Source organism: Bubalus kerabau, chromosome 4, assembly GCF_029407905.1.
Source record: "Bubalus kerabau isolate K-KA32 ecotype Philippines breed swamp buffalo chromosome 4, PCC_UOA_SB_1v2, whole genome shotgun sequence".
NCBI classification, from domain to species: Eukaryota; Metazoa; Chordata; class Mammalia; order Artiodactyla; family Bovidae; genus Bubalus; species Bubalus kerabau.
This window is the reverse complement of record NC_073627.1, coordinates 44,996,594-45,067,724: the sequence shown is the minus strand read 5'-3', so window position 1 is coordinate 45,067,724 and position 71,131 is coordinate 44,996,594. Positions and strand designations below refer to the sequence as shown.

At 46.6% G+C, this 71,131-nt stretch overlaps 2 protein-coding genes and 2 long non-coding RNA genes across 8 annotated transcripts in view; 2 read left to right on the top strand and 2 right to left on the bottom strand.

Annotated features, from left to right (window-relative positions):
• LOC129649590 (uncharacterized) overlaps positions 1–5,704 on the bottom strand; it is a 7,493-nt gene extending 1,789 nt beyond the window's left edge. Inside the window, exons 1-2 of the long non-coding RNA XR_008713168.1 lie at positions 4,900–5,704; positions 2,077–2,170 (exon numbers count right to left, since the gene is read on the bottom strand). This is a non-coding gene — a long non-coding RNA (uncharacterized LOC129649590). The remainder of the gene's footprint in view (positions 1–2,076; positions 2,171–4,899) is intronic.
• Positions 5,705–10,019: 4,315 nt separating this feature from the next.
• LOC129650863 (galectin-9-like) lies at positions 10,020–14,746 on the top strand. The gene is made up of 4 exons (XM_055579660.1): positions 10,020–10,024; positions 10,212–10,413; positions 11,257–11,367; positions 14,708–14,746. The coding sequence occupies exons 1-4, from the start codon at positions 10,020–10,022 to the stop codon at positions 14,744–14,746; spliced, it is 357 nt and encodes a 118-aa protein (XP_055435635.1).
• Positions 14,747–22,148: 7,402 nt separating this feature from the next.
• On the bottom strand, positions 22,149–35,561 carry LOC129651380 (uncharacterized). Of its 2 annotated transcripts, XR_008714108.1 has the most exons (3): positions 35,263–35,519; positions 31,108–31,581; positions 22,149–22,350 (listed from the first exon to the last, which is right to left on the bottom strand). It is a non-coding gene; the product is annotated as an uncharacterized LOC129651380 (long non-coding RNA). The 2 variants fall into 2 exon arrangements; XR_008714107.1 differs by lacking the exon at positions 22,149–22,350 and having other exon boundaries at positions 31,162–31,581; positions 35,263–35,561.
• A 30,993-nt stretch (positions 35,562–66,554) lies between these two features.
• LGALS9 (galectin 9) overlaps positions 66,555–71,131 on the top strand; it is an 18,694-nt gene continuing 14,117 nt past the window's right edge. For all 4 annotated transcript variants that reach the window (XM_055577178.1, XM_055577177.1, XM_055577176.1 and 1 more), the window contains exon 1: positions 66,555–66,634. In XM_055577178.1, coding sequence (XP_055433153.1) covers positions 66,596–66,634 — 39 coding nt within the window. In that variant the 5' untranslated portion in view covers positions 66,555–66,595. The remainder of the gene's footprint in view (positions 66,635–71,131) is intronic.

The window sequence follows — 71,131 nt, the reverse complement described above, 5'->3', positions numbered from 1 at the left end:
TTGGTAAATGTCATCAGATGAAGAAGAGGCATTGCATGTGATTGTTGTCGAAGGTATTCACAGACATGGAGAAAGTCTTTTCCTTGAAGTGGAGATGTCCACCTCCAGAAGCCTTCCACTGATGAAGAGGGGAGTGCTCCACAGACCCAGCAGTTAGACCGATTGTGGAATGCAGCGTAGGAGTGAGCCCAGGACAGGAAGGCATTGTCTTGAGGATCAGACTCAGGATTTTTGGAGTCAGCAGAAGTAGACTCACATAGATTATCAGGCCCATCCGCTGCCCTTTGCTTAACTCTAGAGCTCGGGTCAGAGCCACAAGCTCCGCTAACTGAGCACTGGTTCCCTAGGGGAGAGATTTTGCTTCCGAAACCTGTTCAACAGTCACCACAGCATAACCTGCTTTATGCTTTCCATCCGAACAAAAGAACTGCCATCTGTAAATATCCCCATGTCAGGATTGTCTACTGGGGTATCCATTAGATCCTCCCGAGCTGCATAGTTTAAAGTTAGGAATTGAGAACAATCGTGATTAGGTGTTTCATTTTCCTTCTCAGGAAGGAAAATGGCAGGATTTAGATTTCCACAAACTTTAAGCTTAGTTACTGGTCCTTCTAACAACAATGACTGATATTTAAGAAGCCTACTCTCTGTCATCCAAATATTAACCTTAGAATTTAAGATTTCACTCACATCATGAGAAGTCAGTACAGTAAGGTTTCATCCATTAATTATTTTTAAAGCTTCAGGTGCTAATAAAGCCGCTGTCCCAATTACTCTTAGGCAGTGGGGCCACCCACGTGAAATTACTTCTAATTCTCTGCTTAGATAAGCAATAGGTTGCTGGTGAGGCCCTCAGGGTTGTGTCAAAACTCCCAATGCCATACCTTTTCTTTCAGTGACAAATTGAATTCTGACCCTGTGGGCAAGCTCAGAGCTGGAGCTTGCAGGAGAGCAGTCTGAAGAACCTTAAAAGCCTTTTGAGTTTCTGGAGACCAAACCAGTTTGTCGGTTTGGGCCTGCTGAGTTTCAGCTATAAGTTTATATAAAGGCCGGGCAAGTTCCCCATAACCCGGAATCCAAATGCAACAGTAACCTGTGATTCCCAAAAATCCTCTCAATTGTCTTAAAGTCATAGGTAGGGGATGATTTAGTATAGGTTTAATGCTCTCAGGGCCTATGGCCCTAGTCCCTTCTGATATGATTAGGCCCAGATATCTAACTGTTGACAAAGCTGAGCCTTTTCTCTTGATGCCTTGTAACCACAGCCTGCCAGAAAGTTTAAGAAATCTTCTGAGGCTCGCGAACAAGCTTCCTCTGTCTCAACACAGAGCAAAATATCATCTACATATTGCAATACCACCGCTTCAGAGCTATTAAAGTTTTGTAGATCCTGTGACAAACTTGGTCCAAATAAGTGAGGACTGTCATGAAATCCCTGGGGCAAAACTGTCCAGGCTGCGTAGGGTCTTCAAAGGCAAGTAGAAATTGACTTTCTTCCGCCAAAGGCACTGAATAGAAGGCACCCTTTAAATCAATTACTGAGAAATATTTGGCTCGTTCAGGAATTTCAGACAATAGAGTATAAGGATTAGGCCCCACGGGGTGTAAAGGAACTATGCCGCCTCATTTATTATTCGTAAATCTTGAACTAGTCTCCATTTACCATTCAATTTCTTTATACCCAAAATAGAAGTGTTGCAAGGACTGTTACAGGGAATTAATAGTCCCTGCTCCTTTAAATTTTCCATGATGGGTTTTAACCCTTCCTTAACTTCAGGTTTCAGTGGATACTGCTTCTTATGTGGAAATACGTGCGGGTCTTTGAGCTTAACAACTACAGGAATAGCATTTTGTGCTAGACCCACAAATTTTCCATCAGCCCATACTCTAGGATTTACATTTTGTTCAACCAAAGGGAGAGAAAGGGAGGGCTCCATATTCATGAAAACAGAGGCATGGACCTTGCTCAGTATATCCCTTCCCAAAAGGGGTGAGGGAGATTCTGGCACGATCAGAAACTCGTGTGGAAACAGCACAGAATCCCAGTTGCAAGATAAAGGATAACTGAAATAATACCTTTTCACTCGTCCAGACAGTCCCATTACGGAAGTGGATCGGGAAGAAAGTGGGCCAGGAGCTTCAGTAAGCACAGAATACGTTGCCCCAGTATCTAAAAGAAAATTGACAGATTGGCCCCCCACAATTATTAATACCCAGGGTTCCTCAGGTGTAATTAGGATGGGAGCTTGTGTGGGGATCCCTGGGCACCTTCAGTCCTGATTGTCTTGAGAGTCCGACCCTGGGGACCTACGCCTCTGGGGGCAGTCTCTCTTCCAGTGTGGTCCTTTGCAGACTGGACATGGAGCCGGGGCAGCTTAGATGCCTGAGGGCAATCCCGCTTGAGATGCCCCTCCTTTCCACAGTAATAGCAAGCCCATCCCTTTTCACCTGGGCCCTTCTGGGCATTTTTCTCAGGCTGTTTAAGAACGTTTTTCATAGCCATGGCGAAGGCTTCTGCCTTTTCCTTTGTCTTTTTTTGCCTCTCTTTTCCTCATATTCCCTACCATAATAGACTAAGCCAGCTGTAACAGAGTATCTAAAGACTGATTTGGTCCATACGCCCGTTTTAATAGCTTACGGCGGATATCTGGAGCCGACTGAGTGAGAAATCTGTCCTTTAAGATCACTTAAAGGATCACTTAAAGATCACTTACAGGGAAACCTCTTCACTTCCGGGATCAATCTCTGAATTTGCGAAGGCCTTCTCTCAGTCTATCTAGGAATTTACCAGGAGCTTCCTTCTCCTCCTGTTCTATGTCTGCCAATTTGCCATAGTTTAAAAGCTTAGAACGCGCCTGCCTAAGTCCTTCAAGAATACATCTAACAAAATGACTCTGATCCCATCTTCCTTTAGCTGTGTTCCCAGAGGGGAGGGCCGCTATCTCATTCTCCCTCTTCCCTACTGATTCATTACCAAGCCATTCATCTCCATAAGCAACCGCTTTTCCCAAAACTCGAGTCTTTGACTCGGGAGTCAGTGTTTGTCCCAAGATACACATCACATCCTTCCAAGTGAGGTCATAAAGCAGAGTAACACCTTTAAAAGCTCTAATATATTTTTTCTGGGTCCTCTAAATAGTCTCCCAGATCCTCCTTGATTCTTTGTATTTCTTGATAAGAAAAAGGCTTATTAACTCTCACAGACTGATTATTTCTCCCAGTGGGTGTTTCATAAAGAGGCAACAGCTTGTGTGGCTGTTCCTCAGTCTCTCTGGCTGTTCTGTGCATATGATCCCAGGGATAGACTGGAGAAACCTGTTTTTCTTTTTCTCTTTGTCTCCTGTCCTCCATCTCATTTCTTACTTCGATGGTCTGAGTTTCTACTGAAACCAGAGTAGTCTGAGGTTGTACTGAGACAGGAGTTGTTTGAACCTCCATGTGGGCAGTTTGAATCTCAGTTTGGATTTCCACTGAGACCAAGGCAACCCTTCTGAGGGGGGGTTCTCTGGCTTTCAGTTTGCTCAGCTTGGAGCCCCAGGTACGGGGGCAAAGTAGGAGGACAGGAGGGAACTGAAGATTTCACCCCCAAATCTATACCCTTAGGACATAAGTCTGGCATATTTCGCAGAGAGAAAAAGGGCAACACATATGCTACTTCTACCCATTTCCATTGTTCCTTACAGAACCAGTCTAATTGTAGAACAGTATTATACTTAAGAGACCCTCCAACTGGCCACCGTTCACCAGCCTCCAATGGATACCGTGGCCATGCAGTATCACATAGGAAGACCAGGTGTGTCTTCTTTAAGCCCTGGGAATCAAATCTATCCCAGTTTTTCAGGATACAGTTCAAAGGAGTGAGGCTGAAATTGTTAGCTCCCATCTGTAAGAGAGAAAAAAAGCGACCAAGGCCATTTTTCTACCGGAGGCGTCCCTCCCTGCTCTAGATGGGGGTGTAGACAGATGTTACATCAAAAGCTTTTCCTTCCTGGTCAGACTTAGTCTGTCCCTTACCGACGCAGGTGCAGTCCGCGTCCCTCCCGGTTCTACCACTGAGATGGGGTGAGGATGTACCAGGGGTAGACCTGATAGCATCCCTACTTGACGTCCAGCTCTTCACCTTTAACCTTGCTTGCCTCTGATGTCACCCGGGGTGAAGAGAGTAACCTTCCGGAATGCCTCCCAAGCTAAGACTACTGGGGGAAACATTCGTCACCTGAGTGCCTGTGCACGACCCTGAGTATTTCCTGACTACAATAAGACCAACATGAACATAAAACTGAGATGTTCTTTCCAAGCATCACCACACCAGTATAACAGCCTCCTCTGATCTACTAAGAGCCGTTGTTACCAAAGAAAAAAACCCATTGCAGTCCCAATCTGAGTAACCTTTAACCTCAGAGATGCTCTTGGAGCCAGAGCTCCATCTAGCTTCCTAACTTTTGATTCCTAGAGAGGCTAGGCGCTTTCTTGACTACCAATCCAAGTTTGGGACCTAAGCCACAGTACACAGTAACAGTATAGATCACAAGTCCCTTGAAAGTCTATGATCGGATAGATTAGGTTAGTACTTCTAACTGCCAAGAAGTTATGAAATGGTCAAAGAGACCGAAAAGTTTGACCAAGAAAGGAGAGTTCGGTCCACACGCTTTGCCCATTTCTGGTCAGTTCCCGAAGGAGACACTGGGTACCTGTTGGCATTGGCAGGTCGGTATAACTCCCTGACAGGTTTCTGCCATAAGCCATATGAGATCACTGTGGAACTGCAGAGCAGGGCTCCTTACTTGCTTCATGCAGGGCATGTCATTCATTCACACAAGCACACCGTAGAGTTAGTAAAGCACAGCAGAAAACGTGTTCGCTAAGAGAACAAAGAACTAAAGCTCCAAGCATCCTTACCTTGTCCTGAAGGATCCCGGACGAGCCCCCAAGATGAAAGGTTGTTGTTGAATCATGCAAAGACACCGGGATTCTTGGCCCCCGGAGGAGAAGAATTCAATCCGGGGCCACAGACGAGGCTTGATCGCTCAGAGCTTTTGTGTAATAAAGTTTAATTATTAAAGTATAAAGGATATAGAGCGGAGAAGGCAATGGCACCCCACTCCAGTACTCTTTCCTGGAAAATCCTATGGACGGAGGAGCCTGGTAGGCTATAGTCCATGGGGTCGCTAAGAGTCAGACTCGACTGAGTGACGTCACTTTCACTTTTCACTTTCATGCATTGGAGAAGGAAATGGCAACCCACTCCAGTGTTCTTGCCTGGAGAATCCCAGGGACAGGGGAGCCTGTTGGGCTGCCGTCCATGGTGTTGCACAGAGTCAGACACGACTGAAGCGACTTAGCAGCAGCAGCAAAGGAGATAGAGAAAGCTTCTGACATAGGCATCAGATGGGGGCAGAAAGAATACCCGCTTGCTAGTGTTAACAATGAAGTTATATACTCTCCAGTGAATCCAAAGAATGTCTGGAGGTTGTAAAGTCCTCACCAGACCTACTCCCATAATTTACATTTTAAGATAACAGAATTAGCCAGAAGGTTTAATCCAGTGACTGTCCTCAGGCAGGATGCATTATTGTTATATAATCCTTGTAAAGACCAGGTCTACTCCCATAATTTACATTTTAGGATAACAGAATTAGCCAGAAGGTTTAATCCAGAGACTGTCCTGAATCCAGAGACTGTCCTCAGGCAGGATACATTATTGTTATATAATCTTAAGGAATGTAGAGAAGGAAAAAAAGTTTGTCTTTTCTTCCTCCTTGAGAATTCCAGACCCCTCTCTCCTTGGGGACCCCTAGACTCCTTATCAACCTGCCTAGGAAATGACTCTCTCAAGCCCCCCCTGCCACCTACCTGTAGCAGACGGGGCACCATTAACCAGACTCCCTAGAGACGGGGGGAATGGAGGCTCACGGTCTAGGGAGGGAAGCAGGCCAGCCCAGAGAAGAAGTTCTAGGACTGAACTTTGTGCACAATGACCCAGAGCTGCAGATACGTCAACCTTCTCCATTTCTAATAGCCACCCCCATCTACTTCAGAACCCTCATGTGAGGGGATGTGGAAATATTTAAAGTTGCCTTAAAGCTGTAATTTGTTTCAGTTTCAAGATCTTTTCTAGAAAATGCAAATCAATTCAAAATATTAATATCTCATTTCTGTTTCCCGTTCCCCTCCTGCTCAAGGGGGCCTATTGGGAAACTTGCATATGTTCTCAGAGGCAGTAGGGGTCCTCAGGTGTTCACAAATCCCAGGTAGAACTCTCCTGAGGTCCACTCTGTCCACCGAGGCCCCTCAGGACTCGTGGTCTCTCTCTGAAGCCTCTCTATCCAATCTCAGCTGGCTTCTGCTCTCGCTGGTCCTCTCATCACTTTGCATGGGGTCCAGGACCTTCTAGATCCCTCCAGGCCCCTCGCCCCACAGCCCTACCTCTGCATCTGGATTCTGGATGACTTCCTCTGCCACTGCCTCCCCTTCCAGGTGACACAGCCACATTGACCATGGATTCTGAGAGCCCTGCCTGCCCCCAGGGGACTTGGAGGGAAGCGAGGCACCCAGTTCCCCAGAAACTCTGTCAGCAGGAGAATCGGGGACCTTGTCTCTGAACTCCCATCTCTCTCTCTCCCTCTTCCTCTGCTGACCCTTCCTCCCAGCACAGGAGCACTTTCAACTCCCACTCTGTCTGATAGACCTGTCTTTACCTTTGAGGGTCCCTCTTTCGATGGGAGCTGCTGTTCTCGCCTTCCCTGGGGAAGAATTTTCAAAGGAACACAGCAATGAAGCTGGAGGACCCCCAAAGGAAAACTACTTCCAGAGATATTTCAGAAACACTTTCCTCCACTTTAGGAATAGGGACTTAGATGTTGCCATTTCAGTCACTTGGAGCTTCCTTTTCCTTGGATAGAGGATGGCTGGGTTCAGGGCCATGCCAGTTCCTCATGGCCCTGCTGGATTAAACCTCACAGAGCACCCTAGTGTTGAGGACAGCATCCAGAAATCACCTCCTTCACAGAGAAAGCAAATGGGCTCTGCAAATAAGAGGGCTCCTGGGCATATACCCTGAAGAAGCATAATTGAAAAAGACACATGTACCATAGTGTACATCACAGCACTATTTACAATAGCTAGGACGTGGAAGCTACCTAGATGTCCATCTACAGATGATTGGATGTACCAGGATTGTGGTACATACATACAACAGAATATTACTCACTTTAAAAAGGAACACATTTGAGTCAGTTAAATGAGGTAGATGAATGAAGTCACAAGAGGAAAACAAATATCATATATTAATGCATATGTATATGGAATCTAGAACGATGGTACTGATGAACCTCTTTGCAGGGTAGTTAGTAATGGAGATGCAGACATAGAGAACAGATTTGTGTAAACAGTGGGGAAGGAAAGGGTGGGCCAAATTGAGTAAGTAACATACACATTACCATATGCAAAATTAGATAGCTAGTGGAAATTTGCTGTATGACACAGGGAACTCAAATCTGGTGCTCTGGAACACCTAAGAGGGCTGGGATGGGGTGGGGAGGTGGGAAGGAAGTTCAAGAGGGAGAGGATATTTGTATACCTATGGCTGATCCATGTTGATACATGGGAGAAACCAACACAATATTGTAAAACAATTATCCTCCAATTAAAAATAAATTTAAAAAATTTTAAAAGAGTTAATTTCAGCTGTCCACTCATAGTCCTTCCAAAAAGAGTTACTTACTTGGGGGTTTCCTAGGAAGGCAGTCACCCTATTTCTGGGCTGGGCAGCTTGAGGATAGCATAGTCCAGGATCATTGCAAATGACAAAAACTTCAGAGCTGGGGTTGGGATCCAGGCCTGCTGACCCCACAGTTAGACACACACCAACCTGCACTGAGGGACACGGGCTCACAGTGAGGTCCCCACTCCTGGACCTAGTGCTTATTCTATGTCTCCCCTTTAGACACCATCTCTGTGGTCTCCCATCGGTGTCACCTGTTCTTTCCATGTGTCCTCTTCTTTCCCAACTGAGCAGACACAGGCTGGCCTCCAATGAGCCACCACTTGGTCCCCAAAACTCTCACTTCTAGGGATGTTTCTCCACTTCCATCTTGGACACAAATTTCTTTACCCATTTCCTCCTTACTTTTATTTTTTTTGTTTATTTATTGTCTTTATTTTTTAATATAAATTTATTTATTTTAATTGTAGGCTAATTACTTTACAATATTGTATTGGTTTTGCCATACATCAACATGAATCTGCCACGGGTGTACATGTGTTCCCCATCCTGAACCCCCTTCCCACCTCCCTCCCAGTACCATCCCTCTGGGTCATCCCAGTGCACCAGCCCCAAGCATCCTGTATCATACATTGAACCTGGACTGGCGATTTGTTTCATATATGATATTATACATGTTTCAATGCCATTCTCCCAAATCATCCCACCCTCTCCCTCTCCCACAGAGTCCAAAAGACTGTTCTATACATCTGTGTCTCTTTTGCTGTCTTGCATACAAGGTTATCGTTATCATCTTTCTAAATTCCATATATATGCGTTAGTATACTGTATTGGTGTTTTTCTTTCTGGCTTACTTCACTCTGTATAATAGGCTCCAGTTTCATCCACCTCATTAGAACTGATGCAAATGTATTCTTTTTAATGGCTGAGTAATATTCCATTGTGTATATGTACCACAGCTTTCTTATCCAATCGTCTGCTGATGGACATCTAGGTTGCTGCCATGTCCTGGCTATTATAAACAGTGCTGCGATGAACATTGGGGTGCACGTGTCTCTTTCAATTCTGGTTTCCTCGGTGTGTATGCCCAGCAGTGGGATTGCTGGGTCATAAGGCAATTCTATTGCCAGTTTTTTAAGGAATCTCCACACTGTTCTCCATAGTAGCTGTACTAGTTTGCATTCCCACCAACAGTGTAAGAGGGTTCCCTTTTCTCCACACCCTCTCCAGCATTTATTGCTTGTAGACTTTTGGATAGCAGCCATTCTGTCTGGCATGAAATGGTACCTCATTGTGGTTTTGATTTGCATTTCTCTGATAATGAGTGATGTTGAGCATCTTTTCATGTGTTTGTTAGCCATCTGTATGTCTTCTTTGGAGGAATGTCTGTTTAGTTCTTTGCCACAGTCATCAAGACAGTATTGTGCTGGCTGCTGCTGCTAAGTCACTTCAGTCGTGTCCGGCTCTGTGCGACCCCATAGACGGCAGCCCACCAGGCTCCCCCGTTCCTGGGATTCTCCAGGCAAGAACACTGGAGTGGGTTGCCATTTCCTTCTCCAATGCATGAAAGTGAAAAGTGAAAGTGAAGTTCCTCAGTCACGTCTGACTCTTAGCGACCCCAGGGACTGCAGCCTACCAGGCTCCTCCGCCCATGGGATTTTCCAGGCAAGAGTACTGGAGTAGGGTGCCATTGCCTTCTCCGATGGTACTGGCACAAAGACAGAAATATAGACCAATGGAACAAAATAGAAAGCCCAGAGATAAATCCATGCACCTATAGACACCTTATCTTTGACAAAGGAGGCAAGAATATACAATGGAGAAAAGACAATCTCTTTAACAAGTGGTGCTGGGAAAACTGGTCAACCACTTGTAAAAGAATGAAACTAGAACACTTTCTAACACCATACACAAAAATAAACTCAAAATGGATTAAAGATCTAAATGTAAGACCAGAAACTATAAAACTCCTAGAGGAGAACATAGGCAAAACACTCTCCGACATAAATCACAGCAGGATCCTCTATGACCCACCTCCCAGAATATTGGAAATAAAAGTGAAAATAAACAAATGGAACCTAATTAAAATTAAAAGCTTCTGCACAACAAAGGAAACTATAAGCAAGGTGAAAAGACAGCCTTCAGAATGGGAGAAAATAATAGCAAATGAAGCAACTGACAAAGAACTAATCTCAAAAATATACAAGCAACTCCTGCAGCTCAATTCCAGAAAAATAAATGACCCAATCAAAAAATGGGCCTCCTTATTTTTAGAAAACCACACTGTAAGGGCACAATGTGGTAAATGCACAAAACACACTAAGATGAATGAGGTGAACCAAAGGGATGGGAAGAGAGTAGGGATGGGTGCCAACCAGCCACACAGGTTGTATGCAGGTTCCCAGATGGATGTCAGTCAAAGAGTGAGCACCTCCTGTTCCCACCCTTGGCAGTAAGCCAGGATACTGTCTGATTTTCCTTGACCTAGGTTTGAAGTAAACTTTCAGATTGGTTTCAGTGACATCAACAACATTGCCTTCCACTTCAACCCTCGGTTTGAAGACAATGGCTATGTGGTTTGCAACACAAGGCAGAACAGAAGCTGGGGGCCAGAGGAGAGGAAGATGCAGATGTCCTTCCAGAGGGGGATTCGCTTCGAGCTCTGCTTCCAGGTAGAGAGCTGGTTCAAGGTGAGCAGGAGCTCTCCTCTGTTTGCTTCAGCTGCCTGTCCCTCACCTCAATTAGGTGCCCTGAATAGCCTTTAACTAGTCAGATGAGTAACACCTTTGTACAGAGAAGAGGACCATTTCCTCGTAAGGTTGCAGTCTCCTTGCACACCTTCACCTGCATCTACAGGTGCACCTGTTGCTTCTTTTCCTGGAAATAAGCACCAGATAAGTCACCATTGTCCTTTTTGGTCTCCCGGGTCTTTAAAGTCCAAGTTATTTCCATTCCTCTGTTGTAGCCCTTCTTCCACTCCACGTCCCTGGGAACATTTTTGGTTCTGTTATCTTCGTGCTGCCTTTATCCAGGTTTTACTAATGGCTTAGTTTTACTGGGCACTGCACATTGCTTTTGCGAGTAGAGCAGTGTCTCTGAGCTTGGGGAGAGGGAAAGGGGGATGAGTCCACCTGTGTCTGTGCTTCTCTGTGTGAACATGGATGTCTCCAACCCCTCATCATGCAACCTGAGGTCACCTCTCCTCTGCTCCTCACCAACATTTGTTTGTATATTTCAATATGCATATTTCAATAACACCCACATGAGCTAAGATTAGAAAGACAAACCTATGGCAATAAACAATGAGAAGAACTAAAAATCCAACAACTAGAGCCACCTAGAGATTGGATGTGTTTTGGGTCCCAAGCATGTTCCTATAACTGTTGCAGCTCTGAAAGCTGACACCCAGACCTGCAGAGGATTGATGTGATAACTAGACACAGGTCTAAACTCCAGAGGCAGGGGTGCAGAAGCTTGGGTGTGTTCCCACCTGAACAGCGACACTCTCTTGACATGTATATTCATCTTGACAGGTGATGGTGAATGGGAACCTCTTCACGCAGTATGCCCACTGCATGCCCTTGCACAGTGTTGACACCATCACAGTCGCCGGCCTTGTGAATGTGTCCAAGATCAGCTTCCATGTAAGACTGTCCCCAGGGAACCCAGCCCCTGGCTCAGGGCCCCAGCCTCTGTGTGGGACCTGCTGTGTGGACCCAAAGGTGTCAGCCAGTCTCCTTTCCAGATGGCTCTGGGGACACACCTCTGGCTCCCCGTCCTGTCCTCCTTGCGCCGCTGTTTCTGCCTGGGGCCCCCACTCAGTCTCTTCCTTCCTATGCCACTCGTCTCTGTTACTTTCTATCCCCACTCTGCTTAGGGGGCTGTGTGGTTCTAGAAAGAACCCAGGCTTGGAAATCAAACTGAACCCAGCTCAAATCCCCAGCTCTGCCATTCTCATCGGCTGGGGGATCTGAGATAAGTGACTTCACCTCTCCCAGCCTTGGTTTCCTCCGCATTGAAATGAGCACAGCTTGCAGCTCCATGGGTCTTTGTATGTGAGTTCAGTGAGGCCATACACATCACAGGGCACAAAATAGTCTGCTGGGGCCACTCCTGGGTCTGGCTGACCCTCTCTGTGTTTTAAATTTTTTGAGTGTGTAACCAGCATCTATAAGGTCAGGAGTAGTTTTGCAAGATGAAAAATCTCTGGGGCTGGATGGTGCTGAAGTTGGCACAATTATGAGAGTGGACTTAATACCACTGAACTGTATTACACTTAAGATGGTAAGTTTTATGTGATGTGCTTTTCACCACTATTTGGGAAGAGGTCAAGCAGATTGCTTCTTCCTCCCGAGGATGGAGAGGGCCTAGGAGACGGATTACCTCCATGGTTCTGACCAGAAAATTCCGGACTGACTGATTAAAACTACATTCCTGGGGAAGGTCAGAGATCCAGTTAAGTCAGGTGTTACATGCAGGTTTGGTTTCGTGGACTTCCTTAAAACGGAAGCCGTTTTGAGCCTGTGGTTTTATCTTTTAGCTATTCTCTATTCTTAAGCGGGCTTCTCTGATAGCTCAGCTGGTAAAGAATCCACCTTCAATCCAGGAGACCTCAGTTTGATTCCTGGGTTGGGAAGATCCACTGGAGTAGGGATAGGCTACCCACTCCAGTATTCTTGGGCTTCCCTGGTGGCTCAGATGGTAAAGAATCCGCCTGTAATGCAGGAGACCTGGGTTTGATCCCTGGGTTGGGAAGATCCCCTGGAGGAGAGCATGGTAAAAAACTCCAGTATTCTTGCCTGGAGAATCTCATGGACAGAGGATCCTAGTAGGCTACAGTCCATGGGGTGGCAAGGAGTCGCACATAACTGAGAGATATGCACAGCACAGCACAGCTACTCTTGAGCACGCTGTCAGCCTAACCAAGAGACGCAATCAGAATTTAAGGCTTTGATATCATTCCATGCTACCAATCTCTAGTCTCCACAGCTTTTTGACCCTTGGTGTGGTATTTAGAAGTCCTTGATGGTGGTTTAGTTGCTAAGTTGTGTCCAACTCTTGTGACCCCATGGACTATAGCCCACCAGGGTCATCTGCCATGGGATTTCCTAGGCAAGAATACTGGAGTGGGTTGCCATTTCCTTCTCCAGGGGACCTTCCCAACCCAGGGTTTGAACCCATGTATCCTGTATTGCAAGTGGATTCTTTACTGCTGAGCCACCTGGGAAGCCCTTCAAGAGCCATTACGTTTTTGCTTAATCTTTGTGACACATTTATAACCAAGCAGCACCCTATAGCATCTTCCTGGGAGAGCCCTAACCGCCATGTCTATAATAAACCTTTAGCCTCCTAGGCTTCCCCAAGTTTCAAGGAAAAACTTTAATCAGAAAAGTGAGAAAATGCAGAAACAAAGGAAAACGTTCAAGTAAGACAACATGATAATAGTTAGCCGTTAAACAGAAAGACCTTTAGTTCCTCCTGAAGAGCTATAGATAATGAAGACATGCTCTCTTAACTCAGCTGTGTCTGACTCAGATAATATTCTGAGCCAAATCCTTTGTCTTGTTTTACAGAAACAAAAATCCCCACCAGGTGGAAGGAGTTAACTGTATGCTGTCCACAAGGACATAGAACCAGGAAGCTTGATGATGCTGACTCCTGATTACCTCACCACCTACCAATTAGAAGATATCCTTGGGCTGATCACCCACCCCACAATTCTCTCCCTCACTCTGTCTTTAAAAACCTTTCCCTAAAAGCCATCAGAGAGTTTGGGTTTTATTAAGCACAAGCTGTCTGAACTCCTTGTTTCGTTTTCAGTTGCTAAGTCATGTCCAACTCTTTTTGACCCTGTGGACTATAGCCCACCAGGCTCCTCAGTCCATGGGAACTTCCCAGGCAAGATTACTGGAGTGGGTTACCATTTCCTCCTCCAGGGGATCTCCCTGACTCAGGGATCGAACCTGCATCTCCAGCATTGCAGGCGGATTCTTTATTGCTGAGTCACCCTTGCTTAATACATGTAATAAACACTGCACTTTCCTTTATCACAGCCTGGTGTCAGTAGACTGGCTTCACTGTGCATGGATGAATCTTAATGAGTGAAGAAAAATCTGATCTAGATAGTTATGGATAGATTGGAAATGCTAATGATAAATGTGGTTGAAAGACTGATTGCCTTGCTTAGCAAGGAATTGGGGCAACATCTTCCCAAGTCAATGCCAGAGGAGAGGATAGGAAAAGAAGGAGGAAGGGTTTAATGTTTAGTTAAAGTTGAAGACTTCATCTGCCACCTTTCAGGCAGAAGCAGTCTACCTGGCTGTCAGCTACTGCCGTTCCTCATCAGTTTGATTCAAGGTCTCCAGCACTTGTATAGGACCAGGTGTCAGTTGGGATCTTCTTCAGTCATGACATGTGCATCCAAGGTTCAAGTCTCTGGAGCTCGACTTCCTTTTGGGGAGTTGGGAGAACATGGTTATCTCCTTATAAGGAGATAACATGGGAGTCTTTGCTCTTAGTGATTTCAAATATAGAAGGCAATTGGGACTCAGTTTGCCCAGTCATAGCTAGGCTAAGTGCCTTCCAAGCCTCAGCTCATTCAATGCTCATGACAATCATATAAAACAAGGCCTGTGATTAACTATATCTCACAGATGAGGAAAGACTGAAACTTAGAGTATAGGGGAGCAAAATTTGCTACCCCACAATGTGTTGCTTTAGCATGAGGATTCATTTAGGCTGATTCTTTTTAAGAAACTGAAGACTGGAAGTTTTTCTTGTTACCTCCTCCTCAACTGAAGCAAGGAATAAAGATAAAGCATCTTTATAGAAAAAGAGCCTTGACCAGTACTATTTACAGAAGAACCTGGGGGAGATGTGGTAGGGAAACCCGACAGAGCCTAGAGATAAGAGTCCATTCTGTGCACCAAGCTCTTATTTACCAAACACTGGCTTTTCTGTGAATTGCCTTCCTCCTCTTTGAAGTTGCAAACCATTACCCTCAACATCTTTGACCGAAGGTAGTATTTAAGATGAGGGCTTTGACCATTTTGGTGAGTTAGTTCTCCTGGATTGCTCTCATGTATATGTGTTACTAAACCCTTATTAGATATTTCTCCTGCTAATCTGTCTCATCTCAATTTAATCTTAGACTAGACAGAAGAATCTAGCAGCTTAGAGGAAAATTTCTTCATTCCCCAACATCCATGTTCTAACCTGTGTCAGAATTCCCCTCCTTTTTAGGGTTGAACGATATTATTGTATGTACAGACCTCATTTTGTTTATCTAGTCATCCTTTGATGGACACTTGGATAGCTCTTGTCTAGCTATTGTACTAATACCAAGAACATGAGGGTACAAATATCTCTTCACGTTCTTGCTTTCAGTTCTTTGGGGTATATACGCAGAAGTAGAAATACTGGATCATACAGTAATTCTGTGTTTAGTTTTTAGAGGATCCACCACTTTGTAGTGTCCATCTCTGACTATGCATAGTGACGCTCTCCATTCAGGAACACCTAAAGGCATTCACATGGGTATTTACTACTCGTGGGAGCCCCCAGAGACACTAGCCCAGCTGGAACCAGTGCTGTGGCTGGACAGATCCTTGTGGTTCTTATTATGACTGCAAGACATAGTCAGCATCAACCATCAGGAAGCTTTGAAAAAATAAGGATTATTACTCTCAAGTCCTGACCGCCACACAGAACAATGGTCAGTGAGAAGGAGGGGGTGAGAGCACAGACCTGGGTTTCTGCTTTTATTGGGGTTCAAGGGTAGGGTGGTTAGGCAGGAACCAGGGGGTAAGAAGATCACTCACATGGTTATCTAGGTTCCCCAAGGCTTGCTAGAAAGGGAAACTTCATGGGCTGGGCCAGCTGGGAGCTTTCTTATAAGCTGTCATCCGGTTGGTGATGTGTTTATTCAATATGGATCTTTGAAAGGGATGCTTTGGCAATCAGAAGCTTAATGCCAGGCCCTTAGGATCAGGCAGGCACACTGCATTTCCCACTGCAGCCTCACCAATTAACATTCCTATCAACAAAACAAAAGGCCTCCTTTTGCCACATCCTCATCAACACTTGTTGGTTAATGGCTTTTTGAGAGTGTGAGGTGGCCAGCACTTTTAGAACAGACCCTATGATCTACAATGCAGAGAATAGATACCCTCAGACAAGTGTCTGGACTTAGAATAATAAAACTTGAGGGCTGCCTCTCACCTCCTTAAGACCAGAGTCAGGCCCTAGGAACAGATCACAGTGACTGCACAGTGATGCCAGGCTGCTGAGGTCAACGGTACCTGGCACTGGGTCTTGAAGATGCCTCCCTATTGTCTCCATTCATCTGGAAACCCATTGGCCTTTGGGTTTAGCTGTTGCCCTCCCGGCAGGTGGGGAGAGACCATGGGCTCTCCTTGTTGGACTGGACTCTTTGTGACTCACCTCCAAGCAGCCTGGTGATGCCAAGGTGTGTGTTTGCTAGAACTCTAGCTTTCCCAGTGTCTGCCTGGACTCTGGGAGTTTAGGGGTGGTTTTCAAATTTTTTTTTTAATTTACTAATTTATGTATTTTACTTGGCTGTACTGGTTCTTCGTTGCTTTGCACTAACTTTCTCTAGTTGCAGCGAGCGGGGGCTATTCTTCATTGCAGTGCCTGGGCTTCTCATCGCTGTGGATTCTCTTGTTGCTGAGCATAGGCGTTAGGGGTGTGGGCTTCAGCATTTACAGCACGTGAGCTCTAGACCATGGGCTCAGTAGTTGTGGCTCGTGGGCTTAGTTGCTCTATCACATGTGGAGTCTTCCGGACCAAGGATCAAACCTGTGTTCTCTACATTCTCAGGTGGATTCCCACCCACTGTGCCACCACGGAAGTTCTGTGGTGTTTTCTAAACAGTTCTTTCTTGAGATATGGTACATATCTCAATATGTTTATTGAGAACATATTATTTATGTTCATGTAAACACACAGATGGTAGTAGGCTGTACAAGTTTGTTGCAAACAGCTGCATGACCACCATCCAGGTCAAGCTCCAGGGCATTTATAGCACTCAGATGACTCCTTCGAGTCCCTCCTAGTTGGTGCCTGCCATGGGTCATTGCTTTTCAGACTTATTATTGGACTCTATCTGATAGAATGCTCCCAGCCTGTGCTCACTTGTCTGGCTCCTTCGCTCAACTGTAAGGTTCGTTGAAGACCTTGATTGTATCTTTGGTCTTTCTTTATTGCTGAGGGCTAGTCCATTGCAGGGGCTTCCCTTGTGGCTCACTGGTAAAGAATCTGCCTGCACCCAAAAGAAACTATCAGAAAGTTACTATGGCTAATCAGTGAATTCAGCAAAGTCGCGGATACAAGGTCAATACACAGAAATCATTTGCATTCCTATATATTAACAATGAAAAATAAGAAAGCAAAATTAAGGAATCAATCCCATTCACCATTACAACAAAAAGAATAAAATATTGAAGAATAAATCTACCTAAGGAAACAAAAGAACTGTGTATGGAAAATTATAAGACACTGATGAAAGAAATCAAAGATGACATAAACAGATGGAGAGATATTCCATGTTCCTGGGTAGGAAGAATCAATATTATAAAAATGACTATACTACCAAATGCAATCTAAAGATTCAATATGATCCCTATCAAATTACCAATGGCATTTTCCACAGAACTAAAACAAAAAGTTTTGCAATTCATATGGAAACACAAAAGACCCTGAGTAGCCAAAGCAGTCTTGAGAAAGAAGAATGGAGCTGGAGAAATCAACCTTCCTGACTTCAGACTATACTACAAAGCTACAGTCATCAAGATAGTATGGTATTGACACAAAAACATAAATATAGACCAGTGGAACAAGATAGAGAGCCCAGAGATAAACCCACACACCTATGGGTACCTTATTTTTGACAATGGAGGCAAGAATATACAATGGGGCAAAGACAGCCTCTTCAATAAGTGGTTGGTTATGGGAAAACTGGACAGCTATGTGAAAAAAGAATGAAATTAGAACACTTCTTAACACCATACACAAAGATAAACTCAAAATGGATTAAAGACCTAAATGTAAGATCAGAAACTACAAGACTTCTAGAGGAAAACATAGGCAGAACACTCGATGACATAAATCAAAGCAAGATCTTCTATGACCCACCTCCTACAGTAATGGAAATAAAAACAAAAATAAACAAGTGGGACCTAATTTAACTTAAAAGCTTTTGCACAGCAAAGGAAACTACCAACAAGGTGAAAAGACAACCCTCAGAATGGGAGAAAATAATAGCAAAAGAAACAACTGACAAATAATTAATTGGCAAAATAAACAAGCAGCTCATACAACTCAATACCAGAAAGTGGTATTTCCCAATCAAAAAGTGGGAAAAAGACCTAAACAGACATTTCTCCAAAGAAGACATACATATGGCTAACAAAAAACATGAAAAGATGCTCAAATTGCTCATTATTAGAGTAGTGCAAATCAAAACTACAATGAGATATCTCCTCATACCAGTCAGAATAGCAATCATCAAAAAGTCTACAAACAATAAATGCTGGAGAGGGTGTGGAGAAAAGGGAACCCTCTTGCATTGCTGGTAGAAATGTAAATTGATATGGTCACTATGGAAGACAATATGGAGATTCCTTAAAAAGCTAGGAATAAAATCATCATATGACCCAGCAATCCCACTCCTAGGCATATACCCTGAGGAAACCAAAATTGAAAAAGACACATGTACCGCAATGTTCATTGCAGCACTATTTACAGTAGCTAGAACATGGAAGCAACCTAGATGTCCATCGACAGATGAATGAATAAAGAATTTGTGGTTATATATACCACAGTGGAATATTACTCAGCCATAAAAAGGGATGCATTTGAGTCAGTTCTGATGAGGTGGAAGAACCTAGAGCCTATTATACAGTGTGAAGCAAGTCAGAAAGAGAAAGATAAATATCATACACTGATGCATACATATGGAACCTTGAAAGGTGGTACTGATGAATTTATTTGCAGGGCAGCACTAGAGAAACAGGTATAGAGAACAGACCTATGGACACGGTGGGGAGGGGAGGAGGCAGAGAGTGGGGAGAATAACATGGAAACTTAAAATACCGTAGGTAAAGTAGATAGCTAATGGGAATTTGCTGTATTACTCAGGGAACTCAAACAGGGGCTCTGTGACAATCTAGAAGGTGGGATGAGGAGGGAGATGAGAGAGAGGGGACATGGGTGTACCTACAGCTTATTCTTATTGATGTTTGACAGAAAACAACAAAATTCTGTAAAGCAATCATCCTTCAGTAAAAAAATAAATAAAGTGGTAAAAAAAAAAAAAAAAAAAGAATCCGCCTGCCAGTACAGGAGACCCAGTGGGCATGGGTTGGACTTCTGAGCTGGAAAGATCCCCTGGAGGAAGAAATGTTAACCCACTCCGATATTCTTGCCTTGCCTGGATATATCCATGGACAGAGGAGCCTGATGGGCTATAGTCCAAGGGTTTGCAAAGAGCATTCACTTTCCCCTTTATTCTGCTGGTGAATGGTTGTGTTGTTTCCAGTGAGAGGCTATGATGAGTGAAGCTGTTATGCACATGTACATATGATGTCATCTCTCTTGGGTAAATATCTAGGAGCAGAAGAGCCAGGATACAGAAAAGGTATAGGATTAACTTTATTATAATCCACCAACAAATTTCCAGTGCTGTTGTATTTTACACTCCAACCTGCAGTGAAAGAGAGTTCCAGTTAGTTGTCCCTATTCCAGTTGAGCTATTCCCAATCCTGAAAGATGATGCTGTGAAAGTGCTGCACTCAATATGCCAGCATATTTGGAAAACTCAGCAGTGGCCACAGGACTGAAAAAGGTCAGTTTTCATTCCAATCCCAAAGAAATGCAATGCCAAAGAATGCTCAAACTACCGCAAAATTGCACTCATCTCACACACTATAAAGTAATGCTCAAAATTCTCCAAGCCAGGCTTCAGCACTATGTGAACCGTGAACTTCCTGATGTTCAAGCTGGTTTTAGAAAAGGCAGAGGAACCAGAGATCAAATTGCCAACATCCTCTGGATCATGGAAAAAGCAAGAGAGTTCCAGAAAAACATCGATTTCTGCTTTATTGACTATGCCAAAGCCTTTGACTGTGTGGATCACAATAAACTGTGGAAAATTCTGAAAGAGATGGGAATACCAGACCACCTGATCTGCCTCTTGAGAAATTTGTATGCAGGTCAGGAAGCAACAGTTAGAACTGGACATGGAACAACAGACTGGTTCCAAACAGGAAAAGGAGTTTGTCAAGGCTGTATATTGTCACCCTGTTTATTTAACTTATATGCAGAGTACATCATGAGAAACGCTGGACTGGAAGAAACACAAGCTGGAATCAAGATTGCCAGGAGAAATATCAATAACCTCAGATATGCAGATGACACCACCTTTATGGCAGAAAGTGAAGAGGAAGTAAAAAGCCTCTTGATGAAAGTGAAAGAGGAGAGTGAAAAAGTTGGCTTAAAGCTCAACATTCAGAAAACGAAGATCATGGAATCCGGTCCCATCACTTTATGGGAAATAGATGGAGAAACAGTGGAAACAGTTTCAGACTTTATTTTCCTGGGCTCCAAAATCACTGCAGATGGTGACTGCAGCCATGAAATTAAAAGATGCTTACTCCTTGGAAGGAAAGTTATGACCAACCTAGATAGCATATTCAAAAGCAGAGACATTACTTTGCCAACAAAGGTCTGTCTAGTCAAGGCTATGGTTTTTCCTGTGGTCATGTATGGATGTAAGAGCTGGACTGTGAAGAAGGCTGAGCGCCGAAGAATTGATGCTTTTGAACTGTGGTGTTGGAGAAGACTCTTGAGAGTCCCTTGGACTGCAAGGAGATCCAACCAGTCCATTCTGAAGGAGATCAGCCCTGGGATTTCTTTAGAGGGAATGATGCTAAAACTGAAACTCCAGTACTTTGGCCACCTCATGTGAAGAGTTGACTCATTGGAGAAGACTCTGATGCTGGGAGGGATTGGGGGCAGGAGGAGAAGGGGACGACAGAGGATGAGATGGCTGGATGGCATCACTGACTCGATGGACTTGAGTCTGAGTGAACTCCGGGAGTTGGTGATGGACAGGGAGGCCTGGCGTGCTGCGATTCATGGGGTCACAAAGAGTCGGACACGACTGAATGACTGATCTGATCTGATCACAATCAATGAGGAAACAGTCCCCATGTCCCCAGTGTCCAAGAGGATTGCAAAGAATCTCTCCTTCTTTTCTCCTTTCTGTTCCGAGTGTGCCATCTGCCCCTTAAATGCAGTCAAATTCTAGTTGACCCAGGAATCTAGCAGGGATGGAGGGTGGATGGAGGAGACAAGTGGGCTCCGTCTATAAGAACGTCTCAGAGAAGTCAGTCTTTGCAAATACTGGTCTAGGTGCTCAGTGGGGAGGAAGAAAGTAAAGACTTGAAGTTTTTCTTGTTATTCCCCCTCAAGTGCTGTGAAGGATGTAGATAAAGGCCTGTCCCAGAAATAGAGCCATGACCTGTGAGATCTACAGAAGAACACAGACAAGGTGTGGTGGGACGAGGTGTGGTGAGGAGCCCTCCTTAAGACCAGAGCCAGGCCTGGAAACAGGTCTCAGTGACTGCACGGTGATGCCAGGCTGCTGAGGTCAACTGTGCCAGGCACTGGGTCTTGGAGATGCCTCCCTACTGTCTCTATTCACCTCAAAACCCATTGGCCTTTGGGTTTGGCTGTTGCTCCTCCCTACAGGGTAGGAGGAGGGGCACTATGCTCTCCTTTAGGACTGGACCCCTTGGGACTCAGCCCCAAGGAGGCTGGCGATGCCAGAGTGCGTGTTTGCTGGAACTCTAGCTGTGCCTGTGTCTCCTCGGCTTCTGGGAGATTTGGGTTTTTTTTTTAAAAAAAAAACACAGTACTTGACTGAGATACAGTTCACTTAAACACACAGAGCCTGGTCTGCTGGATGAGTTTTTACATTGTAAACAGTTGTGTGACCACCATCCAGATCAAGCTCCAGGACATTTCCAGCACCCAGCTGACTCCTTAGGGTCCCTCCTAGTTGGCTTCCCCATAGGTATTCACTTTTCTGATCCATTGTTGGATTTTATGTAATCAGAATGCTCCCAGCCTGTGTCTGTCTCCTGTGCTCAACTCTGAGGTTCACTGATGACCTTGCCTATATCTTCGGTCCTTTTTTATTGCTGAGGGCTCATCCACTGTAGGCACATCACCATTCCTTTTGCTTTTCCTTTCTCCTGCTCATGAATAGCTGTGTCATTCCAGTGTGGCATTAGATGAGTGAAGCTGTTATGCACATGTGCGTATGTTCTCATCTCTCTTGGGTAAATATCTAGGAGCAGAAGAGCCAGGACACAGGAGTGTAGAGATTTGACTTTATTAGGATCCACCAACATGTTTTCAATGCTGTTGTATTTTACACTCCAACCTGGAGTGAATGAGAGTTCCTGTTGCTCTGTATCCTGGCCAATGAGGAGATGGTCCCTGTGTCCCTGGTGTCAAAGAGGACTACAAAGAGGACCGTCTTTTCTGCTATAGCTGTGCCTTCTGCCTCTTAAATCCAGTCAAATTTTGGTTGATCCAGGAATCTGGTGGGGATGAAGTATGGACAAAGGAGGCAATTGGGCTCAGTCCACAGGAACATCTCAAAGAGGTCAGTCTTTGAATTCTGGGGCACCCAGGTAAGTGCAAGAAGAGAGAGAGGTGCAGACCCGTATGCAGCCCTGGGGCGCCTGCTCCCCACTCGGTGCCTGTACGACTCCCAGCTTTTTGGCCAGGCTCTGCTGAAGGGGCCCTGTCTGTAACGCACAGTGGGAATGGCTTGATATCACAGAAGTCTATTGTCGTTATGTCTTTCCTCCCTAGCCCACTTCCCCACACAGCCGAACCTTAGTCTCTTTTTCAATCAATCATTTTCTTTAACAAGGCGCTGGTGCCAATTAAAACAGCTTATTGCACCCACCTTCATGTCACTTGGAATTCTGTATTATGTTTGAGACTACTCTGCTCCCCATTCTATAACCCAGATTCAAGAGAGAAAAGAGAGAGAGAGAAATTCACAGAGAAGAAGGATCAGAAGTTCCCAGGGCATCATTGTACACAAGGATAAGGGAACCTCCAGTACGAGGTTTTCTATTTGTAAGACATTTCTTTCTACATGATTATGTTTGTATGTGAGGAATGGAATTTTAAAGGGGATGAATACCATTTTAAGAAACAAAGTAGCCTCATATGGCTCAGGCTGCCACTGACCTTAGGCATGTGTGACCTTAGGCATGACCCATAGAGTCTCTGAGCCTCAGTTTCCCTGTCTGCAAAATGGGTATAACCAGGCCTTCCCAGCACCACCACAACCCCACTCACAGGCAGTGCCCTGCCGCACAGCCTTTCCTAAGCAGCCCCATTGCTGCCTGGACATTCATGACACAGCCACACACTCAGGGGCAGTGTCTTCTAGAAGCTCACTGTGGTGTGCGTGTGGTAAGGGTCTCTGAATATACATGAACCTCTATGAACTATCTAGTCTTGGATCAGAGAGCAGGAGGAGAGCAGAGAGAAAGGGTCCTGGGTGAGGAGCACCCACTTCCACCCTCAGCCCTCCTCCCTACCTTTCTCCTCTTCTCTCAACCCATATTATCTTATTCTTGGCTCCTCCCCATTGAATAACGGCTAAGTTATTTTGGATTCTATATCTTGTTAAGTCCTCTCCAGTGCAGGGCCTGATTAGCCAGAGTGCAAAGCGGCAGCGGGCACAGAGGCGGTGGAGAGATGCCCTTCGTCAACCCCCAGGCTCCCTTCCTGAATCCAATGAGTTCCGGGGCTGGGGGTGGCTTCAGCAGGCGGGAAGCATATCTGAGGCTCTGAGGAAACAGCTCCTGCTGGTGACCAGAGGGTGGGGAGGGTGGCGGTATTCCAAAGAGAACACAGAAGGGCAGACACAACTTCCGCTCCACGCCCGTCTCTCTGGTGCCACTCAGGCCTGGCGCAGGTGAGCATCCCCAGGTTTTGTGCATCTGACACACATTTACGGAGCTCTCTCCAGGTGCCCCTCAGTTTCTGTATCTGTGTAATGGGAATAATCCTCAAGTCACCACCCAGGGCTGGGGGAGGGATTAAGTGAGGTAGCACAGCAAGAGAGCTTGAATGGTGTCTGGTCCACTGTGGGGGCTCAGAAAGTGTTTAAAATGGTTAGGAGTCTGGGGGACAGCTGGGAAGACCTCCCGAGCAGGGGTCCAACATCTGAGGGCTGACAGAGCAAGGCAGGGCAGGTCAAGGGTGTCTGAGAAGGACCATCTCGGGAGTTTAAGGGGAGCAGGGTGCTCCTGAACTGTGGGGTTCAAATGGTTGCCTTCTGTGGCTTTTTGCCTCCAGGATGGAGGCCCTGTCATAGGGGGTCTTCTTTAAACCCGGGGTCCCCAACTCTCAGGCAGCGGACCGGTATTGATCCAAGGCCTGTTAGGAACCGGGCTCACAGCAGGAGGTGAGTGGGGAGAGAGCGAAGCTTCTTCTGTATTTACAGCCACACCCCGTCACTCCCATCCCCTCTTTGGTTCTTGGAAAAATTTTCTTCCACGAAACCTGTCCCTAGTGCCAAAAAGTTGGGGGCAGCTGACTTAAACCCTTATCATCCCCACGTCATACATGTGAAACTGATAGAGAGGTGGAGGCCACTTGTCCAAAGTCCCCAGAGGGCAAGTGGCCGAGGAGGGAGGTTCCTTAAATCCCCCAACCCTGTGAGATGCATGGAGAGAGTGGCATGAAAACATATACATACCATATGTGAAATAGACAGCCAATGGAAATTTGCTGTATGACTCAGGGAATTCAAACGGGGCTCGGTAACAACCTAGAGGGGTGGGAAAGGGTGGGATATGGGAGGGAGGTTCACGGAGGACACATATGTATACCTGTGGCTAATTCATGCTGATGTATGGCAGAAATCAACGCTGTAAAGCAATTATCCTCCAATTAAAAATAAATAAAATTTAAAAAATTTCCCCCACCCTGGAGGAAGGAGGAGCCCATAGAGTGAGCCCCGGGGGAGGAGGAAGCAGACAGGCAGCAGTCTGGGTCCCAGGACATTTCTATGGTCATGATGTCCTGGGCCCAGCTCTGCTTCCTGAAAGGCTGGGCAGGTGGGCTGATGGAACCCTACCCCAGGCAGGAGGGGGGCAGAGGCAGCAGATGCTGGGGGTCCGCTGAGGCTCTCACCCGAGTCCACCTCCCCAGGGGCCTTGGCTTGGCCTCTTTGCTCTGGGCAGTTGCTAGTGCTCCTTGATCCTCCCTGTGGGGGCACCCAGGTGGGGCTGGAGGAAGCTGGGCTCCCCACTGGGTGCCTCCAGTGTCCTCGGCACCAGATGCATCACCTGGGTCTTGTTCTCCATCAGATGGGGGGCCCGGAGCCCCTTCTAGGCCCTGAAACTTTATTATTCTGATGACATGACTTTCTAATCCTTGGATTCAAAAGTCAAAGATTTGAAATCAGAGGGGAACTCCTTCCATGGGCAGCAGAGAGTCAAAACAGGGCCTTGGAGTCTAGATGAGAGAGAGGCTGGTGCTGCCCCCATAGGTGCCCAGAGCACTGTACACCCAACATGGTCACATTCTCCCAGGGCACCCAGTGACCCCCAGTGCCTGGGACCTCACTTCCTCCAAAGCGTGTCAGGAAGGTCACCCGCTCAGCTGATCAGCTGAGTCAACGCCTCTAGGGCCTGCCTCAGGAGCACCTCCCCCCAATTCCTCAACCACCCCCTCCAGCCCCATCTGGCCCAGCCCCCAGAGGGCCAGGAGGGTAGCTTGCCTCACAGTCAGGACAGGTCTTGCTGTTGGGTCCAGGGGAGAGAGGATGTCCTGGGCTTCACTGAGAGAAGTGGCCCGGGTCAGGGCTAAAAGCGTGGTGCTGTGATTTAAACTGTCTGTATCACTGCCCAGCTGTGTGATTTTGGGAAAGTTAGGCAAACTTCTTGTTCCTGTTTCCTCATCTGTGAATGTGGTACTAATAATGACCAGCAGTGCTGGGAAGATGAGCTAACTCAGACACGGAAGGGAGGCCACCAGAAGGGTAGCGGTGCTGCCCGCTGTGGGTGAGCCCCTTAGCCAGGTATGGCTGGGTGGCCTCTGTGACACTGGGTCTCCAGAAGGGGGCTGCCCACCCCTGGCTGGTAGGGCCTGGTTCCTCTTTCTGGAAGGATATAAAGAGGAGGAAAAGATCCTCATCCTCCAGGCATGGCCAGGAGCTGAGACCAAATTCGGACCCAGCAGAAGGATTAAGTCCTTCTGATGCAGAGTTGCCATATTGTCACGTCCTTCCAGCCAAGGACGTTCCACTTAGCCTTTCACCTAATCCTCTAAAGGACACTGCCAGGCTGGCCTCGTTAGTGTCTCGCTGTTCCGAGCAGGGAACTAGGGCGCAGACAGTTCACGTGACTTGGTCAACATCGGAGCTGCCGGCTTGGAGAGCTGGGAGGTGAGTCCACGCTGTAGGACCATAAATCCAACATAAAAACCCATCCTCTTCGAGGGTTTGGGGGAGAATGGATACATGTATATGTATGGCTGAGTCTCTTTGCTGTTCATCTGAAACTATCAACATTGTTAATGGGCATTACCCTGATACAAAATACAAAGTTTGAAAGGAAAAAAATCTGTCCTCCTGAGTCCTACAGGTGCTGCTGTTTCTTGTTAAGATCACACACACACACACACACACACACACACACACACGCACACACACACGCACGCACAGAGGGGTCCTGGGCCACTCAGGCTTAAAACAATACAAATTTACTCTGTTACAGTTCTGAGGTCAGAAATCTAAAATCAAGTGTTAGCAAGGCTTCAGGGGAGAATGTTTCCTTGCCATTTCCAGTTTCCAGAGGCTGCCCACTTGCCTTGGTTTGTGGCTCCCTCCTTGTCTTTCTTTTTAAAAACAATTATTTATTTTTGACTGGATCAGGTATCATAATCAATTTCACTATTTCTTCCTGGTGAACTTTGGATTTGTTTCCAATTCTTTGCAATTACAATGCACCAATGAGTAATCTTGTCTTTAGGATTATACTCGATTTGAAATCATTTTGTGTTTCAGAATTTTAAGGCACCTTTTAAGACATTAAAATCTCATAAAACTTTTTAGGCGGAATCTCTCCTTATTAACCTCTACAGCTCGCCCCCATCTACACAGGGCTTCCTCCATCCCGCCTTGCTTCTGTGCCCTGAGGACCTCATCCCATCGCACTGTGCTTTCAGTTCTTTATACCTTTGTGTGAATATGCTTAAGGGAGGTGCCCATGCTGCCAGAAGGATGCATTTCAAGCCTTGTCTCTCAAAGGCTTTTAAGAGAATTTCAAGCAACAAATGAGGGGATTCTTTTACAGGGAAGAGCACCATGCTGGTCAGCCTCACTGTGTCAGGCTGATTCAACTCCAAAATCACTGACATGGACAGACAACAGAAAGAACTTAGAGGTGCAGAGACGTTGTGATTTGCTTAAGGTCACAAAATATTTACTGGCAGAGTTCAGACCTGACTGGGGGGCCACAAAAGACACCTCTGCCCAAGGTGCATGGAGAGCACAGTCTGTCTGAATGGGATCCTGGCGTCACTGGTTATCTCCCAGGGCCGGCTGTGCACACCGGGCTCGGAGGGGCTTCCCTGGACTCTGAGTGGTTGCATGGCTCAAGGACACAGGGTAGGACTGAACTGGGCTTGTGGGTGCTTTTTTGTTTGGCCGTCACAGCGTTTACTTTAATTTGCTGCCAAAGAAAATATATAATGTGGAGAGAACAGTATCATAAACAACACACACCCACCCCTCAGTTTCAACTCTTGACCTATCTGCTTTACTTCTATCCAACCCTCCTTCCCTTTCCACCCCTGGATTATTTTGAAGCAAATCTAGATATATTATCTCATTGCAAATATTGATATGTCTCTATCACAAAGAAACTCATCTACAATCCTTTATAAAGGCTTGCTGCTGCTGCTGCTGCTGCTGCTAAGTCACTTCAGTCATGTCTGACTCTGTGCGACCCCATAGATGGCCGCCCACCAGGCTCCTCTGCCCACAGGATTCTCCACGCAAGATCACTGCAGTGGGTTGCCATTTTCTTCTCCTTATAAAGGCTATGCCCCACAAATTAGAAAGTTTTACAGCAAAAAAGTATTCTAGATTTCTGTCTCCTCCTAAAGACTTGGAAACTGCTCACACTGTGTTAGGGGAAGCACACTGATTGAAACCGCCCACCCTGGCCAGGCACCATAGTAACCATTCGCATGAGTTGTTTTATGACAGGAGATCCTGATAAGGAATATGGAACGAATAAGCCACCACCAACTGGAAGAGTTCGGGAAAGGTCAAAAGGAGACACCGCCTGTCTGTCCACTTCCCAGAATCCCTCTCGCTAGCATCCATCTTGGCTGAGCGATGCGTGCGCCACCAGGAAGGACGCTGAATTAGAATGATTGGCCAAAGACCACCCGGAAACTAATCCCATCACCATAAAACCCGAGACTGCGAGCCACGGGGCAGAGCAGTTCTCCTGGGTTCCCTTACCCTACTGCTCTCCACCTGGGTGCCCTTTCCCAATAAAGTCTCTTGCTTTGTCAGCACATGTGTCTCCTTGGACAATTCATTTCCAAGTGTTAGACAAGAGCCCAGTTTCGGGGCCTGGAAGGGGTCCGCCTTCCTGCAACAACTGGACTGGAAGGTAATCACGGGTTACAGCTGAGTGGACACTGCTCTTTCGATAAGGATGATTATGCCTACTTTGCTGCAGCCCCCACCACTCCCTACTGTACTCTACCCGGCCAGCTCACCTATACATATCACCTGCCTGGCTCCTCTAAGCATTTAAGTTTTGTATGAAACTGACTTAAAGGAGAAGGCAGGAAAGACTTCAACAACTTGAAAAATGTGAAAATCGACTATGAGATAGAACTGTGTTGAAGGCAGTTTGTAAAACTGTTGTAGCCACACGTTCTGGGAAACAAGCTCACTCAGAAGGACAATGCAGATAGTGGAGTGCAGTTTATTACACCAGCGGGCCCAAGGCAGAGTGTCCTCTTAGCCAAGGACCCCAACCAGTTTTTGTGAAAACCTTATATACCTTAAGTGTGGGTGCCCAAACCCACCTCCCCAAATTCCCTGAAACTGGTCTGAACAAAGGAAAAGAAAGATACAAAGCTAACCCATGATTCGTATGCCTTACGCCTAGATAGTTAACAGTGGACAATTATCAATAGGCCTGGGGTCATACCCCAATAAGCATAATAGAATTAATGATTCTATTTGGTTACACAGATAATTAGGGTACTCTTTTAGGTGACGGAGAGTCTAGGTACGAGACCTGGGGCTCTCCCATCTGGAGGAGGGTCTGGTTTTCCAGTTGGTATGTCATTTCCATAGATACTGGGCATTTAGCTCAAAGTCCACCGTCCAGCCCAAGATGGAGTCCTGCTTTCAAGATGGAGCCTGTTCTGTCCATTTCCTCCTTCAAACCACGTTAGATAAAAGGCATTCTGAAAGGAAGCTTGACAAGTAGAGACGTAATCAATTTGGAAATTTTGTTTAGAGGGACCAGGGTGGAAGCAGCGGATGGTAGAGAGACAACCTACTACACGTCATTCTTATCCACAGATTTTTCTCAATCACAAGTTCACCCAGAAGGTGGGATTTATCCCTGTCTCACAGATGAGGAAACCGAGACAAAGAGAAGTTAAACAAGCTTCTCAAGGCCACTCAGGTAACAAGCAGCACGATTAGAATTCAAACCTGGAGGTTGTCTGGCTCTAAAATGAAGCATCTTCACCATAAGCCTGGGTCCTTTCAAGAGGCTCAGGAAAGAGAACATGACAAAGTGATGGGGCCCAGGAGGAGTGGAGATGCCAGTGAGGACTTGGGAGGCTTCCCAGGGCCTGGAGGAAGGATGGGAGCCCAGAAGCAGGAGCAGAAGAGGGGGCTGCCCCCTGGCTGCAGAGAGCACCCGGGAAGAGGCACTTTCTGAGGCTGTGGGGGGGGGGGGGGGGCAAAGGTCAAGGTCACCATTGTTCTCTGGGTGGGGTAGGCAGGAGGGGGAGGATGACTTCTTCTTGGCCTGCTCAGGTGAGCAGGTTTATCCTCGAGAACAGGTGGGATTCCCTTTGGTACCTGGGGCCCCCTGAATCCCCAGCCAGGGCTTGAGGACTTCATAGGAGCTTGGGCTGGGGTCCAGCCACCCTCCTCACTCCCCTGGTTCCTTCCTGTCTCAGGGCTATGCACGTGCCACTTCTTCCTCTTAGCAGCTGCCAATCCATTCCTGTAACTTCTTCCTCTTAGAAGCTGCCAACTGTCAGGACCAGCCCAACAACGAACCAACCTGAGGGAGCGGTGCCACAGAAGAGTAAGGAAAAAGAAGACTCAGAAATAAAGTAGGGGTCAGGGGGCTGGTTCCATTTGCAGGCAAAAGCCCAGATCCTAATCCTAGCATGCCTTTTATTGTTAACATCCACTTCCTTGTTCGTGCTCTAGAGATATCTGTCCTTACAATCTCAGATCGGGGATAAAGATACACAATGCACAGTCCTCAATGTCAAACCTTCAGGCCTTTCAGGATATTGTTTAGCTCTTTGGCTAGTGACGCCCTTTCTCAGCAATTTGCTCAAGGCTCTGGTTATGGGAACAGTCACTAAGGGTTTTCCATCAGTCACATCAGTACTCCAACACCTTGTTTTCAAGATGTCTTTCTACGCTATACTTTTTACTGCTCCCAGCCCTTCACCTGGGGTTGATGAGAAAGTCATTCTTATTTTTCAAAGAAGCCCTGTTAATTATAATACAGGCCTGAATAGCACATTCCCTATATATCTCCGTTTTTTATTTTTTGAAGCTTATTTTTGGTGATTATTGGTGATCATAGAAACCAAAGCGATAATTGCTAATTGCTGTTGTTGTCCCTCAACTTTTTAAAAAAATTTTAATTGGAGGCTAATTACTTTACAATATTGTGGTGGTTTTTGCCATACATCCACATGAATCAGCCATGGGTGTACATGTGTTCCCCATCCTGCCCCTCCCTCCCACCTCCCTCCCCATCCCATCCCTCAGGGTCATCCCAGTGCACCAGCCCTGAGCACCCTGTCTCATGCATCGAACCTGGACTGGCAATTTGTTTCACATATGGTAATATACATGTTTCAATGCTGTCGTCTCAAATCATCCCACTCTCGCCTTCTCCCACACAGTCTAAAAGTCTGTTCTTTACATCTATGTCTCTTTTGCTGTCACATATAGGGTCATCGTTACCATCTTTCTAAATTCCATATACATGTGTTAATATACTGTATTGGTGTTTTTCTTTCTGACTTACTTTGCTCTGTATGATAGGCTCCAGTTTCATCCACCTCATTAGAATTGACTCAAATGCATTCATTTTAATAGCTGCGTAATATTCCATTGTGTATATGTACCACAGCTTTCTTATCCATTCGTCTGCCGATAGACATCTAGGTTGCTTCCATGTCCTGTCCCTCGACTTTCTTGGTGATTGGCTGCCAGATGTGGTGGTTACCACAGATAATACAGCCAGGAACAAGGTAGCCGAAGTCAAAGGCTGTCCCTGTTCTTTGACCAATTCTTCCCCTTCAATGGTCAATTTCTTCAGTTGACCCCAAGTGGGTGGTTTGGCTTTGTTGGTCCTTGGAACCGGTTTGGGGTGGTTGCTGATCATCAGTCTTGTTTTCCCCATCACTGGTGGCTCTCCGGGAGGGTTGATGTCGAACTATGTCCTCTTCTTTCCTTTCTTTGACATGTCTTCCTGGTACTCAGTGGTGTTGTCCATCATCTGAAATGACGAGCATAACCTTGTCCTTTCTTAAGTCTAAGGCCCTTACACCAATTGTTATAGCATTTTCCCACCATACTGGAGTATTATCTGCAATCATTTGACCAGGAGTATAATTTTCACTAAGAATGGTGTTCTGAAAATGCAATGTTGCTGCTGGTGTTGTATGATCCAATCTTAAATCCAAAAACTTTAAAGTAAATAAAGCTTGGGCTAATTTCTCTTTTGGTGTCATCAATATGCCATACTTTTCTCCCCCTTTCTATTTAAATAGCATATTTTTAAGAGTACAATGAGTGTGTAAAAGCCTGGCCTTGAAAATTATATGGAATACCTGTAGAAGGAGAAATATTCCAATCAGGTAAAAATTTTGCAAAACCATGACTCACATATGCAGGGCCATTATCAGTTTTAACATGTTTTGGTAGGCCCATGTGAGAAAAGGCTTGCAAAAAATCTGAGATAACATGAGCAGATGTTTCTCCAGGATGAGCAGAAGCATAAATTATGCCCAAATAAGTATCCACAGAAATATGAACAGCTCCCATATGTCTGAAAGAAGGGACATGAGTAACATCAGTCTGCCAAATATCACTGGGACAAAGGCTTCTGGGATTAACACCTGTAGTTGTAGGAACATGGTGAGTAACAGTACATGTGGGGCAGGCAGGAACAATACCTTGGGCTTCCTGTCTGGATAATTGAAATTTATTCATCAAACCATGTGTATTATATGTGTGAGTTGATGAAATTCATAAGGAGTAAGACAAGCAATTAACAAAGAGTCGATGGAATCATTGCCCTTTGCCAATGGTCCGGGCAAATTAGAATGAGATCTGATATGTGTAATGTAAGAGGGGGCAGAACGAAGCCTTACTATATTTTGTAATTGAGATAATATTGCATAATAATAGATGATTTAGAAGAAGACCTTGGTAGAGATATGGTTTCAATAATTTGTGTTATCCGTACAGCATATTGAGAATCTGATACAATATTTAATCCTACAGAAATACCCTGTAATAAGGTAGCAATAGCCTCTGTCAAACAGAGTTGGGCCCGAGAGAGAGACTTCACTTTCACTTTTCACTTTCATGCGTTGGAAAAGGAAATGGCAACCCACTCCAGTGTTCTTGCCTGGAGAATCCCAGGGATGGGGGAGCCTGGTGGGCTGCCGTCTATGGGGTCGCAGAGTAGGACACGACTGAAGCGACTTAGCAGCTGTTCAAGAGCCTGTAACTTCTCATGTTATAAGGGCCACTGCTCTGTCCAAACAGGCTCATCAGATTTCCATGTCAATTTAAGTGCTGTTTTTTGTTGTTCGGCAGTGGCCTCCACTAAAAAGCCTGTGTATTTTGAACAGGATTGTATCCCATATTTGTCATAATTTGTTTAGCTTGACAGGATATGTAGGCATTGTTACATAAGCTCCCCACTGCATCAGTAGATCTCGTCCCCATAAATTAGTAGGGATATCTGCAATTAAAGATTGTAAAGTTGCAGGTTGTTTTTTGGAACCTGAAAAGGTCAAAATATTAGTACTTTTTTGAATATTTTGCATAATTCCAATTCCAGTTAACATAATAGGAACATCTGTTAAAGGCCAAGAAATTGGCCAATGCTTTTTAGATATTATAGAAATATCAGCTCCAGAATCTACAAGACCTGAAAATTGCTTGTTATTAATATATACAGATAATGTAGGTCTAGAATCAGATACAAAAGTTTGCCAATATACCTGTTTTCCTGTACTTCCAAATCCTCTAGTTCTTTTAATATGAGATTTACTAGTAGTGATATAAGGTAATAATAACAATTGAGCAATACGATCTCCTTTTATTATTTGATAAGGATACTCTGTTTTCATCATAATAGAAATTTCGCCCTCATAATCTTCATCTATAATCCCCAATAGGACTAGAACTCTCTTACTTGTTAAACTGCTGCTGCTGCTGCTGCTTCTGCTGCTGCTAAGTCACTTCAGTCGTGTCTGACTCTTAGCGACTCCATGGACTGCAGCCCACCAGGCTCCTCCGTCCATGGGATTTTCCAGGCAAGAGTACTGGAGTGGGGTGCCATTGCCTTCTCCGAATATGCTGTCTAGGTTGGTCATAACTTTCCTTCCAAGGGAGTAGGCTTATTAGGTATATTTTTATTAGTCTTGCAATTTTTCTGCACATGTCCTCTCTTACCACAACTAAAACATTTAACTTGCTGATTCGTTTGTTGTTTCAAGCCCGTAATGGCTTGAGCCAACAATTGAATCTTATAGGGTTCTGATCCAATATCATGACAAACCTTAATATAATCTTCTAAAAGCTTTCCTCATGCTTTGAGAGGGTGTAAAACCTTTTGACATTCTGAATTTGCATTATCGTAGGCAAGCATCGGTAATAACATATCCCTTAATTCAGTTTGAGCAATAGTTCTCACCAGATTTTGTTTTAATTGGACAATAAAATCAGTATAAATTTCTCCATTAGATTGTTTTACATTAACAAAAGAAGAATAAGACTGTCCCGAGGGCTAACCTTTTCCCATGCCCTAAGACAAATAAATCTAATTTGACTTATAAGTTGATCATCTAATTGTAGTTGTCTCTGAATCCCTTGATACGCCCCTGAGCCCATTAATTGCTCCACAGTAATATTAAGAGGAGGATTAGCAGCTGCATTTCTTTGAGCCTGTTGAGAGGCTTCATCTTGCCACCAGGTTCAGAATTGTAAAAATTCTGAAGTGGATAAGCAGGTTCTAGCAATCATTTCCCAATCATATGGAATGAGTCATCCAGACTGAGCCAACCCTTGAATAAGACCTGTGGTATAAGGAGATGTAGATCCATATTGTGTGCATGCCTGTTTAATCTCCTTAATAGTTTTGAAAGAGAGAGAGGAGTATGTTCATATTGTACTCCACCTTGTGAAGTTGAGCATTAGGGGGCACCTCAGTCATGATAACAGGCAAATCCAAAGCATCAAGGTCGCCTTCCCGCCTTGCTGCTTGTACAGCTTGCTGAAAAGATGAGAGAGTAGGTGCAGATGTCTTTGATATTGTGACCACGGCTCTAAATACTCCATCTCCCCATGGTGTATTGGGGTCTAGTGGAGGAGGTTCCTGAACTACAGGGGCTCCGGCCAAGGAGCCGAAGGCTATGAGACTGGTGATAAAGGGAAAGCTTCAGGATGGTGTCCAGTTTAACATGGGATTTAGGACTCAAAAATTGAGCCTCTCTCCCCTTCCAAAGGATTATATTTCCCTTTATCCAGATTTTCATAAATATGAAACAGCCAGACAGGTGACTCCTGAGATACAGGAGGAGCAGGAGTATCAGGTTCTCAGTCAGAAGAGTCAGACCATTCAGATTGTAAAGGAGCCAAAGGAATATAAATAAGGCTACACAGAGACCACACACTTACAGGAATGCGTTCCCCAGACTGACAGACTCTACGCAAACAACACATCACTTCTTGCCACTCATTAAGATGCAAAGTCCCTTTTTCTGGGTCCAACCAGTAACAGTGCTTATGAATTGCCTGAAATAATTTCCAAAAAATTCTATTTTTTCACTTTCACTCCAGAGCTACGTAATAAAGGTTTTTAGAAGCACAATATAGTCAGCATGCTTAGAAGGTGATTGCCCAATTGTGTCCCTGATTGACAAATCCACGGGGGTGTACTCACCAAATGCTTCCACTGTCCTCTGATCTCCCGGCTGGAATTCCCCGTGTCTTCTGGCACTGTCAAAAAAAAGCCTCAAAAGCTACTTGTGCCCTCAGGACCCTGTTCAGCTGCCAAATGTCAGGACCAGCCCAACAACGAACCAACCTGAGGGAGCGGTGCCACAGAAGAATAAGGAAAAAGAAGACTCGGAAATAAGGTGGGGGTCATGGGGCCGATGCCATTCGCAGGCAAAAGCCCCAGATCCTAATGCTAGCATGCCTTTTATTGTTAACATCTACTTCCTTGTTCATGCTCTAGAGATATCTGTTCTTTACAATCTCAGATCGGGGATAAAGATACACAATGCACAGTCCTCAGTGTCAAACCTTCAGGCCTTTCATGACTTTGTTTAGCCCTTTGGCTAGTGACAGCCTTTCTCAGCAATTCCCTCAAGGCTCTGGTTAAGGGAACAGTCACTAAGGGTTTTCCATCAGTCACATTAGTACTCCAACACCTTGTTTTCAAGATGTCTTTTCACGCTGTACTTTTTACTGCTCCCAGCCCTTCACCTGGGGGTGATGAGAAAGTCATTCTTATTTTTCAAAGAAGACCTGTTAATTATAGTACAGGCCTGTGCATAGCCTATTCCCTACACAAATCTGACCCTGTCACATCCTCTCAGAGCCTGAGGGGCTCCTTCTCCCAACCTCAGAATATCTGTGTAACTTCCTCACTCCAGGCCTGGAAGGTCCGTGGAGCCGAGCCTCCTGTTCTGTTCACAGCTGCACTTGGGCCCTAGCCTGGTACCCAATAACCAGGCCAGCGGCTGAAGGGGATGGAGAGAAGGAGGCAGGGCCACCCTTAGGCAAATTATATAAGTAGTCTTGTTCAGGCTTCAAACACAGAGCAGAACAGGCCTCTGACCTTGCTTCTAAGCTGCCTGGACACTGCTCTGACTATGAGTGCCCTGACTGTTTGCTCTGAATGCAAGACCTGTGGCACCATAGATAAGATAGTGGACAAATCTTGAAACTGTTGAGCCCTTGGAGGAGCCCAGGTCAACCAAGCCCCAGGCTTAACAATATTCTAAGTTTTATAAGATAAAGCAACAGTATTAACATGAAACCAGAGCTGCAATTTGCTCACAGACTGATGATGGTATCAGTTGGTGTCCTGGGATTGTAAGTGAGAACCCCAAACTGCAACCTTTGAACTCTCACCTATGGAGCAGACATGCTGCCTGGGACCCTTTCCCAACTGGGACTCCAGATGTGCTGTATCACGGGACTTGCCAGCGCTGTTTGAGTCTGGATGTCAAAACCCAATTGGGCAATGTATCTTCTGCTGTTTCTGTTTCTCTTTGCCCTTAATGTTAGTATATTGAAAGTAAGCTAGATAATTCTCTAATAAATATTGGTATTATTTATTGTATATAATGAGTGGCTTCCCTGGTAGCTCAGATGGTAAAGTGTCTGCCTACAATGCAGAAGACCCGGGTTCGATCCCTGGGTCTGGAAGATCCCCTGGAGAAGGAAATGGCAACCCACTCCAGTATTCTTGCCTGGAAAATCCCATGGACTGAGGAGCCTGGTAGGCTACAGTCCATGGGGTCACAAAGAGTCGGACACAACTGAGCGACTTCACTTTCACTTTTCAATGAGTGGCTTATTTTGTTAACAAATCCTTTGAACCTGAGATGGAAGTGAAGATTTTCGGGAAAACACCCACTGACCACCATCTTCTCCCCACAGCCACTGTCCTTCACAGGGATAGCAGGGGGTCTCCTGGATGGACACAGGGTTACCATCGCCGGGACTGTTCTTCCCTCAGACAGAAACAGGCACCAGAAATTGTTGTCTCTCAGCCTCACCCCTGAGTGAACCACAATGCTGTCAGCTCAGGAGGGTCCACCCAGCATCCTCTGAGCACCTGCGCCTGGCTCAGGGGATGGGAAGGGCCGGCCCTGCCAACAAGACCCTTGCCACCCGCCATAGCATCCAGGGCACTATTAACCAGACTCTCCAGAGACGGAGGGATGGAGGCTCACAGTTAGGGAGGGAAGCAGGCCAGCCCAGAGGCGGAGTTCTGGGGCTGAACTTTGTACAAGATGACCCAGAGTGACAGAAACATCAACTTGTTCTGTTTCCTATACCCACCCTCATCTACTTCAGAAACTTCATTTGAGGTGACCTGGACATAATTAAACTTGTCATCAAAGTTGCAATTTAATCTCTTTCAGTTTTAAGGTGTTTGCTGGAAAGACCTTAAAATCAATTCGAAATATAAATATCTCAGCTCTGTTTCCCATCCCCCGCCTCCCCGAGGCACCTATCTGGGAACAGAGGAGGGCCTGTGCATATTCTCAGAGTCAGGAGGGTGCTCAGGTGTTCACGCAGCCCAGGCTGAACTCTGCTGAGCTCTGGGTGGCCGGGAGACCTGAGACCTGTGCCCCATATGGGTGGGGTCCACATGGGCTGCACCCTGAGGTCCACACTGTCCACTGAGGCCCCTCTGGACACATGGTCTCTCTCTGAAGCCTCTCTGTCCAATTCCAGCTGGCTTCCGTCCCTGCTGGTCCTCTCATCACTTTGCATGGGGTCCGGGACCTTCTGGATCCTTCCAGGCCGCTCCTCCTATAACCCGACCTTCACATGTTCATTCTAAATAACTTCCTCTGCCACTGCCTCCTCTGCCAGGTGACACAGCCACACTGACCCTGGGACTCTGAGAGCCCTGCGTGCACCCAGGGACTTGGAGGGAAGTGAGGCACCCAGTTCCCCAGAAACCCTCCCAGCCGGGGAATCCAGCACCTTGACTCTGAACTTCCATCCCTCTCTCTCCCTCTCCCCTCTGCTGACCCTTCCTCCCAGCACAGGATGGCTTTCTACTCCCACTCTGTCTAGTAGAGCCTATCTCTACCTCCGAGGATCCCCCTTTCGATGGGAGCTGCTGTTCTCTCCTTCCCTGGGGCGGAATTTTCAAAGGAACACAGAAATGAAACTGGAGAATGGCAAAGGGAAAATTACACCCAGATATTTCAGAAACAAAGGTCCGTCTAGTCAAGGCTATGGTTTTTCCAATGGTCATGTATGGATGTGAGAGTTGGACTGTGAAGAAAGCTGAGCGCTGAAGAATTGATGCCTCTGAACTGTGTTGCTGGAGAAGACTCTTGTGAGTCCCTTGGACTGCAAGGAGATCCAACCAGTCCATGCTAAAGGAGACCAGTCCTGGGTGTTCATTGGAAGGACTGATGCTGAGGCTGAAACTCCAATACTTAGTCACCTGATGCGAAGAGCTGACTCATTTGAAAAGACCCTGATGCTGGGAAAGATTAAGGGCAGGTGGAGAAGGGGACGACAGAGGATGAGATGGTTGGATGGCATCACCGACTCAATGGACATGGGTTTGGGTGGACTCCAGGAGTTAGTAATGGACAGGGAGGCCTGGCGTGCTGCAGTCCATGGGGTCACAAAGAGTCGGACACGACTGAACAACCTAACTGACTGATTTCAGAAACACTATTCTCCAATTTTAAGAGGAACAGGGACTTAAATTTTCTCACTCTAGAGTCACTTGGCATTTCCTTTCATTTCTGTATTCCCAGAAGGAGCAGTTAGGTTCAAATTTACACCAGTTCCCAAGGGCCCTGATGGCCGAGAGCTCACACAGCACCCTGGTGTTCAGGATGCATCCATAAATCACCCCCTTAGTGAAAAAGTGAAAGTGAAAGTCTCTGTTGTGTCTGACTCTTTGTGACCCCATGGACCAATTCTCCAGGTCAGAATACTGGAGTGGGTAGCCTTTCCCTTCTCCAGGGTATTTTCCCAACCCAGGTCTCCCGCATTGCAGGCAGATTCTTTACCAGCTGCGCTATGAGGGAAACCTCATCCCCTTAGGCGAGAAAGCAAAGGGCTCTGGAAGCCTCCCTGAAGCCCAGTGGTCAGGATTCCATGCTTGTACTGCAGAGTACAAGGGTTCGATCCCTGGTAGGGAAACTAAAACCTTGCAAGTCAATCCACAAAAACACAGAAACAAAAAACATGATCTACAGGTAGAATGTCTATGAAGTGCCACTCTTGGGTGATGTACTGTCTGTTTCCCTCTCCCCCAGGTTTGCTGTGGACCTCAAAACTGACTGGGGACAATGACATTGCCTTCTACTTCTGTGCTCAGTTTGAAGATGAGAGCAGTGACTATGTGATCTGCAACACAAGGCAGGAAGGAAAATGGGGTACTGAGGAGGAGATTTGTGAGATGCCCTTCCAGAGGAGGGAGTAAGTTTGAGCTCTGCTTCCAGGTAGAGGGCTCAGAGTTGAAGGTGAGTTGGAACTCTCCTCTCTTCACTTCAGCTGCTTGTCCCATGCAATCAGACCCAGTGAGCAGCCTTTAACTAGTCACATGAGCAATATCTTTGCACAGAGAACTATTTCCTTATAAGACTGCAGTCTCCTGACACACCTTCACCCGCATCTACAGGCACACCTATTACTTTTACCCCAGACATAAGCACTAGATAAGTCACCCTGGTGCTTTTTGGCCTCCTGGGTGTTCAAAGTTCAAGTTATTTCCATTCCTCTGTGTAGCCCTTCTTCCCCTCCAGGTCCCTGGGAACATTACTTTTTCTGTTACCTTGTTGCTGCCTTTATCCAGGTGTTATTCACGGCTTAGCTTTACAGGACATTTCACATTGCTTTTGCAAGCAGAGCACTGTCTCTGGGCTTGGGGGGTTGGGGGTGTGAGTCCATTTGTGTCTGTGCTTCTTTGTGTGAACACGAATGTGCCCACCCTCTCATCATGCAATGTGATCCCACCTCTCCTCTGCTCCCCAGCAACATTTGTCGAACCCAGGTGAGCCAGGACTAGAGAGATAAACCTACTGTGATAAACCAACAACCAGAAGAATTAAAAAGCCAACAACTAAATCCACGTAGAGATTGTATTTGGATGCCCTTTGGGTCCCAAGCATGTTCCTATAACTGGCACAGCTCTGAAGGCTGATACCTGGACCTACAGGGAATAAACATGAAAACCAGACTCAGGTTTAAAGTTCTAGTAGCAGGCATCCCAGAGGTTCAGGTGTCCTCCACCTGGCTGGGGACCCTTCCTGGCATGTGCTCACTTCTCGATAGGTGATGGTGTATGGGGACCTCTTCACCACGTGCCCTTCAATGAAGTCAACACCATCTACATCATGGGCGCCAGGCCTGCAGAAGTTTCCAGGTCAGTCTGCCCACCCGATACCTGTCCCTGGGGCTGGATTTGGGGTCCCATTCTTTGTGCCCAGGGTCTGCTGCATGAACCCACAGATGTCAACCAGTCTCCTATCCAGGTGACTCTGGGGATACGCCTCTAGCTCTCTGGTCCTGTCTTTGTGTCGCTGTCTCTATCTGGGACACCCACTCAGTCTCCTGGACTCCTTGGCCACTCATCTCTGTTTCTCTCTATCCCCACTCTGCTTAGGAGGCCATGTGGTTGTAGAAAGAACCCAGGCTTGGGAATCAAACTGAATCCTGCTCAAATCCCCAGCTCTGCCATTCTCACTGGCTGGGGGGATCTTAGACAAGTGACTTCACCTCTCCCAGCCTCAGTTTCCTTATCTGTAGAAGGAGCATGGTCTCTGCTGTCTTGTGGGTCTTTGTATGAGTTCAGTGAGGCGATACATGTCAGGAGGCACAGAATAGCCTGTCTGGGCCCCACCTGAGTCTATCTGACCCTCTCAGTGTTTTCAAATTTTTGAATATTTACAATTCAAAAAGGTCAGGAGGTCAGGAGCCGTTTGCAAGATGAGAGTTCTGGAGCTGCCTGGTGGTGGTGTTGGTTCTACAACTATGGGAGTTGACTCTATACCATTAAACTGCACAGTTAAAACTACTTAGATGGTCAGTTTTATGTAATGTGCATTTCACCACCATATAGAGGAAGAACAAAAAAAAACAGGTCAGGCAGATTGCTTCTTCCTCCTGAGTATGGAGAGGGCCCAGGATACAGATTTCCTCCAGGGTGCTTATCAGAATTTCCAGACTGGCTAATTAAGCCTACACTCCTGGGGAAGATCAAAGCTATTGTTAGGTCAGTATAAGGTTTGCTATCATGGGCTTTAGCAAAAGTGACACCATTTTGAGCCTGTGGTTTTCCCTTTCACTATTCTCCACTTCGTAAGGGATTTGATTTAGGTCATACCTGAATGGTCTAGTGGTTTTCCCTACTTTCTTCAATTTAAGTCTGAATTTGGCAATAAGGAGTTCATGATCTGAGCCACAGTCAGCTCCCGGTCTTGTTTTTGCTGACTGTATAGAGCTTCTCCCTCTTTGGCTGCAAAGAATGTAATCAATCTGATTTTGGTGTTGATCATCTGGTGATGTCTATGTGTAGAGTCTTCTCTTGTGTTGCTGGAAAAGGGTGTTTGCTATGACCAGTGCGTTCTCTTGGCAAAACTCTGTTAGCCTTTGCCCTGCTTCATTCTGTATTCCAAAGCCAAATTTGCCTATTACTCCAGGTGTTTCTTGACTTTCTACTTTTGCATTCTAGTCCCTTATAATGAAAAGGACATCTTTTTTGGGTGTTAGTTCTAAAAGGTCTTGTAGGTCTTCATAGAACCGTTCAACTTCAGCTTCTTCAGCATTACTGGTCAGGGCATAGACTTGGATTACCATGACATTGAATGGTTTGCCTCGGAAATGAACATAGAGCATTCTGCCGTTTGTGAGATTGCATCCAAGTACTGCATTTCGGACTCGTTTGTTGACCATGATGGCTACTCCATTTCTTCTGAGGGATTCCTGCCCGCAGTAGTAGATATAATGGTCATCTGAGTTAAATTGACCCATTCCAGTCCATTTCAGTTTGCTGATTCCTAAAATGTCAATGTTCACTCTTACCATCTCCTGTTTGACCACTTCCAATTTGCCTCGATTCATGGACCTAACATTCCAGGTTCTTATGCAATATTGTTGTTTACAGCATCAGACCTTGCTTCTATCTCCAGTCACATCCACAACTGGGTGTTGTTTTTGCTTTGGCTCCATCTCTTCATTCTTTCTGGAGTTATTTCTCCACTGATCTCCAGTAGCATATTGGGCACCTACCGACCTAGGGAGTTCCTCTTTCAGTATCCTATCTTTTTGCCTTTTCATATTGTTCATGGGGTTCTCAAGGCAAGAATACTGAAGTGGTTTGCCATTCCCTTCTCCAATGGACCACATTTTGTCAGACCTCTCCACCATGACCCGTCCATCTTGGGTGGCCATAGACACGTGGCTCATAGTTTCATTGAGTTAGACAAGGCTGTGGTCCATGTGATTAGATTGGTTAGTTTTCTGTGATTGTGGTTTTCAGTCCGTCTGCCCTCTGATGGAGAAGGATAAGAGGCTTATGGATGCTTCCTGATGGGAGAGACTGACTGAGGGAGAAAATGGGTTTTGTTCTAATGGGTGGGGCCATGCTCAGTAAATCTTTAATCCAATTTTCTGTTGTTGGGTGGGCTGTGTTCCCTCCCTGCTATTTACCTGGGGCCTAACTATGGTGGAGGTAATGAAGATAATGGTGACCTCCTTCAAAAGATCCCATGCATGTACTGCTAAATCAAATCCCTTATGATTATACAGTGAAAGTGAGAAATAGATTTAAGGGACGAGATCTGATAGACAGAGTGCCTGATGAACTATGGACAGAGGTTTGTGACATTGTACAGGAGACAGGGATCAAGACCATCCCCATGGAAAAGAAATGCAAAAAAACAAAATGGTTGTCTGAGGAGGCCTTACTGTGAAAAGAAGAGAAGTTAAAAAACAAAGGGGAAAAGGAAAGCTATACCCATCTGAATGCAGAATTCCAAAGAACAGCAAGGAGAGATAAGAAAGCCTTCCTCAGTGATCAGTGCAAAGAAAGAGAGGAAAACAATAGAATGGGAAAGACTAGCAATATCTTCAAGAAAATTAGAGATACCAAGGGAACATTTCATGCAAAGATGGGCTCAATAAAGGACATAAATGATATGGACCTAACCGAAGCCCAAGATATTAAGAAGAGGTGGCAAGAATACACAGAAGAACTGTACAAAAAAAGATCTTCACAACCCAGTTAATCATGATGGTGCGATCACTCACCTAGAGCCAGACATCCTGGAATATGAAGTCAAGTGGGCCTTAAGAAGCCTCACAACGAACAAAGCTAGTGGAGGTGATAGAATTCCAGTTGAGCTATTTCAAATCGTGAACGATGATGCTGTGAAAGTGCTGCACTCAATATGCCAGCAAATTTGGAAAACTCAGCAGTGGCCACAGGACTGGGAAAGGTCAGTTTTCATTTCAATCCCAAAGAAAGGCAATGCCAAAGAATGCTCAAACTACCACACAATTGCACTCATCTCATATGCTAGTAAAGTAATGCTCAAAATTCTCCAAGTCAGGCTTCAGCAATACGTGAACCGTGAACTTCCAGATGTTCAAGCTGGTTTTAGAAAAGGCAGAGGAACCAGAGATCAAATTGCCAACATCCCCTGGATCATCGAAAAAGCAAGAGAGTTCTAGAAAAACATCTATTTCTGCTTTATTGACTATGCCAAAGCCTTTGACTATGTGGACCACAACAAACTGTGGAAAATTCTGAAAGAGATGGGAATACCAGACCACCTGACCTGCCTCTTGAGAAACCTATGTGCAGGTCAGGAAGCAACAGTTAGAACTGGACATGGAACAACAGACTGGTTCCAAACAGGAAAAGGAGTACATCAAGGCTGTATATTGTCACCCTGCTTATTTAACTTATATGCAGAGGACATCATGATAAATGCTGGGCTGGAAGAAGCACAGGCTGGAATCAAGATTTCCAGGAGAAATATCAATAACCTCAGATATGCAGATGACACCACCCTTATGGCAGAAAGTGAAGAAGAACTAAAGAGCCTCTTGATGAAAGTGAAAGAGGAGAGTGAAAAAGTTGTCTTAAAGCTCAACATTCAGAAAACGAAGATCATGGCATCTGGTCCCATCACTTCATGGCAAATAGTTTGGGGAACAATGGAAACAGTGACAGACTTTATTTTCTTGGGCTCCAAAATTACTGCAGATGGTGACTGCCACCGTGAAATTAAAAGATGCTTACCCCTTAGAAGAGGAAAGGAAAGGAGGAGGAGAAGGAGAAAGGGTTTCATGTTTATTTAAAATATGAAGTCTTAATCCATTATCCCCACCAAAGGCAGCCTATCTGAATGTCAGCTACTGTTCTTCCTTATCTGTCTGATTTGGAGGTCTCCAGCACTTGTCAGGAACAGGTGGCAGGTGGGGTCATCTTCACTTGTGAGATGTGTATCCAAGGTTCAAGAGTTTAACTGCCATCTGGGCAGCTGAGGGGACCTGGTCCAGTTCCTTCCAAGGAGATTAAAGGGCAGTGTTTGCTCTTGGTGATTCCAAGCAGATGGTAGAAGACAATTGGGAACATTACTTTGTTGAGTCGTAGTCAGATGTTTGAAGAAACTAGAATTCAGGATCCAGTCTAGTTTACAGATATAAGACAAAACCACAAAGACAATTAAGAGCACTAGAATCTAAGGTCTACAGAGGTGCAAGTATAATTATTGCATGAACAGTCCACTTTCCCCAGCTTAGGAGTGGCTTCCAGAATACTCCTGCCCATTACGCCAACTCGCCTGTTCAGTTCAGTCAGTTCAGTCACTCAGCTGTGTCCGACGCTTTGCGACCCCATGGACTGCAGCACCCTAGGCTTCCCTGTCCGTCACCAACTCCCAGAGCTTGCTCAAACTCATGTCCACCAAGTTGGTGATGCCATCCAACCATCTTTTCCTCTGGCGTCCCCTTCTCCTGCCTTCAATCTTTCCTAGCATCAGGGTCTTTTCCAGTGAGTCAGCTCTTTGCATCAGGTGGCCAAAGTATTGGAATTTCAGCTTCAGCATCAGTCTTTCCAATGAATATTGAGGACTGATTTCCTTTAGGATTGACTGGTTTCTCCTTGCAGTCCAAGGGACTCTCAACTCACCTGGGTCCAGTACAAAGATGTAGGGCCTGAGGGGCATCATGAAGGAATATGTCCCATGTTGCCTGGGACCCAAAGTACACGGGCAGTGGAGAAAAGCAGGTCCTTGGAAAGACAGAATGATCTTTCTACTTTCTCTGTAGAGAACATGTCCAATCTTCATCACATGAAGAAGCAGAGTATGAGGCCAAAAAAAGAAAGTCGTATGGTGCCAAGATATTAATTAATAAAAATAGTATTTTCCCAGATTTTTGTGATGTTTAGGGTATTTGTCAACAGCTTTGGCTTGAATATGGTGCCCCACCATCCATCCAATTCATGTGACCACTGTCACAAATTTTGGCCCCCAGTAGTTTTATTTATGGAAGTAGTAATGTTTTTCATTTATGGTCATGACTCAGGGTTCCTTTAAAAAAAAAATGCCTATAATAAGTCATTTAAAGGAAATTGGGAAGTAAGGCTGATTGGTCCCAAGGGAGTCATCAAAGACTGAAAGCAGAAGCAGCTGCGTGCCTGGCTAATCAGCTAATATGACACAGATTCTTCCCCGAAGGAGGAAGTGTAACCAGATTGTGACATCGAGGGTGCTGCATCCCTTGGGGCTGCAAGTTCTTCTACTCCTTACCCCTACCCCTGCCATCCAAGGAAAAGACACCTCTCAGGGCCTCTCAGGTCAGATACTGGAGGATACAGATGGAATCTATGGGGTACTTGCTTTGTGTCAGGCATCAACTAAGTGCCTTAGAAGCTTTAGCTCATTCAGTGCTCCCAGCAATCATATAAAATAAGGCCCGTGATTAGCTGCTTCTCACAGAAGAGCAAATACCGAGGCTTAGAGAGTGTTGTTGTTGTTGTTCAATCACTAAGCGATGTTCAACTCTTGGGATCCCATGGACTGTAGCCCACCAGGCTCCTCTGTCCCTGGGATTCCCAGGCAAGAATATTGGAATGCATTCAGATCTTCAGGTGATCTTCCTGACCCAGGGATGGAACCTGAGTCACCCGTTTGGCAGGCAGATTCTTTATACTGAGCCACTTGGAAAACCTTTAGAGAGATGTAGGGGAGCAATTTTGTCACCCCAAAATATGTGCTTTTGCTTTGCCATGAGGATTCATTTAAACTGATTTTTTTTTTTTTTTTTTTGCCTCAGGGCAAGCAGAATCTTAGTTCCCCTGACCAAGAATCAAACCTGTGACCCTGCAGTGGAAACGCAGAAACACACAGCCTTAGCCACGGGAAAACCAGGGAAGTCCCCAGGCTGATTCTTTTTCAGAAATGGAAGACCCAAAGTTTTTCTGCTGTTGTTCAGCCACTCAGTTGTGTCCAACTCTTTGTGATCCCAAGGAATGCAGCATGCCAGGCTTCACTGTCCTTCACCATCTCCCAGAGCTTGCTCAAACTCATGTCCATTGAGTTGGCAATGCCATCCAACTCTCTTATCATCTGTTGTCCCCTTCTCCTCTTGCACTCAATGCCAGAAAGAATGTAGATAAAGGGTCTGTTCCAGAAATAGAGCCATGACCAGTGATATCTATGGAAGAACTTGGGCGAGGTGTGGTGGGGGAACCTGGAAGGGCCTCGAGATTGGCGTCAACTCTGTGCCCAGCAAGCACTTATTTACCAAACATTTGTTTTTCTGTGCATAGAATTCCTCCTCATTGAAGTCCCTAAACATTACCCTCAACAGTCTCTGGTGTCTTTAGCTGAAAGTGGCATTTAAGGTGAGGGCTTTGACTATTTTGTTGGGTTAGTTCTCCTGTATCTCTCTCTTGTATATGTGTTATTAAACCCTTGTTAGATTTTTCTCCTGTTAATCTGTCTCATATCAATTCATTTCTTAGACCAGCCAGAAGAAGCTAGTCAGGTACAGGAAAATTTCTTCCTTCCCCAACATCCATGTTGTATCAGAATTTCCTTCCCCTTTTTTAATTTTTATTTTTTTCTGGCTGTGCTGCACAGAGTGTGAAATCTTAGTTTCCTAATCAAGGATTAAACTCATACCCTTGGCGGTAAGTGCGCAGAGTCCTAACCACTTGCTGCTGCTAAGTCACTTCAGTCGTGTCCGACTCTGTGTGACCCCATAGACGGCAGCCCACCAGGCTCCCCCGTCCCTGGGATTCTCCATGCAAGAACACTGGAGTGAGTTGCCATTTCCTTCTCCAATGCATCAAAGTGAAAAGTGAAAGTGAAGTGGCTCAGTTGTGTCCGATTCCCAGCGACCCCATGGACTACAGCCCACCAGGCTCCTCCATCCATGGGATTTTCCCGGCAAGAGTACTGGAGTGGGGTGCCATCACCTTCTCCGCTAACCACTTGACCAGCAAGTAATTCCCAGAATTCCCTTCCTTTTCACGGCTGAATGATATCTCATTGCATGTACAGACCACATTTTGCTTATTGAGTCATCCATGATAGACTCTTGGGTTGCTTCTATCGCTTGGTTGCTGTAAATAATACCATGAACACGGGTGTACACATATCTCTTCAAGCCCCTGCTTTCAGTTTTTCAGGGTATATACCCAGAAGTGGAGTTTTTGGATCATACAGGAATTCTATGTTTAGTTTTTGGAGGAATCTTCATACTGTTTGTTGATATCCATCTCAGCCTATGCACTGTGATGCTAACCATTCAGGAATACCTGGGGCCTTCACGGGGGCCGTTACCACTGGTGGGAGCGCCCAAAAGCATCTCCCCAGCTGGAGACAAAGTTGTGGCTGGACAGGACCTTGGAGTTCTTTTTACAGTTGCAAGACACAGATTAGCAACGATCATCAGGGGGCTCAAGGATTATTACTCTCAGGGCCTGAGGGCCACACAGTGACAATGGCCAGTGGAGAGGAGAGGCAGAGAGTACAGACCTGGAGTTCTGCCTTCATTGGGATCCAAGGGTGGGGTTCCTTGAACCCCAAATAATAACCAAATATCAGTAACATCATACATGCAGATGACACCACCCTTAAGGCAGAAAGCAAAGAGGAACTAAAGAGCCTTTTGGTGAAAGTGAAAGAGGAGAGTGAAAAAGTTGGCTTAAATCTCAACATTCAGAAAATGAAGATCATTGCATCTGGTCCCATCACTTCATGGCAAATAGAGGGGGAAACGATGGAAACTGACAGATTTTCTTTTCTTGGGCTCCCAAATCACTGCAGATGGTGACTGCAGCCATGAAATTAAAAGACGTTTGCTTCTTGGAAGAAAAGCTAGGACAAACCTAGACAGCATATTTAAAAGCAGAGACATTACTTTGCTGACAAAGGTCTGCATAGTCAAAGCTATGGTATTTCCAGTGGTTATTTATGGATGTGAGAGTTGGACTACAAAGAAAGCTGAGCACTGAAGAATTGATGCTTTTGAACTGTGGTGTTGGAGAAGACTCTTGAGAGTCCCTTGGACTGCAAGGAGATCAAACCAGTCAATCCTAAAGGAAATCAGTCCTAAATTGAAGGCACGAGAAGGGGATGACAGAGGATAAGATGGTTGGATGGCATCACTGAGTCGATGAACAAGAGTTTGAGCAAGCTCTGGGAGTTGGTGATGGACAGGGAAGCCTGTCCAGCTGTAGTCTGTGGGGTTGCAAAAAGTTGGACTGAGTGACTGAACTGAACTGAGATGAATTGAAGGGTGGGGGTGCTTAGGCAGGAGCCAGGGGGCAGGAAGAGACATTCAGGTTCTCTCACATGATTATGTAGGTTCCCCAAGGTTTTCTAGAAACCAGAACTTCATGGGCTGGGCTGGCCTGGCACCTTGCATTGAAGCTGTCTCCAGCTGTTTGAAAAGGATGCTTTAGCAAAGAGAAGCTTAATGCGAGGCCCTTAGGATCAGGCATATGCACTGCATTTCCCGTCACAGCCTCACCACTTAACATTCCTGGAGCTAGGCTTCTGGATGAGATTTTATGTTGTAAACAGCTGTGTCTCCACCATCCGGACCAAGCTCTAGACATTTTCAGCACCCAGATAACTCTTTCAGGTCTCTCATAGTTGGCTCCCACAACGAGTAATCACTTTTCTGATTGGTTGTTGGATTTAATGTAATCAAAACGCTCCCAGCCTGTGCTCAGCTGTGTCGCTCATGTGCTCAACTGTGAGGTTCGTTGATGACCTTGCCTGTATCTCCAGTCCCTTTTTATTGCAGAGGGCTAGTACATTGTAGGTATATCACCATTCATTTTTCCTTTCTCTGACTTGTAAACAGTCGTGTGCTTCCAGTGCGGGGTTATGATGAGTGAAGCTGTTATGCACATGTGCGTATGTTCTCATCTCTCTTGGGTAAATATCTAGGAGCAGAAGATCCAGGACACAGGAGTGGTAGAGATTTGACTTTATTAGGATCCACCAACATGTTTTCAATGCTGTTGTATTTTACACTCCAACCTGCAGTGAATGAGTTCCAGTTGCTGTGTATCCCAGTCAATGAGGAAATGGTCCCTGCTTCCCTGGCGTCAAAGAGGATTGCAAAGAACGCATCCTTTTCCTCCTCTTTGCTCCAGCTGTGTCTTCTGCATCTTAAATCCATTTGAATTCTGGTTGATCCAGGAATTTACTGGGGATGGAGGGTAGATAGAGGAAGCAAGTGGGCTCAGTCTATAGGAGCATCTCAAAGAAGTCAGTCTTTGCAAATTCTGGGGCACCCAGGTAAGTGCAAGAAGGGAGAGAGGTGCGGACCCATATGCGGACCTAGGAACACCTGCTCCCCCTCAGTGCCTGCAGGATGTCAGCTGCCTGTCCAGGCTGGACCCTAGGGCCCTGTCTCTAGCACACGATGGGACCCACTTGACACCACGTAAGTCTATTGTCATCATGCCTTTCCTCCCCACCCTGCATCCTTACCCAGCTGATCCTGAGTCTCTGTTTCAGTTAATCATTTCCTTTAACAAGGTGCTGGTGCCCATTAAAAGCAGTTTATTCAACACATTGCACCCACCTTCATGTCACTTGAAATTTTGTATTATGTCTGAGACCTCTCTGCTCCCCATTCTAAAGCCCAGATTTAAGAGAGAAGTTCATAGAGAGGAGGGATCAGAAGCTCCCGGAGCATCATTGTACACAAGGATAAGGGAACCTCCAGTACGAGGTTTTCTATTTGCAAGACATTTCTTTCTACATGATAATGTTTATATGTGAGGAATAGAATTTTAAAGGGGAGGAAGACCACTTTAAGAACCAAAGTAGCCTCATATGGCTCAGGCTGCCACTAATGAGCTGTGTGACCTTGAACATGACCCATAGAGTCTCTGAGCCTCAGTTCCCCTGTCTGCAAAATGGGTATAACCAGGCCTTCCCAGAAGCACTGCCGTCCCATAGACAGGCAGGTCCTATCACTCGGGCTTGTTGTCTGGACATTCATGACACAGCCACATGCTCAGGGGCAGTGTCTTCTAGAAGCTCGCTGTGGTGTGCGTGTGGTGAGGATCTCTGAATATGCATGAACCTCTATGAACTATCTGGTCTTAGATCAGAGAGCAGGAGGAGAGCAGAGAGAAAGGTCCTGGGTGAGGAGCACCCACTTCCACCCTCAGCCCTCCTCCCTACCTTTCTCCTCTTCTCTAAACCCACATTATCTTATTCTTGGCTCCTCCCCATTGAATAACGGCTAAGTTATTTTAGATTCTATATCTTGTTAAGTCCTCTCCTTGCAGGGCCTGATCACTCAGCATGCAAAGCGGCCATGGGCACAGAGGTGGTAGAGAGATGCCCTTCATTGACACCCAGGCTGCCTATGTGAATCCAGTGAGTTCCGGGGCTGGGGGCAGCCTCAGTGGGCAGGAAGCATCTCTGGGGCTCTGAGGAAACAGCTCCTGCTGGTGACTGGGGGGTGGGTGAGGGTGGCGTCCTAAAGAAAACGCAAGGACAGATGCACCAGCTATGGCAACCTTACACGACTTCTGCCCCACCCCCGCCTCCCAGGTGTCACTCTGGGTTGAAGTGGGTGTGGAGCACATGTTTGTGCACGTGACACATGTTTACTGAGCTCTCTCCAGGTGCCTCTCCTGTTCTAGGTGCTCAGAGGAGCAAGAAGGACCTACGTAACAACTAGGAAGGAGATGCTCTTTCTTATTATTGCTTTGCATGAAGGAAGAGGTAACCAGAGCCTCTGGGAGAGTAACAACTCACCATGGCAGCAAAGGGTACTTACCTTGAAGAAGTCCTCCCTGGGTTCAGCCACTTAATAACTGGGTGACCTCAAGCAAATAACTTTCCCTCTCTGGGCCTCAGTTTCTGTATCTGTATAATGGGGATAATCCTCCAGTCACTGCCCAGGGCTGGGGGGAAGATAAGTGACTTAGTCCATTAAGAGAACCTGAATGGTGTCTGCCCCACCATGGACACTATGGAGGTGTTTGAATTGTCAGGAGTCTGCAGGCAGCAGGGAAGGCCTCCTGAGGAGGTGTCTGCCTGCTGAGAGCAAGGCAGGGCGGGTCAAGGGTGCCTGAGTCAGGGAAGCAGGTGCCCCTGTGCGGGGGCACAAATGGCTGCCTTTTTGCTTCCTTTGTGAAGGCACTGTCCTAGGCAGCCTTGCTTAAACCAGGGTTCCCCAAACCCCAGCCCACAGACTGGTATTGGTCTCTGGCCTGTTAGGAACCAGGCTGCACAGCAGGAGTTGGGTGGCAAGAGAGTTAGAAAAATTTCATCTGTATTTACAGCCACTCCCCATCACTCCCATCCCCACGTGCTTAGAAAAATTGTCTCCCATGATACCAGAACCTGCTACCAAAGGTTGGGGACAGCTGGCTTAAATCCTTATCATCCCCATATCATATACATAAAACTGAATCTTATAGAGGTAGAGGCCACTTGTCAAAGGTCCCTAGATGGCAAGGAAGGAGGTGCCCACAGAGAGCCCTGGGAGAGGAAGAGGCGGGCAGGTGGCAGCAGCCTGGGGCCCAGGACGTTGCTGTGCTCCCTGTGTCCTGGCCCGGCCCTGCAGTAGGAGCCTCTCCCAGCCTCAGCTTCCTGAGAGGCTGGCCAGGTGGGCTGATGGAGCCCTTCACAGGCGTGGGGGTGGGATGGAGGCAGCAAGTGCTGGGGGGCTGCTGAAGCTCACGCTCAAGTATCTCAGCTCTGTTTCCCATCTCCCTCCTTCCCAAGGTGGGCCGTCTGGGAACAGAGAAGAACTTGCACATATTCTCAGAGGTGAGAGGGGTCCTCAGGTGTTCACAAGGAGCTCTGCTGAGCTCTGGGTGGCTGGGAGGCCTGGGACCTGTGCCTAGTTTGGGTGGGGTTCTCATGGGCTGCACCCTGAGGTCCACAGGGCCCACGGGAGCCCCTCTGGACATGTGGCCTATCTCGGAAGCCTCTCTGTGCAATCTCAGCTGGCTTCTGCCCTCACTGGTCCTCTCATCACTTTGCGTGGGGCTCAGGACCTTCTGGATCCCTCCAGGCCCCTCCCCCACAGCCCTACCTCTGCATCTGGATTCTGGACGACTTCCTCTGCCATTGCTTCCCCTGCCAGGTGACACAGTCACACTGACTATGGGACTCAGAGGGAAGTGAGGCACCCAGTTCCCCAGAAACCCTCCCAGCAGGGGAATCCGCACCTTGACTCTGAACTTCCATCCCTCTCTCTCCCTCTTCCTCTGCTGACCCTTCCTCCCAGCACAGGATGGCTTTTTACTCCCACTCTGTCTAATAGAGCCTATCTCTACTGCCGAGGGTCCCCTTTCCGATGGGAGCTGTTGTTCTCTCCTTCCTGGGGATGGAATTTTCAAAGGAACACAGCAATGAAGCTGGGGGACTGTAAAGGGAAAACCCCCAGAGATATTTCAGAAACACTCTTCATTTTAAGAGGAGAAGGAACTTAGATCTTCTTGTTCTTGTTCTAGGATCACCAAGAGCTTCCTTTCCTTTTGGTGCTTCCAGAGGGAGCAGCTAGGCTCAGCTTTAAGCTGGCTCCCATGGGGCCTGCTGGTTGAGTGCTTACAGAGTGCCCCAGTGTTGAGTTCAGCACCCAGAACTCTCCGCCTTAAGTGAGAAAGCAAACAGGTTCTCAGGAATTCCCTGATGGTCCAGTGATTAAGACTCCAGGCCCCCAATGGAGAGGGCGCAGGTTCCATCCCTGACTGGGAAACTGAGGTCTTGCAAGCCAAGCCACAAAAAATAAAAACTGAAACAAAACACAGGATCTACAGGTAGAATATCCATCAAGGGCCACCCATGGGTGTGGTCCAGCACCTAGCTCTGTAGGGATGACGTGGGGGTGAGGCATGCTGTCTGACTTCCGTGTGTTAGCTAGGGAGCCTGAGTGACCCCAGGAAGCTGCAAAATATACAGGTGCTGAGTTCAGGCAAGGTGGTAGAAGTCAGATCCTCACTCCCTGGAGAAACTCAGATCGGATGGACTTGATTTGGGAACATGAGCGAGCGCTAACTGGAAAAAGGCAAAACAAACATTTATTGTGCCCTCTCCCTGATAGCTCAGCAAATAAAGGTTACGCCTGCAATGTGGGAGACACAAAAGACACAAGTTCCTTCCCTTGCTTGGGGAGAGCCCCTGGAGGAGGAAATGGCACCCCACTCCAGTATTCTTGCCTGAAAAATCCCATGGACAGAGGATCCTGGCGGACTACGGTCCAAAGGATCTCAAAGAGTTGGACATGACTGAGCGACTATGCATGCTTGGTGCGTCAGGTCCCTCAGAAGCTCCTTTTGTGTTCAGGCTTCTTATAGTCATGGCTGTACTCAGAGAACACTGAGATGTGAGGGGCTTCCTCAGAGGAGAGTTGAGAATAAATGTTACTTGCTTGGGAGCATACTCAGGCTGCCTCAGTCATCATTCCCGAAGGAAGGCAGTCACCGCCTCTCTGGGTGGGGCAGCTTGAGGATAGCAAGGTCACTGCAAGTGACAAGAGTGCAGAGCTGGGGTCAGGGTCCAGGCTTGCTGACCTCACTCAGGTCAGGTGGACACACAACAGCCTCCTCTGAAGGACAGACACACACTCTGAGATCCCAACACCTGGAGACCTCGTGTTTACTGTGTCTCCTTAGACACCATCTCTGTAGGTGTCTCATCCATGCACCTGCTCTTTCTATTCGTCCTCTTCTTTACCAGCTGAGCAGACCTGAGCTGGCCTCCAGTGAACTGCCACTTGTCCCCAAAGACTTCATAACCAGGCACATTTCTCCCCTTCCATCTTGGACACAGATTTCTTTACTCATTCCCTCCTTATTTTTCAAAAATCACACTTTAAGGGCAAACTGTGGTAACTGCCCCAAAACACACTAAATGCAAATTAGGTAGACAAAAGTGATGGCAACGAACTAGGCATGGTACCAACCAGCCACGTAGATTGCTCACGGGTTCCCAGACGATGCAGTCAGTCAAAGTGTGAGCATCTCCCGTTCCCGCCCTTGGCAGTCAGCCAGCACGCTGTCTGATTTCCCACCATCTAGGTTTGCTGGGGACTTTCAAACCAGCAACAATGACATTGTCTTCCACTTCAACCCTCAGTTTAAACGTGACAGGTATGTGGTCTGCAACACAAGGCAAGAAGGAAAACGGGGGACTGAGGAGAGGATCTGGGAGATTCCTTTCCAGAGGGAAGGTCCATTTGAGCTCTGCTTCCACGTACAGAGCTCGGAGTTCAAGGTGAGTTGGAACTCTCCTCTCTTCGCTTCAGCTGCCTGTGCCCCAGCTCAGTCAGGCCCATTGAGCAGTCTTTAAACAGTCACGTGAGCAACACCTTTGTACAGAAAAGAGGACCATTTCCTTGTAAGGCTGCAGTCCCCTTGCACATCTTCACCTGCATCTACAGGTTCACCTGTTCCTTTTTTTACTCTGGAAATAAGCACCAGATAAATCACCATAGTGCTTTCTGGCCTCCCGAGTCTTTAATGTCCAAACTATTTCCATTCCTCTGCTGTAGCCCTTCTTCCACTCCAGGTCCCTGGGAACATTTGTTTTTCTGTTACATTGTTGCTTAGTTGTGCAGGGCATTGCACATTGCTTTTGCGAGCCTAGCGGTGTCTCTGGGCTTGGGGAGATGGGAGGGGAGCTGGCCACTCGTCTCTTGTCATTCTCCATCCCCCATCCTGGTTAGGTGGCCGTGTGGTACTAGAAAGAACCCAGGCTTGGAAATAAAACTGAATCCAGTTTGAATCTCCAGTTCTGCCATTCTCATTGGCTGGGAGATCTTAGAAATGACTTCACCTCTTCCAGCCTCGGTTTGCTCACCTGTGAAAGGAGCATGGTCTGCTGTCCCAGGGGTTTTCATGTGAGTTCAATGAGGCACTCTACATCATGGGGCACAGAATAGCCTGTCTGGGTCACAGCTGAGTCTATTTGACCCTCTCTGTGTTTTCAAATTCTTGAAAGTCTAAAATTCATAAAGGGCAGGATGTCACAGAGCATCGAGTTGAGCTCCCTGAGTCATACAGCAAATTCCCAGGGGCTATCTATTTTACTTATGGTAATGAGGCATGGGAGATGAGAGGGAGGTTCAAGAGGGAGGGGTCATATGTAAACCTATGGCTGATTCTTGTTGATGTATGGCAGAAATCAACACAGAAACCAGCAATATTGCTTTACAATCTTGTAAAGGAATTATCCTCCAATTAAAATTAAATAATTTTTTTTTTAAAAAAAGAAAAGTCAGGAGCTGTTTGGCAAGATGAAAAATTCTAGAGCTGCATGGTGGCTTGTTGGCTCCCCATCTATGGGAGTCAACTCTACACCACTAAACTGTATGTACAGTTAAAAATACTTAAGATGGTCAATTCTTTGTGGTGTGCATTTCAACACCATTTAGGGGGGAAGAAAAAAAAAAGGTCAGACAGATTGCTTCTTCCACCTGAGGATGGAGAGAGCCCAGGAGGCAGATAACCTCCAGGGTGCTGACCAGAAAATTCCAAACTGGCTGACTAAGACTACATTTCTGGGGAAGGTGGAAGCTATAATTAGGTCAGGTATTACATCCAGGTTTGGTATCAAAGACTTTAGCAAAAGTGTCTTCATTTTGACCCTGTGGTTTTCTCTTTAACTATTCCCCACTTTTGAGCAAACTCTCAGGTTAACCAAGAGAAAAGGCATTGCCATTACTCTCAGTAACTGATCTGTAGTCCCCACAGCTTTGTTGACCTTTGATATGGTATTTAGTGATCATGATGTTTTTGTTTAATTTCCGTGACATTTGTAACGGAGCCGGGCCAATGGAGGCTTCCTGTAACAGCCCCACCCCTACCTCCCTGTCTGTAGTTAGCCTCCTAGACCTTCCCCAAGTCCAAGGAAAAAAATTTAATCAGAGAAGTGAAAAAAGTGCAGAAATGAAGGAAAACAGTTGAACAGGTCAAAATGATAATAGTTTAGCCATTGAACACGGTCAATGTGTTTAGTTCCTTTAGTTCTTGCTCAGGGGCAAAACATAATCTTCTGAGCCAAATCCTTTGTGTTGTTTTGCAGATGTAGAAACCTCCACTAGGTGGAAGGAGTTATATCTATGCCACCCACACGCGTGTAGACCTCAAACAGGCTGGAACCAGAAGCTTGATGATATTGACTCCCAGTTACCTCACCGCTGTCAACCACAAATGGGCACTTACCAAGAGCGTTGCCAACGACTGACCAACAAAGGCGTTTGCCATCTGCCTCTACGGAGAGTGAGCCCCACGCTGCAGCTGTTGACCTGCAACACCCCCTGAGGGAGTGCAGGGTGGAGGGAGGCCCCCTGTGCTCCAGGGAATCAGGCGGGACAGGTCTTTAGATAGTTGGATGCTTTTAGGAACAGATTTTATGATCTCAATGCTTGCATCTCTTCATATCTACAGAAGCACTAAATCCCTTCATGGTGACATCAGATCCTTATGACTAACAAAAAGCCTTTTGTAAAATGAGTGTTTCATGGTATTGAACTCCCTCTTCACCAAAACCTTATATATTGACCTTTTCCCACTGCCACTTTGGTGTGGTCTCTCAGAGCTATCTGCGCGGCAGATAAAGATGGAGAAGCTCTATGCAGTCAGCAAAAACAAGACCGGGAGCTGACTGTGGCTCAGATCATGAACTCCTTATTGCCAAATTCAGACTGAAATTGAAGAAAGTAGGGAAAACCACTAAACCATTCAGGTATGACCTGAATCAAATTCCTTATGATTATACAGTGGAAGTGAGAAATAGATTTAAGGGTTTAGATCTGATAGAGTGCCTGATGAACAATGGACGGAGGTTCAAGAGATCAAGGAGACAAGGATCAAGACCATCCCCATGGAAAAGAAATGCAAAAAAGCAAAATGGCTGTCTGGGGAGGCCTTACAAATAGCTGTGAAAAGAAGGGAAGTGAAAGGAGAAAAGGAAAGATATAAGCGTCTGAATGCAGAGTTCCAAAGAATAGCAAGGAGAGATAAGAAAGCCTTCTTCAGTGATCAGTGCAAAGAAATAGAGGAAAACGGCAGAATGAGAAAGACTAGAGATCTCTTCAAGAAAATTAGAGATACCAAGGGACCATTTCATGCAAAGATGGGCTCAATAAAGGACAGAAATGGTATGGACCTAACAGAAGCAGAAGATATTAAGAAGAGGTGGCAAAAATACACAGAAGAACTGTACAAAAAAGATCTTCACGACACAGATAATGACGATGGTGTGATCACTGACCTAGAGCCAGACATCCAGGAATGTGAAGTCACGTGGGACTTAGAAAGCATCACTACAAACAAAGCTAGTGGAGGTGATGGAATTCCAGTTGAGCTATTTCAAATCCTGAAAGATGATGCTGTGAAAGTGCTGTACTCAATATGCCAGCATATTTGGAAAACTCAGCAGTGGCCACAGGACTGGAAAAGGTCAGTTTTCATTCCAATCCCAAAGAAAGGTGATGCCAAAGAATTCTCAAACTACTGCACAATTGCACTCATCTCACATGCTAGTAAAGTAATGCTCAAAATTCTCCAAGTCAGGCTTCAACAGTACGTGAACCGTGAACTTCCAGATGTTCAAGCTGGTTTTAGAAAAGGCAGAGGAACCAGAGATCAAATTGCTAACATCCCCTGGATCATCAAAAAAGCAAGAGAGTTCCAGAAAAACATCTATTTCTGCTTTATTGACTATGCCAAAGCCTTTGACTGTGTGGATCACAATAAACTGTGGAAAATTCTGAAAGAAAAGGGAATACCAGACCACCTGACCTGCCTCTTGAGAAACCTATGTGCAGGTCAGGAAGCAACAGTTAGAACTGGACATGGAACAACAGACTGGTTCCAAATAGGAAAAGGAGTACGTCAAGGCTGTATATTGTCACCCCGCTTATTTAACTTATATGCAGAGGACATCATGAGAAACGCTGGGCTGGAAGAAGCACAAGCTGGAATCAAGATTGCCAGGAGAAATATCAATAACCTCAGATATGCATATGACACCACCCTTATGGCAGAAAGTGAAGAGGAACTAAAGAGCCTCTTGATGAAAGTGAAAGTGGAGAGTGAAAAAGTTGTCTTAAAGCTCAACATTCAGAAAACGAAGATCATGGCATCTGGTCCCATCACTTCATGGGAAATAAATGGGGAAACAGTGTCAGACTTTATTTTTTTGGGCTCCAAAATCACTGCAGATGGTGATTGCAGCCATGAAATTAAAAGACGCTTACTCCTTGGAAGAAAAGTTATAACCAACCTAGATGGCATATTCAAAAGCAGAGACATTACTTTGCCAACAAAGGTCCATCTAGTCAAGGCTATGGTTTTTCCAGTGGTCATGTATGGATGTGAGAGTTGGATTGTGAAGAAAGCTGAGCACCGAAGAATTGATGCTTTTGAAGTGTGGTGTTGGAGAAGACTCTTGAGAGTCCCTTGGACTGCAAGGAGATCCAACCAGTCCTTTCTGAAGGAGATCAGCCCTGGGATTTCTTTGGAAGGAATGATGCTAAAGCTGAAACTCCAATACTTTGGCCACCTCATGTGAAGAGTTGACTCATTGGAAAAGACTCTGATGCTGGGAGGGATTGGGGGCAGGAGGAGAAGGGGATGACAGAGGATGAGATGGCTGGATGGCATCACCGACTCGATGGACATGAGTTTGGGTGAGCTCTGGGAGTTGGTGATAGACAGGGAGGCCTGGCATGCTGTGATTTATGGGGTTGCAAAGAGTCAGACACGACTGAGCGACTGAACTGAACTGAACTGAACTCACAGCTATCTGAGAGGCTGCCTCCCGGGCTACAATCCACATTTTGCCCCAAATAAAACTTCACTCACAACTCTCAAGTTGTACATCTTTTTTTAGTCAACACCACCAACCAAGCAGAAGATATCCATGAGCTGATCATGCCCCACTCAACCCTCTACCTCACCCTGTCTTTAAAACCTGTTCCTGAAAGCCATAGGAGAGTTCAGGCCTTTCAAGCATTAGCTGTCTGGACTCCTTGCTTGGTGCCTGCAATAAATGCTGAGCTTTCCTTTCCTGCCACCCAGTGTCAGTAGATTGGCTTTACTGCAGGTGGATGAGCTCTTAGTGAGTGGAGGTAAGTCTGATTTAGTTTCAGATGGATTGGAAACTTAGATGATAAATTCAGTTGTAAGATTACCTTCCTTAGCAATGGCTTGTGGGATTTAGATGAGGGTATTATCTTTCCAGGTCAATGCTGGAGGAAAGGAAAGGGAAAAGGAGAAAGGGTTTCATGCTTAATTAAAGTATAAAATCATCCATCATCTTGGGCTGAAGCAGTTTACCTGAATGTCAGCTACTCTTCCTCTCAGTTTGGTTCAAGGTCTCCAACATTCGTACAGCACCAGGTATCAGGTGGGATCTTCTTCAGTTGTGAGATGTGTATCCAAGGTTCAAGTCCCTGGAGCTTGACTGCCATCTGGGTAGTTGGGACGACCTGGTACAATCCCTTCCAAGGAGGTTAAAGGGGAGTCTTTGCTCCTAGAGGTGTCAAATCTCCTGATGGAAGACAACTGGGACTCAGTTTGGTGAGTCATAGCCAAACTAAGTGCTTTCCAGCCTCAGCTCAATCAATGCTCATGACAATCATATCAAATAAGGCCTGCAATATGCTACCTCTTGCAAATGATGAAAGACTAAAACAGTGTAGGGGAGCAAAATTTGCCACCCCAAAATGCGTCACTTGGACGTGAGGATTCATTTAGGCTGAATCTTTTTAAGAACCTGAAGACCTGAAGTTTTTCTTGTTACTCCCCCTCAACTGCTGCAAAGAATGTAGATAAAGGACCTGTTCCAATAATAGAGCCGTGACCTACGATATCTACAGAACATGGGCGAGGTGTGCTGGGTGAAACCCAGCACCCTGTAGAGATCAGAGTCCACTCTGCACCCAGCAAGCTCTTATTTACCAAGCATTTGCTTATCTGGCTTCTTCCTCATTGAAATCCCAACATCCTCTTCTGTCTTAGCTCAAGGTGGTATTTAAGGTGAGGGCTTTGACCATTTTGGTGAGTTAGTGCTTCTGGGTCTCTCCCATGTATATGTGTTACTAAACTTTTGTTAGATTTTCTCCTGTTAATCTGTCTTCTTTCAATTTAATTCTTAGACTGGCCAGAAGAACCTAGAGGGGTAGAGGAAAATTTCTTCCTTCCTCAACATCATCAAAGTTCACACAATCTGAAACCTGGGTCAGAACTCCCCTCCTTTTCAAGGCTGAATGACATTGCATTGCATTGCATGTATAGACCACATTTTGCTTATCTGCTGCTGCTGCTGCTGCTAAGTCACTTCAGTCGTGTCCAACTCTGTGTGACCCCATAGACGGCAGCCACCAGGCTCTCCCGTCCCTGGGATTCTCCATGCAAGAACACTGGAGTGGGTTGCCGTTTCCTTCTCCAATGCAGGAAAGTGAAAAGTGAAAGTGAAGTCACTCAGTCATGTCTGACTCTTAGCCACCCCATGGACTGCAGCCTACCAGGCTCCTCCATCCATGGGATTTTCCAGGCAAAATACTGGAGTGGGGTGCCATTGCCTTGTCATCCATAATAGATACTTGGGCTGGTTCTGTCTCTTGGCTGTTGTAAATAATACCATGAACATGGGTGTACCAACATCTCCTCAAGTCCCTGCCTTCAGTTCTTTAGGGTTTACACCCAGAAGTGGAATTGCTGGATCATATGGTAATTCTACGTTGAGTTTTTAGAGGAACCTCCATACTGTTTTGTGACATCTGTCTCAGCCTACGCATGCTGATGCTGTCAGTTTAGGAACGTCTGGGGGCATCACGTGGGTCTTTAGAACCTGTGGGAGCCCCCAGGTCGTTAGCCCAGCTGGAGCCAGTGCCGTGGCTGGACTGGCCCTTGTGGTTCTTACAACTATTACGGGGTGCAGCTCAGCAACAACCGTCTGGGAGCTTTGAAAAAAACAAGGGTTATTACTCTCAAGTCCTGAGGGCTACACAAGGAGATCGTCCAAATGGGAGGTGGGAGTGGGGGCTCTTACTAGGGTCCAAGGGTGGGGTGGTTAAGCAGGGACCAAGGAGCAGGAAGAGACATGTGGGGTCCCACACATGGTTATCTAGGTACCCAGAAGCTTCCCAGGAAGGAGAATGTCATGGGTGAGGCCAGACTGGGTGCTTACTTAGAAGTTATCATACAGCTGGTGATGTGTTTACACAAGATTTGACAATCTTTGTCAGCTTTGACAATCAGAGGCTTAATGCCAGGCCCTTAGGATCAAGCATGTACACTACATTTCCCATCACCACCTCCCCATTAAATATTCTCACCCACAGCACAAAAGGCCTCCTTCCTCCACATCCTCATCAATACTTGTCAGTTTCTGGTTTTTCAAGAGTGTGAGGTGGCCGACACATTTAGAATAGATTTACCATCTACGATGCAGAGAACAGAGAGCCTCAGACAAGTGTCTGGACTTTCAATAACGGAGCTCTGAGGGCTGCCTCTCACCTCCTTAAGACCAAAGCCAGGCCCTGGGAACAAGTCTCAGTGACTGCACAGTGATGCCAGGCTGCTGAGGTCAACCGTGCCAGGCACTGGGTCTTGGAGACGCCTCCCTACTGTCTCCATCACCTGAAAATCCATTGGCCTTCATGTTGGCTGTTGCCCCTCCCTGCAGGGCAGGAGCAGAGGACCCTGGGCTCTCCTTTGGGGCTGGACTCCCTGGGACTCACCTCCAAGCCACCTAGCAATGCCAAAGTGAATACTTCCTGGAACTCTAGCTGTCCTTGTGTCTGCCTGGGCCCTGGGAGGTTTGTTGTTTTTTTTTTAATATATATAAAAATGAAAACAGAACTTTATTGAGATATGATTCAGGTAAATCCACAGACCCTAGGCTGCTGGATGAGTTTTTATGTTGTAAACAGCTGTGTGGCCACCACTGAGGACAAGCTCTAGGACACTTCCAGCACCCAGATGACTCTTTTGGGTCCTTCTCAGTTGGTGCCCTCCACAGGTCATCACGTTGGGTGTTATGTAATCAGAATGCTCCTAGCCAGTGCTCATTTGTTTCTGGCTCCTGTGCTTATCTGTGAGTTTCACTGATGAACTTGCTTGCATCTTCAGTCCCTTTTTGTTGCTGAGGGCAGCCCACTGTAGGGCCTCCCTGTGCCTCAGACCATTAAGAATCTGTCTGCAATGCAGGAGACCTGGGTTCGATCCCTGGGTTGGGAAGATCCCCTGGAGAAGGGAATGGCAACCCACTTTGGTATTCTTGCCTGGAGAATTCCATGGACAGAGGGGCCTGGTGGGCTACAGACCATGGGGTTGCAAATGCAGTGGGCAACACTTCTGCTTTCAGTTCACTGAAGGCATGTCGCCATTCAATTTTCCTTTCTCCTGCTGGTGAACAGTTGTGTTGTTTCCAGCAAGGGGTTATGATAAGTGAAGCTGTTATGCACGTGTGTATGTTCTCATCTATCTCAAGTAAATATCTAGGAGCAGGAGAGCCAGGACACGGGAGCGGTAGAAGGTTGACTTTATTATGATCCACCAACAGGTTTCCAATGCGGCTGTATTTTACCCCAACCTGCAGTGAATGAGAGTTCCAGTTGCTCCATATCCCAGTCAATGAGAAAACAGTCCCCTTGCCCCCTGGTGTTGAAGAAATTACAAAGAATTTTCCCTTCTTTTTCTCCTTTCTGTTCCAACTGTGCCACCTGCCCCTGCCCCTTAAATTCGGTCAAGTTTCAGTTGATCCAGGAATCTAGTGAGGATGGAGAGGGGAGAGAGAAGGCATACAGCCTCAGTCTATGGGAACATCTCAAAGAAGTTCTTCTTTGCAAATTCTGAAGCACAAGAAGGGAGCAGCCCTGGAGCACCTGCTCTCCACTCGGTTCCTGTAGGACCCTCAATTGTTCGTCCAGCCTGGACCCTTGGGCCCTGTCTCTGCCACATGGTGTGGGGGACCCTCTTGACCTCAGGTAGGACTAGTGTTGCTATGTCTTTCCTCTGCATCTCCATCTGCGATCCAGTTGATCCTGAGTCTCTGTTTCAGTCAATCATTTCCTTTAACAAGGTGGTGGAGCCAATTAAAGACAGCTTATTCAATATACTGCCCTGGTATCCACGTCAGTTGGAATATCTGGGACTTATCTGCTCCCCATTCTAAAGTCCAAAATCAAGGGAGAGAGAAGAGAGAGAGAAATTGGTAGAGAAAAGGATCAGAAGCTCCTGGGGCATCATTATACACAATGCTAAGGTAACCTTGGGCTTTCCTGGTAGCTCAGCTGGTAAAGAATCCGCCTGCAATGCAGGAGACTCCGGTTCAAGTCCTGAGTTGGGAAGATCCCCTCAAGAAGGGATAGGCTACCCCTCCAGTATTCTTGGGCTTCCCTGGTGGCTCAGATGGTAACAATTCTGCCTGCATTGCTGAAGACCTGGGTTTGATCCCTGGGTTTGGAAGATCCCCTGGATAAGGGAAAGGTTACCAACTCCAGTATTCTGGCCTGAAGAATTCCATAGACAGAGGAGCCTGGCAGGCGACTGCCAAGGTCCAGCCCCTGCTGATCCAGAGTATTCGAAGGGGAGATGGCGTCGGCGACCTATTTATTTATTTATTCATTAAAGATATAAAGAATAATAGAATGAGGATAGCTCATTAGGAAAATTCAGTGGAGAAAAGAGGCTGAGTAGCTTGGTTTACGCGGAAAATCAATATAACCTGTGACACCAGGTTAGCTCTGACCACGGAGGCCGCAGGTGCCCTCTCGAATAGCGGAATGTGCCCCACCTTAGACACCTTCTCGAGTGGGTCTTAGAAGCCCAGGCAAATAAATGGTCGCAGAGGACCTCTGCGCTCCAGATGGAGACTCAGCTGGAAGTTAAGGAGAAAAATGACATGGGGAGACCAAGCTTTGGTGAGCAAGGCCCGTAGCTTTATTTTCAACAGGGGCTTTAATACCCTAAGTTACACATAGAGGATAATAGGGGATGCAAAGTCAGCAGTCTTTGATCCTTATCAAAAACTAGAGTTTCTTTCCTGCAAATTTATCGTATACAAATGGTTTAGGTGATTTACATCATCTTCTGGCCAGAAGGCCTATTAACATTTTATGACTCTTGACAAAGGTTTATCAACCGTAAGACTTATTTTCTCTAAGAGTAATTATTCTAAGGTTTGGTGCCATCTTCCCAAGGTGTTAGATAAAATTGCATTCCTATAGGGCAGAGGCATAATGGGTTTACAACAAAGGAAAGAATTTATTACCTTAAGGGTCTAAAGTTGCTAACACTAAAGCCACTACTTATTTTTTCTACATACCAACTATATTAATTAATACACATTCAAGGATACAATTCAGGGGATGTGGAAACTTGGCAGCAAGCATTGGCTCATCAATGAAATCCTTTACTAGTTTATTCTGACAGTTTCTAACTCTCTGAGAGGCTCTAAGCTATTTGAATATCTTAAGCTTCCCGTGCCTCTCGAGGCTGGGAGACTGTAAACAACCGTATGCATAGCTGTAGGAGACCGGGTAAACTTGTCAGGCGAGTTAGAGAGCTATCTGTGGGGTTTGGATTTAAACAATCCTAATTGCCCAAGAACTTTATTAATTGGAGCTGTAAGTTAACTCTTTGACAGAGAGAGTAAGATGGTGGTGGGGGACAGCCCCCAGTAAAGTCAGAGGTGAGAGCACAAAGCAATAAAGTAGGCAGACTCTGGTTTTTTGGGGGCTAGATGCTCGAGAATATCCAGGGGGACTCCTGAGGCTAGATCCCGCCTTTGCGTATGCCGAGCCTCCTTCCTCATTACCTTTGTCACGAGTGGAATGCCTCACCGGCTCCCGGCAGGCTACAGTCCATGATGCTGCAAAGAGTTGGACACGACTGAGCAACTTTCACTTCACTTCGCTTCAAGGTAAACTTCAATGTGAGGTTTTATATTTGCAAGACATTTCTTTCTACGTGATTATGTTTTTCTTTTCTTTTTTCCATACCAGGCAGCATATAGACTCTTAGTTCCCTTACCAGGGATCGAACCCATGCTCCCTGCAGTGGAAGTGCAGAGTCCTAACCATTGGACCACCAGGGAAGTCCCAACATGATAATGTTTTTATATTAGGAATAGAATTTTAAAGGGGAGGATACCTTTTCCAGACCCTACTGATGCTTTTGAACTGTGGTGCTAGAGAAGACTCTTGAAAGTACCTTGGACTGCAAGGAAATCAAACCAGTCAATCCCAAAGGAAATGAACCCTGAATATACATTGGAAGCACTGATGTTGAAGATGAAGCTCCAATACTTTGGCTACCTGATGCAAAGGGCCAATTCATTGGAAAAGACCGTGATGCTGGGAAAGATTGAGGGCAGGAGGAAAAGTGGGGCGACAGAGGATGAGATGGTTGGGTGGCATCATGGACTCAATGAACATGGGCTTGAGCAAGCTCCAGGAGATGGTGAAGGACAGGGAAAGCTGGCGTGCTGCAGTCCATGGAGTCACAAAGAGTCAGATACGACTGAGCAACTGAACACCACCACCAGCGAGTGGCCTCAGATGGCTCAGCTGCCACTGATGAGCTGTGTGACCTTAGGCATGACCCTTAGACTCTCTGAGCCTCTGTTACTCTGCCTGGAAAAACGGTTATAGTCAGGCCTTCCCAGTACCACTGCCACCCCATGCACAGGCAGCCCCCATCTGCATGGGCCGTGCCAAGCAGTCCCACTGTTGTCTGGACATTCATGACACAACCACAACATCGGGGCGTGTCTCCGAGAAGCTCGCTGTGGTGTGCATGCGGTGAGGATCTCAGAGCCTACAGGAACTTCTGGGACCTGTTCTGACTCGGGGCGGAGCACAGGAGAGAGGAGAGAGAGCACTGGAGGAGCATCCGCTTCTATCCCCTGCTGTTCGTCTCCACCCATTTCCTCTTGCCCTGGGCTCCTCCCCATTGAATAACTGCCAGATTGCTTAGGTTTCTATTTCTTCATTAAGCCAGCGGGCGAAGTGGCAGTGGCTACAGAGGCGGTGGAGACATGGCCTTTGGTGGTGCCCAGGCTTCCTACATAAACCCAGTGAGTTCCCAGGGCTAGGGGTGGCCTCAGCTGGGGGAGGGGAGGGACAGGTGTCACAGCTCCTGCAGGTGACAGGAGCTCTTGCAGGGAATGGGGGGCGGGGGGCATACAAATGAGAACACAAGAAAGGCAGACACACCAGCCGGCGTGCTCCTGACAGAATTTCTGCTCCAAGCTCGTCTCGTCCCCCTAGCACCACGCAGGGCTGCAGCGGATGAGCGTCACGAGGATTCCGTAAGCAAAGGTTTACTGAACTTTCTCTGGCTGCCACTCCTGCTCTAGATGCTCAGTGGGGGAAGAAGGGCCCACATCATAACCAGAAAAGAGATTATTAATCATTTTCCTTTGCACGAAGGGAGAGGTACACAGGGCTTCTGGGGAGGCTAACAACCCAGCGTGGAAGCGAAATGCACTTACCTTGAAGATGGCCTCCCTGGGTTCAGCCATGTACTAGCTGGGTGACCACAAGCATGCCAGGTGGCTCAGTGGTAAAGAATCCGCCTGCCAGTGCAGGAGATGCAGACCCCATCCCTGGGTGAGGAGGATCTCTTGGAGGAGGAAATGCAGGAAACGCAATGCATTCCAGCATTCTTGCCTGGAAAGTCCCATGGACAGAGGAGCCTGGCGGGCTACATGCCAAAGGGACATGACTAAACAGCTGTACACGACTAAACCACTGAGCAGGCATGCACACACAACCTCCAGCAAGTTGCTTTACGTCTCTGGGCCTCAATTTTTGCATCTGTACAATGGAGATAATCCTCAAGTCACCGCCTAGGGCTGGGGGAAGAATTAAGTTAGGTAGTCCACTGAGAAAGGTGAAAGGTGAAAGGTGTCTGGCTCACTGTGGAAGTGTTTAGAATTAATAGGAGTCTGGGGGTGGCAGGGAAGGCCTCCTGAGGAGGTGTCTGCTCCCTGACGGGGGAGAGAGTAAGGCAGGGCAGGTCAAGGCTATCTGAGAAGGACCCTCTGGGGAGTTATGGGGGAGAGGGGCCCTGTGGGGTGCAAGGGCTGCGTCTTGTGCCCTTTGCCTCTTGTGTAGAGGCCTATTGCAGGTGGTGTTTAAACTCTGTGAACCTTATCATCCCCAGGTCATAAATGGAAAACAGGTTCAGACAGGTGGAAGTCACTTGTCAAAAGTCCCCAGATGGTAAGTGACCAAGGAAGCAAGTGCCCATGTAGAGAGAGCCCTGGGTGAGCAGGAAGCAGGCAGGTGGCAGGCCGGGTCTCAGGAGATCTCCATGCTCCCTGTGTCCTGGGCCTGGTCCTTCAGTAGGAGCCTCTCCCGACCTCAGCTTCCTGACAGGCTGGGCAGGTGGGCTGATGGAGTCCTTCCTGGGGAAGGGTGGGGGGACAGCAGGTACTGGGGACTGCTCGACTCCACACTCAAGCCCACCTCCCTGGGGGTCCCGCTGGGCCTGCTTGCTCCAGGCAGTGTCCAGTGGCCCTCAGCCCACTTTGGGGGGCTCCTGTTGGGGTTGGAGGAAGCTGGGCCCCCGCAGTGGGTGCTTCCACAGTGACCTCAGGGTCAGGATGTGACACCTAGGTTTCCTTCTCCCTCAGAGGGGGGACCCGGAGCCCCTTCCGGGCCCTGACGTTTTATTATCCTGAAGACACATTTTTCCTTTCTAATCCTTGGATTCAAAAGCCAAAGATTTGAAATTAGAAGGAAATTCCTTCTACTGACAGCAAGGCCTCAGAGTCTGGACGAGAAAGAGGCTGGTGCAGCCCCCCAGGGACCGGCAGCACTGTCCACCCCACGTGGCCACCTGCCCCCAGGCCACCCAGTGACCTTTAGTATCCGGGACCCCACTTCCTCCCAAGTGCAACATGAGGGTCACCCGCCCGGCCAATCGGCTGAGTCAGTGCCTCTAGGAAATGCCTCAGGAGCACCCCTATTGCTCGCCAATGCCCCGCTCTGGTCTCATCTGGCCCAGCCCCCAAAGGGCCAGAGGGCAGCAGCCGTCAGAGTCAGGACACGACTCGCTGTTCGGTCCAACAGGATCAGGGTTTCACTGTGAGAAGCGGCCTGGGTGGGGGATAAAAGCATGGATGTTGGGATTCAAACCTGTCTCTATCACTGCCCAGCTGTGTGACTTCGGGAAAGTTGGCCAACCTTCTTGTTCCTGTTTCCTCATCTGTAAACATGTCACCAATAATGAGCTGTGTGGTTTAGAGGAAATGGGATAATGAGATAACAAAGACACGGAAGGGAGGCCACCAAAGGGTAGCGGTGCTGCCCTCTGTGGGTGAGCCCCCTAGCCAGGTATGGCTGGGTGGCCTCTGTGACACTGGGTCTCCAGAAGGGGACTGCCCACCCCTGGCCTGCAGGGCCTGGTTCTTCTTTCTGGAAGGATATGAAGAGGAGGGAAATATCCTCAGTCTCCAGGCATGGCCAAGAGCTGAGACCTAGTTCGATCCCAGCAGAAGGATTAAGTCATCCTGCTGCAGACAGCTACCCTTGTCAAGTCTTTCCAGCCAAGGGCTTTGCACTTAGCCTTTCACCTAATTCTGTCAAGGACACTGCCAGGCTGGCCTCACTCGTGTCTCACCGTTCTGAGGAGGGAACTGGGGTGCAGACAGGTCATGTGACTTGGGCAACATCAGAGCTGCCAGCCTGGGGAGTTGGGAGGCGAGTCCATGCTGTGGAACCATAAATCCAACTTAAAAATCCTTCCTCCAAGTCCTCTAGGTGCTGCTGTTTCTTGCTAAGATCACAGACACACAACACACACATGCATGGAGGGGTCCTTGGCCAGCCAGGCTGAAAGCAATACAAGTTTATTCTGTTACAGTTCTGAGGTCAAAATCTAAAATCAAAGTGTCAGCAAGGCGGTTCTCTTCTGGAGGCTACAGGGGAGAATGCTTCCTTGACTTTCCCAGTTTCCCGAGGCTGCCCGCTTGCGTTGGCTTGTGGCCCCTTCCTCCTTCTTTAAAGCTAGCAGTTTCTCGCTTCTGTTGTCACATCTACTACTGACCCTCCTCTTCGGCCTCCCTCTTTGAGGACCCTGTGACTACACTGGGCCCATGCAGATAATCTGCAATAACCTATCTCAAGGTCCTTAACCTAATCACATCTGCAAACCCCCTTTGCTGTATAAAGTAGTATATTCACAACTTCCAGGAATTATCATGTAGACATTTTTGGTAGGGCAGAGGGGAGAGTGGTAATTATTCAGTCCACCCTACCCTCCTTGGAGTCAACCAATATTAATGGTTTGTTTGAATCATTCCAGAAATGTTTTTACATAATGCTTTATTTATAATTAGTAAATATATGTATATAGCCTCCCCCACCCATTTTTTAAATAATCCATGTGGCATCATTGCATATCAATTCTCAGAGTTCCCTTCTTCCTCTTCTTTTATCGAGTCTCCATAAAGTCCATTGTGTGGAAATACCAAATTAATTTCACTATTTTCTTCCTGGTGGACTTTTGGACATGCTTCTGATTCTTTACAATTATAATGCAGCTATAATAATCTTGTCTTTAGGACTATACTCAATTTGAAATAATCTTGTGTTTCAGAATTTGAGGATGTCATATAAGACATTAAAATCTCACAAAGCTTTTAGGGGGAATCATTTCCTAAGATTCTTTACTGTCTGAGCCACGGCTCCTTGGTGGCTCAGACGTTAGAATCTCCCTGCCATGCAGGAGACTTAGGTTCAATCCCTGTGTCAGAAAGATCCCCTGGAGAAGGGAATGGCAACCCACTCCAGTACTCTTGCCTGGAAAATCCTACGGACAGAGGAGCCTGGCACTGTAGTCCATGGGGTTGCAAAAAGTTGGACATGACTGAGCAACTAACACACATACACACACACACACACACACACACACACACACACACACACATACACACACACACACATTTCCTAAGATTAACTGTACTGCCCACATAGGGCTTCCTCCATCCCGCCTTCCTTCTGTGCCCTGAGGACCTCATCCCATCACACTGTGCTTTCAGTTCTTTATACCTTCATGTGAATATGCTTGAGGGAGGCGCCCATGCGGCCAAAAGGATATATTTTAAACCTTGTCTTTCACGATGGTATGAAAGGCTCTTACGAGGCTTCAACGAACAAATAAGGGGATTCTTCTTCAGGAAAGTCCACCATGCTGGTCAGCCTCACTGTGTCAGGCTGATTCAACTCCAAAATCACTGACATGGACAGACAACAGAAAGAACTCAGAGGTGCAGAGACGTTGTGATTTGCTTAAGGTCACCAAAGTATTTACTGGCAGAGTTCAGACCTGACCTGGGGGGCACAAAAGACACCTCTGCCCAAGGTGCATGGAGAGCACAGTCTGTCTGAATGGGATCCTGGTGTCACTGGTTATCTCCCAGGGCCAGCTGTGCACACCGGGCTCGGAGGGGCTTCCCTGGACTCTGAGTGGGTTGCACGGCTCAAGGACACAGGGTAGGACTGAACTGGGCTTGTGGGTGCTTTTTGTTTGGTCTTCACAGTGTTTACTTTAATTTGCTGCCAAA

Excerpts from the sequence above, each read along its gene's own strand:
- LOC129650863 (XM_055579660.1), top strand. Across the intron at positions 10,414-11,256 it reads AGGTAGAGAGCTGGTTCAAG|GTGATGGTGAATGGGAACCT; the intron begins GTGAGCAGGAGC and ends TCATCTTGACAG. Across the intron at positions 11,368-14,707 it reads TGTCCAAGATCAGCTTCCAT|TTGCAAACCATTACCCTCAA; the intron begins GTAAGACTGTCC and ends TCCTCTTTGAAG.